This window comes from Borostomias antarcticus (assembly GCF_949987555.1).
Source record: "Borostomias antarcticus genome assembly, chromosome: 25".
Lineage (NCBI taxonomy): Eukaryota > Metazoa > Chordata > Actinopteri > Stomiiformes > Stomiidae > Borostomias > Borostomias antarcticus.
In genome coordinates, this window is record NC_140258.1 from 10855884 (window position 1) to 10927972 (window position 72089).

Sequence of the window (72089 nt, forward strand, 5' to 3'; positions counted from 1 at the left end):
ACCAAAAACTATACCTGTATAACTGAGGAAAGAAGACACTGTTTCAAAAACTCTCAAAGTGATTTAATAAAGCACAACGGTTCGGCCAGCTTCGGTCAGCGTTGCACCTGAAGAAGGCCATGCTGGCTGAAAAGTTATGCTTTATTAAATCACTTTTGAAACAGGGTGTAGACCTCTCTTCTTTCTTGGGTTAAATAAGCCTCATACAAGCTCATACATACAGTACACGTACATCAGGTTCAGATACATCAGATGGGAATAGGAATGTCATAAAAAGAAATGTGGTACTCTTCTGAATCTCCTCTCTCTCTCTAGCCATGTTTCCATCCACACGTTTTATGCAAATTAAGTTATATCGAATTAAAAATGCCTTATGGAAACAGTAAAATTCGATTAAAAGTCATGAAAATCGACAAAACGTTTGTACTGTCGATCTCATCGGATTTTCTCTTGTTCGATAAAAGTCTTTTGGGATAAATGATTTCCCCGATTTAAAGCTCTAGATGGACACGCACGTTCACCGGCTTTATTCGCATTCATATTTTTAGCGATCCTCACACAATTCGATTGACAAGTGGATGGAAACATGGCTTCTCTCTAACATACAAATGCACAGATAAACATATTGCGCATAAACACAACACAAACACATGACATGCACAGACAGACAAACATACATTGTGCATATACACAAAACACACTTCTGCTCCTTCCCTCTCTCGTTTTTTCAGTGTGGTCAGTCATGGATGGTGAATTCCCTGCTTACTCATGCATACCATTAGCAAATTGTTCCTGTCCTGAGGGAGCAACAGGGAGTCGCCGGCTCTGATTGGAGAATAGTGGGGAAGATAAACTGTAGACTCGTCCGAAAGGTACATTTGAAGAAAATTATATATTTGAGGGCTCACAGACCACCACCGCTGGGATGGGCTTCTAATGTGTGTGTGTGTGTGTGTGTGCGAGTGTGTGTGTGTGTGTGTGTGTGTGTGTGTGTGTGTGTGTGTGTGTGTGTGTGTGTGTGTGTGTGTGTGTGCGTGAGAGAGAGAGAAATCACAGAGAAGCGAGACAGCTTTTAGCAGCGACCTTTCTCTGTAGTCTATGGGATGCTTGTCCAAGGTGTGTTTGGGTGTGTATTTGTGTTCCTGTCATACTGTTCATACATACTCCTGTAATACATACTGTATACTATTAATTGAGAAGGAGGAAAAAATAGGAAAAAAGCACAAACAACCTTCAACGAAAGGGGCAGACCCAATGTTCATCTCCCAGGTGCCCAGGCCTTCATACCTTTCCCATGGGCATAGTAATCTGTTTCCCCATGCATGTGGTCTGGGGTTTGTAATATGATCCAGGATACAGATAGGGAGGCACCTTGCCTTAAATCAAATACTAAATCCATTTAAATTGAGAAATATGAACGTATAAACCTTACTAGAAGTCTTGGTCAGTGAATTGGTGATTTAATACCTGATAAAATACATGTTTTTCCAACACAATAGTCAAAGTATAACATGTATATCTGCTTTCTGCAGAAGTCTGAAAACGTTCACTTTGCAGGTAATCTTGATCAAACAAAATTATGCGTTCAGCCGTCATTTTGAGGCATCTGCAAAAATAATTTTGTAGAGTTTATATCCGAAGCTACCATGCTTGCTAGTTTCCATGCATTTTCAGAAATGTAAATATACTATGTGATATAAGGGTGTGGCCTCGGTTGTGAGTGGACATGTGTGAGTGAACACGTTGACTAAAGTCCATGGAATTCAGGAGAATGAAATCCCTGGCCTTTGAGTCACCCTCATTGTCTGCATGCAGATTAAATTAGATTATCAGTGATAATAATCTGATCATAGTTTGTGTGGATCATAGTTCGGATTTCTGAAAAATCTGCTTAAAAGGTAGGGCATTTCTTGGGTGGTGTGCAGACAGTTAATGCTAGAACTGGGGAGTGGCACTTACTTACTTAGAAACTATTGCGCGATATTCAAATGAGGGGAAATCATCAAAGTGTGCACATCACACAGCCTACCCACTAATCATGAGCCCCACTCTGTAATGAGCTCTTCTGCAATAAACGTTTCGAATTTGTCTCAGATTTTGTTCACAACAAGCCAGTCAGATAGTTAATTAAAGCCATAAGCGACTGTATTCGTTATGAATTCCGTACAATTGAGGGTGTGGTAAATTGGGGGGTCTAGCCACACCCCCTGAACCCTCATTTGAACGGCTAGCTTTCCAGCCAGAAACCCTCTATAACGGGAGGTCTGCTTTTGGACTAGTCAACAAGCTAATTTTTAAAGGAATTTGGCACAAATTCTGTGACTTATGCACTCATTCCTCTCTTCAAATCTCCTGATCTTTCAACTAGGGGCGAAAGTCTGCGATACAGATTAGGAGAGTGGCTACTGACATGGCTGCTAAATCTTTGCTACAGTAGCTGACACACCTGGCAGTGGAGATGTTTGGGGTAGGATTCTCCACAGGCCTGGAGAAAGTGTGAGTAATAGTAGGGAGAGTGCAAGGGTGGCAGTCACTACGGTACGTCTGACAGGAAAGACCAGCGGGATGTTTTGTTTGGCCCGATTATTTAATAGGTTTTGGGTAAATCAGGGGATCTAGGCTACAGTACTTCACATCGGTCTTTTTGAAAGTGTTTTGGCATTGGACTGTATTGGAGCTGTGTGTGTGTGTGTGTGTGTTAGATCTGGGTCTAAATATTATTTGAAATAATTTCAATTACTGACAGGTGCTTGATTGTTTTTGTCGGGCATAATAAAACCAATAGGCTCTTCCAAAAGTTGCAAACCTTATCCACTCGACACTCCAGGCAGACTCAAGCAAAAGCTGAAGTAACTTGAAAGGATTTCAAATAGTATTTCACGCCAGGTCTGCTGCGTGTGTGTGTTTACAAGACAGTGTTACTGTAACAGCATATACAAGTCTTAGGTCACATTCACACCTAAAGGTCAGTTTCCTGATTTGATTTAATGTGAGGATTATACATTATTTACATTTTCCAACTGGTCTAGGCATCTGTTTTTTGACCAAACGATTTTGGGCACTTTTTGTAATGCGCCCTTAGACAAGTCTTAAATTAAGTGCCGGCTTATGAGCAATATCTACTGCCCTCTGCTGGTGTGCAATGGTATTGTGGTCTAAATCTCCTGCTACTAACGGACACATGGACGGACACGTGCTGATTTCACAACATTTCAGAGCCACCATACAGTATGTATACCCCACAAATACACAAAACACCAGTTACTACAGGTCCATTGTTGTGATGGCTCAGTGGTACCCACGTGCCTGTGGAGACATCCAGAGTAACTAAAACTGAAACCAGAACCCTGATAGAATATGCCCCTCAACTAAGAAGCTACTGACGATCCTCACTGGATCTCTAATTGCTTTGCCGTCAGTCTGAGGGGAAAACGGACGTCTGTCACAACAGAACAAAAGCCAGGTCTGTGTGCCCTCGCTTTCTGAATACCCACCCTCCTCTCTTTACCCATCTCCTGTGTATTTCATATTAGACTGGTTAGCACTCGCTGCAGACTAGCTAATAACTGGGGGGGGCTCCCAGCCCCCACTGATCCCACCTCCGTACTGCCCGCGGGGGGCATTGTCACGGTGACAGTGATATGACAGTAATCTTCTGGTGACAGTTTTTGGTCCCGTTGTCATTAAGCCTGCCACCATGACACTGAGGCGATTGCCCTGAAGAAGACCAGCCATACAATCCAGGAGCAAGCCAGCCACGAGGATAGAAAACCGTTGCTCACGTCTAAAAATACCACTACACAATGTTTCTGATAATTGGTTTATGTAATGCTATGATGTGCTGTGGTATTTGCTCTCGATATTTATGTAAACAGTCCAACAACCAACCTGATTTCAAGCATTTATGTACTTAATGATGATGTATTGAGCTAAATGTTTCTTTTACTTTCTATGTATATATATATATATATATATATATATATACATATAACAACTTAAATGTTTACCACAACAGTAATCATAATCATCTGTAAACATTTTGGTCTCAACGCCTAAACATTTTGGGTGTCTATAAACGACATCTCATCTATGGAGCAAATGAAAATGTACTGGAGAAGTGGTGAGACATTGCTTCCCATTCCAGAGAAGTTGCTTCAACGTCACATTATATTATGAATGACTGTCACATTATAATGTGCAGAATATCTCTTTGCTAAATACAGTCTTGCCATGACGTGTCAGTTACAGAGGTAGGGTTTTGGGACAAAAGGAAGTAGGCTAGATTTAAGACCACTGTCATTAGGTATGTGCTCAACATATCCATAAATCCTAATACAAAGTCATTCTGCGTGAATAAAGAAGGAATGGAAGAGAGAGAGAATAAATCCATTTTCAGTCTCTTTTATACTTTCCCACACCCTGTGAAAAAAGGAAGTACAGAAGATTTTTTTCTCTCATCCTCTCTTTCTGTCCCTTCCTCTTTTTTTCTTTCGCTTCCCTCTCTCCATCTCCTGTGTGTGTCGGTGGGGGCTGACAGGCTACCAGATGGTGGTTTAAGCAGTGAATTTATGAGAGGCACAATCTTAATGTTGCAGAAAGAAAAGAAAAGGACTTGCATCAAACCCACTGACAAATGCACTCACTAATATTAATGCACTCCTCATTCATCCAATGTGCTTCCTAATTGCTTTTCTGTACACAGTAATATGGCACCTGCTGCTCAACTCCGGCTCTCGCGTCAGGAGGGGAGAGAGAGGGTTGTGTGTAGTGTGTGTGTGTGTGTGTGTGTGTGTGTGTATGTGTATGCGTGTGTATGTGTGTGTGTTGTGTGTGTATGTATGTGTGTCTGTGTGTGTGTGTGTGAGAGAGAGCGAGAGAGAGCGAGAGAGAGGTATAGATACTCTCTCTCTCTCTCTCTCTCTCTCTCCTCTCTCTCCTGATGGATTCAGGGCTTTGGACCATGCGCCGGACCTGTCAGCGTTCCTAATTAAAATTGTATACTTACAGCACGGAAAAAGCACGGTAATACAAAAAAAGAAAGCACCCAGTAAACAATCAGTTATGAAAGTCAGGAACAGGGGGTTAGAAAGAGGAATGAGGAGAGGAAGGGTGGAACTCAGTATTCTCAAGAAACAGATCAATCAACACAGGTGAGAACTACTATTCACTACTACTACTACTACTATTCACTACTACTACTACTACTACTACTACTACTACTACTACTACTACTACTTCATAGTATTACATCATCAAAACACTGAGTCCCCAACAGACACCTGTCACTTGTAATAGCCGAGATTCAAGTAAGATTTTGATAAATAAGCACCAGTCACTAGTAGACACCAGTTGTAAAATGTCAAAAAAAAACTTAGAGCGGTATAAGCATACAGCCTTTCTATTGTTGCAAATCTTTATTAATATATGTCAAAATGCATGGGCTGTCATTAAAATTGGTGAATTTGAGAAATATAGCCATATTTATCACCAAACAGAGCTGTAAATTGTATATTTACAAGTTGATTAGGCCTTGCATTCTCAGTGAAAATTGCAGATACATTTGATGTTACACAAATTAGCACCAACCCAACATGTTATAATTAAACATGTAAAATAAGTAAACATTATTTTGCAGCCTATTAATTTAAGACTTTTGTGAACACCAAGTTCATGGATTTTAGGCATTCACCTCCTGTGATTTGAATTGGGGTTAGAAGAAGAAAAAAAAAAGCATTAGTTACAAAAAGGATTGAGAATTGGGATTTGCAAAAAATGGCTGAAAATAAAAAAAAGTCTGTGTTTAACAGACTCACAGAATAGAGCACATTTTGTTCTAAAAGTTCAAATACATCATTGAAGATGCGTATTGTGAATTTTAAAGGCCTTAGTTGCTTCTGATGTCAATTTTGTTGCAATATTCCACCATACTCCCACATTACAGTAGCATTTGCCGGCAGGAAATCTACTGTAGATATTTCTTAGGACTGATACAGTCCTAAGAATGATTGACTCAGTATCCACACATACTCTACGATATGCAGCAGGCAGCAAGCAGAAGACAGAAAGACAGAAAGACAGTCTCACACACACACACACACACACACACATCTGTTCTCGTAGTCCTGTGTGTATGTGTCTGTGTATCGGAGGAGTAACTCTGTTATGCGAGAAACAGAGAGCAATATGCACCTGAAGGCACACGTCAACACTGTGTCCCAAGAGCAACCATCAGCCAAGGGTCTGAGACACACCCAGCTGTTCACACACCCTACAACACACACATAAGCACACCACACGCACACACACACACACACACACACACACACGCACACACACACACACACACACACACACACACACACACACACACACACGTCACCAAATCAACCTCCTCTCTTTCTACGGAAGGCATAATATGCCCCATCTAGCTATTTTCTCTATTCTTTACGAAACCCGCTGAGCTTCCTTTTTAAGCAGGTGTAGGAAACATCTGTGGAATGTAGTGAAGTATTAACAAAGTTAAAGGTTATAGTCCCACTGATTGTTACACACCTGAGTGTGTGAAATTTGTTCTCCATATTTGACCCATCCCCTGGGGGAGTGGTGAGTAGCAGCGCCGTGCTCCGGAATCATTTGGTGATCTAACCCCCCAATTCCAACCCTTGATGCTGAGTACCCATTTTTATAGTCTTTGGTATGACCCGGCCGGGAATTGAACCCACAACCTCCCAGTCTCTGGGGGGACACTCTACCACTACGCCACTGAGCTAGTACGAAAACTAACACAAATCAGGCGTTCTGTAATGCTTCCCTAAGAATGTAGTACACACTGGGTGTGTATTTCAATAAGAAATGTTGCAAATGGAGGTAGGTTGGGACTTGTTTGACATGTGTTTGTAAGCAAATGGTCCTCATTACAATCCCAGCAAAGTGCAACCCTTTCTATTGTGCTAGTGCTGTTTGTTGGAGTAAAACTAATCGCTAACCCTAAACACACAAGTGCAATGCCTAACCCTAACCATAACTTAAATCCCTTTATATATAAATGTGTATCATTTTACATACATATGCTCAGATAGCAATGTACTGTATATAAGATCATTTCATAATATTTTGTCAGCATGTGCTCCAGCTAAGCAGTCCAGTGTCTGCACAGCTTCTGGATCATGAGTTGTTTTGGGGGGTTTTTAATTGTAAAATCTACTCAGAAAACTGTCAATATATTAACTGGATGTGTTATTTGAAATGAATTTTGATGTTTTTATACTCTCCAGTTTTATATGAGGATGGAGAAAGTACTTTGCTCCACATGTGCAACCTGTAATGGTAATAGTAATACTGATACAGTCACTCTACCGTTTTGTTTCATGTTTTGTTTTTTGTTCTATTCTTTATGCTCTTCTTATCTCGCTAGTCCTGCTATTCTTTATGCACCACTTATCTTGCTAGTGAATTATCCGAGTAGAGTTCACTGTATTCAGTGAAGGATCAGTCATTGTAGAGCTTCAAGAGCAAAGCCATTGCACTTTACTTACAACTGTATTCAATATTATTGCAGAACTTACAAACATCAAGATTGTTTCCCTTGCCAGGGGTAGCATCAGATCCCTACATGTAGGTTGTGTTCTGTCTAAGTTTAAAATTTAATCACTATTAAAAACTATTAGTTCTGTTCCAGTATATACTACACTACCATACTATGCATTATCACAATGCCACTGAGCTAGGAACGATATAACAGAGGGTCCTGTCACTAGACCCTGTTATGGGTATCGTCACACAGCAGGCCTGTGCTTCATGGTTTGTGTATTTTAGGATCAGAGGCTTCTCTGAATAAATCAGTGACAAATTTGCAAACCATCACCCCAGCGAGAGGATGAGAGCATCATTGCCTGAGATAGATTACCCACAATGCTTTTCAAGAAGGCAACTAATTAGCAGCAGAAAGGTCAAGTAAAGGCAGTGTGATTAGAGTGAGAGAGTTATAGCGAGAACACGTGAGAGAGAGAGAGAGAGAGAGAGAAAGAGAGAGAGAGATGGAAAAGTAGAAAGAGAAAAAAAAAACTGCTCATCCATTTTTTTGGAACAGTGCCAGAATGATTTTTTCCCCCCTATTTTCCCTTTTTTTGCTACTGGAATCAGGAAAATGGTGGCTTTCAATATTTAATGAAATGCTTATGTTGCAGCACCTGGACACATCCGTTAAGCTGGCCAATCAGCGAGGGTCCCCGGAGGGTCATTAAGGCAGCCATTTGCAGAAAGGGCAAATGCCAAGCTGGGGTGCCAACAGTGATGCCAGTCCTTTGGAATCCATGCATGCTCAGTAAAACAGCAGGGGGGAGGGGGCATGAGTGTGTGTTGGTGGGGGGGGCAGTTGCCTTACCGCTGGGACCTTTTTTATAGAAGAAGACGCATACGCACACACACGGTAACTCTGTATTTGCCCTTTTACCCAGGATGACCTGACTGTAGGACAGATCTGTTTGGCTGACTGTCCAGCCCTACCCTGATTCACACATGCAACCACATGCATACACACACTCCTCTCCAACCTAATGGAGTTTAATTACTTACAGCACATCCATCACATTTCCAATGGGAGGCCACAGTATTTTAGCACCACTTTTAAGAGTTATTAGTACAAATAAACTGTCCCCTCACATTACCACAGGAGCGCTTTAGGTGCTATCCCCTCTGAACATTCATTAAAATCTCTATCAATATATATCAGAAGCCACGGCTCTTTCTCCCTTACTCTCTCTCCTCCTCCCATTAGACCCCCCACCCCTGCGCTCTCCCCTCCGCTCCACCCCCCTCCATCCCCCCGTCCTCACCTCGTCCGACACCTGACTACTCGATGAACCTATAAAAAAGTTACCGTCTCGTGTCCCCTCCCTTCCTCATCTAACCCATCGGTAAGCGATAGATGGAGTCAGCGGCTGGCAAGGACACCGGCGGCAACAGCTTTAAGAGATGACAGAGACAGAAGAAAAAAAAAGGATCGGATGACTTCTTGTAGGAGCAGAGCACATTATTCATTTTGCACCATTACCAAATGCACAGAGTTGAAGGGATTAAGAGATTTTCTTTTTTTCCCCCCTCCTTAGATTCTTTAAGAAAGGGACAATTTGCAGTTCTGGAGAGAGTGGGGAAATCAATCAAACTGTATCTGATACCTTTATATTATTGTATCCCAACTGCAATTTTGACAAAGTTGAAGGACAACTCTGGTACTTACAGTATATGAGGACTTCAGATATATTTTGTAATGTAGGCCTAATGAACATTTGCAAATAATTACAACTTTTTTTTTACCCTCAAGTGGTTGACACCTATGAAGCAGCAGCTGTTGCGTACAGGTCGTCTGGGTGCGTTATTTTTAAGTAAACACGCACAGCTTGGGGGTCTAAGTGGCACAATTACTATGCTTACACCTGGCATTAGCGTATTTTCCTCCACCATAAGATACAGTATGCTTCTCCATACTTATGAATGGGTTAATATTGTGTGTATACGCACACATGCACAATCATCTTGGGGGTATGACTACCATTACTACAAAGTATGCACAGGTGATCATTTCAATGATCAGGACATAAAGTGTGTACTTTTGCGTGGGACATAAAGTGTGCACTTCTGCTGTAGTTTATTAACCAAAGACTACATAAGCATTCCTTTATGAGCTCACCAATGATCCACACAGTGTCACTATGTCCCTTTCCATAAGGTGTTACCTTATTACATCTTACATTTCAACTTTATATCCCAGTTCAACATCTCCCCTGACCAGTTGGCTGTTTATTCGCCTTTAATTATTTTCATTTCTCCCAGGCATGAAATAAAAATCTCTATAAGCAGATTCCCCAAGCTCTCATTATTCTACATTATTACACATACTTTATAGCGGAATAAAACAGCAGCATAATAAATGCCGGAATGTGACCCCTGCTGCTTAGGCCATTCAAAGGTCAGGAATATTAATTTTACAGACTGTTCAGGAGGGGGAATGGAGAAGACGAGAAGAAAAAGGATGGATGGAAGGTTAAGAACACAATCAAAAGTGTAACCAGAGCTTTTGTTAACTGGATAAACTGATGGGCTTCATCTATAACTACATTTTTCATCACTAAGATTCACATTTACCTACTGTTCATCTCGTACTTATAGCTAATAGGCCTACAAAAGAAAACTGTTCTTTTAAAGAGAAATATGAAATGTTGATGAAAAGCTCAGCAAGACAGGAAATTCAAATGCGCACCACCACTCTTGATTTCATCTCAAGGGCCGATGAAAAACTGTAGCCTCGTGGGACCATCCTGATCTCATGAGCTCACACTCTGTTTCTCTCCACGGATCAGTGTGGCCACCCTGTCATTGCAATGGTTTGTGCGGAAGACATTACTGTAATGGGTGTCGATTAAGTATTAGAAGTCAACCTTCAGCTGTCAAACAAACCCTATAACGTTGCACAGAGCTCTTCAGTTCTGTGTAAACAATCGTAGCAGTAGTGGCTATCATACAGGTCGGTTTAAAGCTGCGATAACTGTACAGTACATTCAGGTCATGTTCAAGTGTCAATGGACTGTGTCTCTCAATAGTGGTGGAGTCTGTGGAGGGTGGGGGGTCAGAGGGGGACACAAGCCTTGTTGAAGAGGCTGATTGCCGTGGGGAAGAAGCTGCCTTTGTGGTGTGCAGACATGGTCCTGATGGGCCGCAGCCTCCTGCCTGAGGGGAGGGGCACAAACAGAATATGGCCAGGGTGGGAGGGGTCGGACGCAATCCTCCTGGCCCGCTTCAGGGTCCTGGAGTTGTGCTGGACCAGGAGGGAGGGCAGGTTGTAGCCGATCACCTTCTCGGTAGATCGGATGACACGCTGCAGTTTGGCTCTGTCCTTGGCTGTAGCGGCGGAGTACCAGATGCTGATGGAGGACATCAGGATGGACTTCATGATGGAGGTGTAGAAGAGTACCATCATTTTCTTTGGTAGTCTGAATTTCTTCAGCTGCCTCAGGAAGTACATCCTCTGCTGTGCCTTCTTCGCGAGGGAGGTGGTGTTTAGTTCCCATTTGAGGTCCTGGGCGATTGTGGTGCCCAGGAAGCGGAAGGAGTCAACAGTGGCCATCTGGGTGTCATTCAGTGTGATGGCAGGAGGAGGGCTGCGTTCTTTCTTAAGTCTACACTCATCTCCACTGTCTTAAAAGCGTTGAGCTCCAGGTTGTTTTGGCCACACCAGGACAGCAGCTGGTCAATCTCTCACCTGTAGGCGGACTCGTCTCCCTCAGAGATGAGTCCGATGAGGGTAGTCGTCCGCAAACTTCAGGAGCTAGACAGACCGGTTGGAGGTGCAGCTGTTCGTGTACAGGCAGAAGAGTGGGGTGGGAAGGACGCAGCCCTGGGGGGAGCCAATGTTGATGTAACAGTAATGTTAAAGGGGTAGTTCAGAATGTTGGACATGAAGCCTAATTTACAACTTACCCATAACGTTGTTAATTGATGTAAATCATTTTTAGCTGATTCAATGTTGTCTCTCGTTCTGGCGTTCACAGCATGCTAATGTTGGTGCAATCGAACCGAAATGGCTAGCATTCAAAGAAAACTCACCTAAACACTCCACAGTGCACTCAAATCAAATCACATATGAGGACAGCCTGTCGGGGGCTCATTTGAGTTTTTATACCATCATTTTTAAAGTCCAACTATTGTTGAACCCATTCGTTTGTTCAGACCTATGGCTCTCTCTGTAAATAAATAAAGCATGTCGTGAACGATTTGGCAGAAGTTTTGATATGCTGATAGGCTGAAGGAGTTAGTCTGTCAGGGCAAGTACTCCCGCCCACTGAAATCGTTCAACATAGGGGGGAGGCCAGACTGATCTACAGAGAGATACAGACTATGAGCTTGCTAGATCAGGATGGTGGTGGATGGAGGTCTTACGAGGTTTGCTCTCCCGTGCCCGGCTAGCAAAACGTCAAGAGGCTCTTGTTCTCTAGTTGACTAATTATTGTGTCTAGCTAGCTAACTGATTACACATTAAGAAGCTATATTTACTGTATTTACTTAGTATGGCCCTTTTTGACCGAGAAGTCTCCAGAACTTTGAGTCCAGGAAACAGGAAAAAATCTAAGGAGAAAAAAAAGAGCCAGCAGAGCAAAAGTTATTAAATTTGCCAATTTGAATTGACGGTGGCGCTAGAGGCACTAAAATTGCTGTGCATAAGTTTGGGATAGTCCTCCATCCCAGCAGAAGTACAGTAGGTGAACTTCGAAAAACGGCGGAAGGATTTTTTTTTTAACTATAAAATGCTGCTTGGACCCCTAAATACATAGAATATTAGAATAAAAAAGATTTTTTTTAAATATATTTTTTAAATATAAAAACAATATAAAACAATATACAATATACAGAATGTACAAAGTTGCAACATGCTTAATGAAAGAAATTACAAACATAGGAATACTGTGTCCGCCTTGAAACAGTTCTGGAGATGTTCCATAGGAACAGTGCAAAATAACTAAAAGCAGCCTTCAGCAATCCAACTTGATGAAAGGGTGGTGGTGTTTGAGAGCATCATTTAAAAATGAGCATATGGCATTCTATATAAGGTCAAAAGACAGACAGATCAACATGTTTTTTTATGATATTATACTTCAAGCCATCTACAATATTGTATAGACCCAAGAGTAACATTTGTGTAGTATGCACATAGTAGCCCAATTTCTGTTTTTCCACTACAAAGGACTTCAAACATATGCTAGAAGATGCTAGGAAGTGCACCAGGGGAGAAAAAAAAATCTATTTTTGTGTTTTTGGGCGATTGCATTTTTAAATACCCCTGCTCTGATCCAAGCCATACTGCTGAATTCAGCAGTCCCGTGGAGCTGGCCGAGGAGTTGAGAATTGTGGGTAATGAAAAAGCTTCTGGAGAATATATAGAGCAGTACCAGAAACACAGATACTATCCTCTCACAAGGGGTATATTCATGTAGCTTTGAGAACTTAAGTAACCTTGATTTCCAAGGAATAAACTACTTCAGCTATATCTTTGCTTGTGACCTCCATAGCAGTAAGTTTGAAGTGGTGTGTGTGTGTGTGAGAGAGAGAGAGAGAGAGAGAGAGAGAGAGAGAGAGAGAGAGAGAGAGAGAAAGAGAGAGAGTGGGTGTGTGTGCGTGGGTGAGTGAAGGGGGGGGGGATGGATCATGCTGGGTTTTGAAAAGAAAGTTCAGACTATAATATATCCAAATGAATAAATAGAGAGGTCAGTTGAATATTATTCCGTCTTTGTTTAAATGAAAAAATACAGATGATGAAGGCTTTCAAATATAGCTGTGTGACCAATTTAATCAACCAGCCAATACTATTAAATAATGCACTGGATGAGTAATATTATCTGCCAAAATCCAAGACTAGAATGGGCGTCATGCCAACACAAATTGTTACACTTTTTATGTAAAATTCCCGTGATAAGTCGACATATTTTTGGTAACATAACACCCAGACTTAGTCATTGACACGCAGTCTGGCATGCTAGAGTGGATGTGTGTGTTTGTCTCTGCATGTTCGAAGCTTCCCAGTCTCCTCAGACTGTCAGGCAGTTGGGCTGCCGCTCAGGATTCTGGGTCTGAAAAAGTCACAAGCGAGGGGAGGATGAAGAGGAGAGGGAGACAGAAGAAAAGGAAAAAGAAACTGGCTGACTGCCACTCATCTGTGCACCTTCCTGAGCAGGGCATAAAATCATACACACCGGGGAAGAATTAAATAAAATAGTGAGAGAGAAGAAGAAGAAAAATGATTTTTATAAATAGCCGGGCTCGCCAGAAGGCAAAGGAAATTAGAGCAAGCAAGCACTGGAAGAAGGGCTTGAGCTTGACACGGGGCTTAAAATTGAGAGGGGGCGGAAAGAAGGGACCTACTGCGCGAAAATGTCTCCAACCAAAGCACGGATTAGTGTTCCAGCCTCCTCCTTCGCCAAGATCCGCCAGAACAACTAATCACCTTCCACAGCTTTTTTCTCTCTCCTTTTTTTTCTCCTCTGCTCTTTAAAGTATCATTTCCCCCCTCTCACCATCATTATGGATAAAATTAAACAAGGAATGTTCTGCCAACGACGATTAGACACATCAGACTAGCTGGGTGCAGAGAGGTGTCGGAGTGTAAGTCTCTTAGAGCATGCCTGCATGGTATATTAGTAGGTAAAGGATACAAGAACTCCAAAGGTTTCTACGGAGAGGTGTTTCAGAGATAAACAACCTTACTCTCCATAGTCTCTTTATCTTTAATTTCTTGAACTTTATCTTTATCCATCAATCAATCCTTCTCTTTCTACTCATTTATCGCCATCTATTTATTTCTTCACAGACTGCTCAAAAGATGGAGATGGTGACAAGAAAGTGTGCATAAATGTAAACAAGTGAAATTGATCACATAGAAGATGAGGCAGTGGATGAAACAGACAAGGATCGATTAAGTGTTGCCCTCTTGTTTGTGTAGTGTTCAAGAATATTACAGGAGAAAGACCCAACTCATAAACAGATGCCTGGCACACAATTTCACCAGGGGAGTGTGTGAATTCACCAGCTATAAATACCCTTGTGGTTTGTATAGATGCGAGCAAAATGTAATTAGACAGTGAAATAGAAAACCAAGCAGTGTATCTCCCTGTTTGTATATTTTGTCCACAGATAATGTCATTCTTGCTTGAATATTCATACAAAATAACAGTTTGCTGATAAGGCCGGCGCCTGTGATAATCAATTACAGTAACTAAATGTTACTACAAAATGGCTACTTCAGCAAAACTGTTCTGAATATACAATCTGCATTAGCCTAGATAAATGCAAGGACTAAAAAGAAAACAGGAGATGTATTTGTAATGAGTTTGTTTTTATCAGCAGGCAAGTACAGATAGTTTGTTTTACAGGATGGCAACAGTGAGTCTGAATTCACCTGCTCACTTGATTTTGCTGTTTGCAAACAGGCTTTGCTTTCCAAGTGGTCACTGGTGGAAATGTAGAATGCACAGGATGGAAGTCTGAGATGGTACATTTCTACAACATTATTGCAATGTTGACGCTGGGTATGTAATCTTTTTTTTAACAGTAAATTACAAATTTTCATGTTAAATCACTAACAGCATATTTACTGTTATAAGTTACATTTTCTCAATCTTCAAGAGTACACATACAGACATGAAAATATTCCTGCATGCAGTACTTCTCACGAATAAGCAAGCAATTTACAGTACCGTATGTAATCTTTTTTTTAACAGTAAATTAACATTTTTCATAGTAAATCACTAACAAAGCACAATAACTGTCATAAGTTATACTTTCTTAATCTCCGAGAGCATGCATACTTCTCACAAATAAGCAAGTAATTCACCATTAAATTCCATAACAGGAAACTCTAATTGCACAGCATGTCCGATGTAATTGAATTGTTCTACATGCACACTGCTCTTAATGCATTGCCACTGTCACCAGTAAAGTGTCACAGTCTATGGTAATAATTGCAAGGGTTTCACTGTCAGTAGCATCCATTAATGCTACCACCTGTGCTAGTTAGCGTTGTTATACAGCATGGCCATATCCTATCCCAAAAGTGCCTGTAATGATACTGCAGTTATGATAATAATAACTGTAATGATATTAGCCATAACAATAACAATAAAAACAATGGTCACAATAATGATAACAACAAAATAATTAGTATCTATACAATTTCTTATAATTTTATATGCCATATAATTTCAAAGCGGGCTTGAATCAGGACAAACCTATGGTTTACCACCAGACCCATAATGTCCCTCTACTCCACAACCTCTACTGTACCTTGTAGGCCAACAATGTCCCTGTGCCAAGGCACTCCTCCCTCTACTGTCCAGAGGTTGAACTACCACTGTGCTTTCCTAACCTCATTGGAAGGGAACAAAGAGGGAACGCTGTGCCAGAGAGGGTTACCACTCTCCAACTGGGGAGATCGCAGGAGGAGAGGGGGCAGGGTTAGGGGCTCAGTGATACAGTGGTGCGGCAGGAGAGCTGTTGTGGTTCGGGGGGGAAATTGTTAATGGAAACAAAACCGTGGCTTATTGCTAGAAATCCATCAACCTATCAATGCTATCATATTGTAGAAATCAACAGCAATGACATGATACGACTGTGACAATCAAAGATCACATGATAAATGTGACATGTCTCAATTTGAAAAATCAGAGCAATGCAATAAGCTTGTGTGAAAACACAACTTCAGAATTTGTTGATTTATCTTGATCAAAGGTTTGATGACCAACAGCTGTTTTTCTATCAGTATTAGACTATGGTGACACTATCTATAGACATGCTTCCGTGATAACCTTGAAACCCTTGGACTCCGTCTACCACTCTGCCCTAAGATTTATTCTTTATCATAAGGTGGGCTGGCCATCTCTTTCTCCAAGGCATAACTATCATTGGGATTTGTTTATTTTCAAAGCCATTATTGGTAAACTTCCACCTTACATCTCGTCTCTGTTGGACTGGAGCCTTGGCACCTACCAGACCTGATCTAATGATCGGCTTGTTCTCAGGGTTCCTCGAGTGCATTCTGAACTTGGAAGGGTTGCTTTTTTCCATGATGCTCCTTATACGTGGAATACCTTACAACAGACTCTAAAGCTTGAGATCCTCCCTTCAGTCACAGAGTTTAAGTCCATGGCTCTAGACCTATGTACTTCAACCTGGAACTGTTTATTATTATTATTATTAATGTTGTTGTTGTTTTGTTGATTTGTGTCTCTGTATAAACCCATCATCACTGTAAATGAGGGAAACCTCAGTGCTTCACGAGTATAAATAGGTTTGGAATGAAATGAAAATGAACAGCATAATGACATAAATATATAAACATTTGAAACAACCAAAAATGTAATCACAATCAAAGTCAACCAACCAGCGGTCTGTCTTTATTCTAACACATCCCTGGCTTGAGGCCCCAAACAGAAGGGGCACTGGCGGTTTCAGGGATATAGACGGGAGAGAGAGGCACACCCCCTGTTTTGTTTTGATGCTGCTGCTGTACCAAGGCAAGGTCCTTTCATAATGACACCTTGACTGTGAACTTCATCCACTTGCTTTCGCTATCTCCTCGGTGTGTGACAAGCCATGCTTTGTTACCAGGGGAGTGGAAAGGGAGCTTTGAACCGCAGAGTGACAGCACGGGGGAAGCCGTTCCAAGCGTAAATGTAAATTATTGTTACTTACACGTTTAACCCACCACCTACAATCCCTCCCATTGAGAAGGCTCTTGGTGGAGGAATTCTAACATCATGTTGCCCTCTTTTGGTGGGTATGTGCAACAGCAGAATTCATTATATTGTAGGGACAGTCACACTCTACCTTTATTTTAGGAATTAACAAATATGGCAAATAATAGTAAGCAAGTAAAGAAGTCCTAATGCAAACTTGCCCGGACATGGAATACAAAGAAATCCTAATGCAAAATCGCTTGGACATGGAATGTATAAAAGGCTGCAGGCTTTCTTTACCATACAGTCAGATTAACCTGAGATGAGTAACAATTCACAGTGATATGCTGTCAGTGTTGTCAGCCTGTTCTCCACTTTTAAGCGTGGATAGGAAACGCCTGTGCGATGTAGTGAAGCATTATACAACCACAATTGTAGGCATTCTGTAAGTGTTCTGCTTTTCTTGACTTTTTAATTAGGAAGCAAAGTGTGTATAATGAATTAAGAAATGCCACGCAAAGGCAGGATGGGGGTGGGGGAGGGCATAAAAGTGTTGTGCTTGTTCCGAGTTTGATCCCAGCAAAATGGAACTATTATTGTGCTAGTGTTTTGTTGTTGTTGTTGTTTTTGGAAAAAAAACTGATCCTCCTAATACCCAACCCTAACCACATAGGTGAAATACATACGCTTATACAGGCAGCAAGCACATGGCAATGCATTTGTAAGCATGTTGTAGTTAACACTTTATTTTTTAATAGGGAGAAGATTTACTAATGTGTTAACATAGGAAAGTGTCTAGTCCTTACGTCCGTGGATGATACCATGTTGCAGCAGCCGTTCACCAATATTACACTGGAGGCATGTATACCCGCTATCAGCCATGCCAGCCTTACCCAGAAATATGAAACCGGAGATTTGCATCCCTTTCTTCTGTTTCTCCTACTGCATATATCACACCATCCATACTGTAGCTTAACATAACTCCTCCCTCATTTTCCTGCATCCCATCTCTACCTCCATCACTAAGATGAAACAACTAACCTCAGAGAGTACATCCATCTCTATATCTGTCCAGGCTATATATACACCTTTCTGAGGGTGTGGACAACATAACCTACTTGGTGACAACTTTCCTGTTGAGTGTTCCAGCATTATTTTTTTTATATATTTTTTTTTAGCTTTGTTCCATTAACATACTAACAGAGAATTGAATACAGGAATAGATTGCCAACAGGCAAATCTCCAGGTCTTTTAGTCCAGATGCATCACAGCTCAGTCGATGGGGTCCTTGCAGCATATCATTATAGACATAAGTATTACAATTACTTGTGTTATTAATTTTGTCTTAATATGAAGGCTAATATGATATGTAATTCAGCCCCATTGAGGGCAGAGAAAATAAGATAATCACAAATGCATTTCTTATGAAAATCAATTGCGAAATGGATATTCCAATAACACAAAACCATTGCCCCCTGGTTTTCTCATGCATATCAACTAATCATTTTCTGCACTCATTTGAAAATAAATATATAAATATATTGTCATATTTCACATTGCCCCCTCTCTGACGCAAAACAATATGGATTTGTCTTGCCTCACAAACAATTTTAATAAAAAACTATTGATTAGCAATCGAGCGGCTAGCCCGTGGGCATGCAGCACAGACCCTGCTGAGGCTAGATCACACGGCCACAACTGCTGGCTTCATTGGTGCAAATTTAGTCAATAATGGCCTGGAAAGCCACAGGCTTTGATGTGGCAACATCACACTGATTTTTTTTGTTGTTCCAATGAGGCCCATTCAATAAAAACTGCTTTCCAAATTTGCTAAATGAGTGAAAAGTCCATTTGAGTCAATATGACGTGATGCAAGAGATGTTAACCTGCACGAGGCACTTTTGGGTAGGTAGAAAATATGTCGTCTTCCTTGACCAGTCAGTGTGCAATGAACTCCTCACTCTCCATACAGACATTATGCTCTGTTCTTTCAGATTGTGAGCAGAATTACGCACACACATGCACATACACACACACACACACACACACACACACACACACACACACACACACACAAAACACAACACACAGACACTCTTTTGTGCAGGGATCAAAGCCCTGGCGAACTGAAACAGTTTTAATTACCAGGTATTGCCCTTAAACTCCTGATTTTTTTTTTTGCTGCAAAGCCAGTAATGATATTCAAAAGGCCTGCTGGCAACTCCATCTCCTCATTCGGCAATTTTTTTTTTTCATTCCATGAAAATGTGAGTACCTTACTGAATATGCTTATTTATCCTCCAGTCACTTTCTAGAATATTTATTCTGGCGAACATATCGGTTAAATTTGAGACTCACTGAAGAAATTACAATAAACGTTTGGCGAGAGATCAATGCAGAATGTTTTAGTCTGCCTTACCAAGACCAGCTTCAAAAATAAAATAATTGATCCAATAAAGTTAACCTTATTGTGTGCCGGAGTGGTGGAAGTCTGGACCAGTTCTTTATAGCATAGTGAGATAGAGCATCCCAGCATAGAGCATCACAACATTTTACAGAGACCCAGAATGATTGGGCACTTGAAAATGAGGACCCCCCATTAGGTTAATAAAAATCACATTTACAGAGCAATAGCCTTTATTTTGATGAATCAATGTAGCTTGATGTTGAAAAAGGAGAAATGTGGTGGGGAACAAGAGACAATGCATTGCACAGAATGATTTCAAAATAATTGATTGCCGTTTTACATATACTCACATTATGGGGGACAGATCTGTGACCAATCTAGAACGATAACACATGTGACCGTACACAGTAAAGGGTTACTCGCTGGGGTTAGTCCTCTGATTGCCCTACCTGTTGTTTGATTAGCAAGCTTCCGCCTCAACATCTGAACTGTTGTATGGGAGACAGGTGAAGGGGCCCCTTAATGTGCTCCAGAACTGGAGCACATTAAGTTTCTACTTCCGATGTCCACAACACATGCATATTCATGTTTTTCTTGGCCCCACCTATCCCTTTTCCCCATAGATCAGCACGGCACTGCCATTGACATACATGGGGAAAGAAACAGCTGTGTAACACACAATGTACCAACACCTCCAAGATTGACACTGGCAAACACTTCCCTATTAAAAGTGTGATCACCTGCTCTTCCACTCGTGATGTACATGTTACGTTATCCTTGTGGCCCATCATATGAACATGTAGGTACAGTAAAACCACAAAGCAACGCATCAATGAACACAAGAACATTATTCGCAGAACATTTTTTCGGGAATCTCATTCATTTGTCTGATTGGGACCTAATGGTGGCAGATGGTGGACCTAATGGAAACTTTTGAGACTACAAAATTACCAAACCAGAAGCCATTGGCTTCCCTTGTAGATCAAATTTATTGGCTTCCCTTGTAGATCAAATTTATAAATATTAGCCAATCACATGAGACTACAGTTACTAAACTGTTAACTAAGATAAAGTAAACTAAACTCGTCATGTTGCCTCCAAATAAAGGTCAGGGGAAGCCCTATTGAAATATGTGAGAATCAAATCTCATCATGATTAATAGTCCCACCTGTACAGTATATTTCAAACCTTTATTTATACTTGTAAAGCACTGAGGTTTCCCTCATTTACAGTGTTGATGAGTTCACACAAATACATAAATAACAACAGAGCAAATACAATAGCAAACACAATAATAATAATAATTATTAGTATTATTATTATTATTAAAAACAGTTACAGATCTAAGTACAAATGTCAAAAACCATGGATTTAAAATCTGCAATTGAAGGAAGTACCTCAAGCTTTAGAGTCTGTTTTAAAGTATTCCAGATATAAGGAGCATCATGAAAAAAAGCAGCTCTACCAAGTTCAGAATGCATTCGAGGAACCCTAAAAACAAGCCGATCGTTTGATCGGGTCTGGTGGGTACCAAGGCTCCAGTCCAACAGAGACTGGTTGGTGGAAGTTTACCAATAATGGCTTTGAAAATAAACAAATACTAGTTATAGTTACGCCTTAAAGATAGCGGAGACCAGCCTACCTTAATATAAAGAACACAGTGGTGGGTGTCATAACTATCACCCATAATAAATCTTAGGGCGGAATGGTAGACAGAGTCTAGGGTTTTCAGGGTAGTCAAAGAAGCATGTCTAAAGAATGTGTCACCATAGTCTAATACTGATAAGAAGACAGCTTGAACAAGTATATGGTATATATGTGCTTCGGTTATCACCAAGTTATCCAATGTTACAGTAGATGTACGGACGTAGCTCAAAAACAAAGACATGTCAATAGGAATAGCTAACACAAAATTAGCCTCCCATTGTATAGACCAGTGGTTCCTTTCTATTCATCCCTTTTTGTGATAAACATTTCAAGGCATTGTTGATTATTCTTGAGCAATCCACATTGTTTCACCTCAGATGAAAATTGTGAGGTTAGAATATGACAGTTAAATTGTTAGCACCTGTGTAGCATGCATCGTTAGGGAGGGATAGGAACCTATACCATTAATCTGATCAATTAATGTCAGGCTGGCTGGATTCAGCCCTATCTGTGAGTCATGTAAAACACTCAAACACTTAGTTGTGGGTACTGTACATACAAACACAAACACACACACACGCACACATACACACACCAAAAAAGTTTAGCCTAGTCAAATAGTTGCATTCACAAGCAAACTCTTTGCTAAACTGGATTATACAGCAAACTACTGGTAAGGAAAATCACTAATTTCTTTACGAAGAACTAACTAGGTAAAAGATACAATTCTAATGTTCAATATCCTGATTCTTCTCAAGTCCTAAAATCCATCAGGTCTCTGATGAACAACGTGTCCCATTCTCATTCAAATACATGCAAAACATGGAAAAGTGAGAAAAAGAAGGAATGTTGGACAATGCACCCCTGCTCGTCTCGCTTCAAAGGAATTTGAAAGAAGGGAGAGAGAGAGAGAGAGAGAGAGAGAGAGAGAGAGAGAGAGAGAGAGGGAGAGAGAGAAAGAGATACAGGGTACAAGATCCCACACAGCCTAGTTCCAGCCAATTGCATTCCAGAGCAGTGACCATGGGCCAGCAATAAACAAAGCATGATAGATCATTCCCCTCACAGACGGAGCCGAGAGCTGGAGGCTGCGGAAGAGAAACCGAAGAGACAGAGAAGACAGGACAGACAGCACTATCTCCTGCTACTTTCGCTAAATTGTTTAAGCCTTTTTCTTTCAGAATCTGTGTTGCGTGACTGCAGTAATCTGTATATGTAAGCTGTGTGAGACAGAGAAATAGAAAGAGAGAGAGAGAGGAAAAGAGAGATCTCTTTCCTGTGCTGCCGGTGAGCTAGTCCATGTATGCCTTCAAATCCTCTGCTCAGACTGCCTCAAATTGTGCCCTTCCATTTCCCACAGACAAAAAAGGCATTCCACACTTACCCATTTCCCTGGAACATAGTCACTCGGCCGTTTGAGCACCTAGCATGCCACAACAGAAACCCAGATATTCCTGTGCAAACAGCACCACTAATGGTTGAGTTGTTCCTCTTTTGTTCACGAGGTAGCGCAGGCTGTTTTCCTGTGCATCTGCCTGATTTTACAGCTTTGAAGCAGGTGGATGACAAAAACATGAATCTCTCCAGGCGCATTGTGAAACATGCACGTTTTCACACACTCCTCTCACAAGCCCTTTAGAATCATTCTCCAGTAGCTACAATCATCCAAGCTTAAATTAGTTTAAAGGGAGCTGCTGCCTCAAACCTGCACAGGAGCATGGCAATAAAGAGGTGGTAATCATGATTTGATTGGATTTTAATAGGAATTAAAATACTGCATACAGAATATCTAAATTGTTACAGTGACAGATGTCTTATTAGATGGTCGGTTTCAAATTACAAATGTGAACGATGATACTGTGCAGAAAACATTGCTTTGGGACAAATTCAAATTCTTCAAACTCTTATCGTCCCTCAACCTATGAAATCGAGGGGAGGATATCGGGCTTTATACAACGGTTAGTTCTGGTTCTTGATTCTGATTGGCTGGAAGCCGTGTTAAAATACTTTGTAACACACACCTGGGACCACATATCGTTCCATTTTCAGTATTAACGCGCCTCCCATTTGATCCAATGCATTGTAGTTGTTGTTGTTGTTGTTGTTGTTGCTTGGTAACCCTTTTGTTAGAGGAACTATTTTGCTCGGCGGAATTGAGGGAATGATGCTTCGTTTTGAATAAATGTTAATATTTTACATTGCTGTGTGTTTATTTTACACTAATAGCTGTAGTAACCGTTGTATAAAAGCAATATACCACTCGAGGCCGTGTGTTATAGTGATTTTATAACAGCTAGGGGGGTTTTAGTAGGTGTCACAGATCAAGTATACCAACGCAAGTGTGGACCAGTGTACTCACTCCCTGTTGACTTGCTCCACGGTGATGAGACGTGGCTGCTGAGCAAACAATAAGTTGTGGTTACATTACTTATGTAGCTAGCTACAACAGAACATTCATTTCTCCATATATCTCTCACTCCCAGTCAGAAAATGTCCGCTAGCCGCGATGCTAATTTTCTCTATGTTACACTCCATTGACTTATGCTAAAAATGTTAGCGATCTAAAAGTATTTTCTGGCTTTTGGGTTCTTTCAGGAGGGGCGGGCCACCCCTCCAAAGCATCGGTAGGGGAAACTCTGGCTAGCCTACGTCAATTATATCAGACGCTCAAGCTCCCAAATGTCCTGTCTAGTTAGCTACTACTATACTATATATATATATATATACTATATACTACTACTATACTATACTATACTAATACTACTATATAGTATGCCAAAACAGAATGTAGTATGTCCCAATACATAGTATACCACATGCAGTATGCCAAAAATACCAGGATGTCCTACTACATCCGGTTGTATTTTGCAGTATGCAAGCCTGCAGGCTTTTCTGACCCACAATCCTTTGCGCAGCGGAAATGTGGGTCACGTGTGCGAGTCGTGACAGCTGTAGACGAATGTCACGCGTTATGGACGCGTGATTTTTTTTACCAACCAACTTCTGCCATAACCACGCCCCCGCAAGTTTTCATTGGCTTAGGCTTAGGGTTAGGGTTAGGGTTAGGGTTAGGGTTAGGTTTAGGGTTTGGGTTAGGATGTCCAATGAAAACTCGCGGGGGCGTGGTTATGGCAGAAGTTTGTTGATAAAAAAAAGCACGTTATGGACAGCGACGCAATGTTATGACAAGGTAGTATGTTCCAATTGGATGCCTACTGCTTGCAAAGTACATACTTTCTAAGGGCAGCTGTAGTAGGTACTGGTAGTAAGTAGTAGAAGTATTACCTCTTTATCTGCTGTATATCCTCCACCTCCAACTGACGCCAAGTGCACATCTCATGGCCTCACGTGCACCTAGTAGCTAAGGTTACCGGCTATAGCCAGCCAGAGCAACTGTCGTGTTCAAACGGCTCTGGCTCAAAAAGTTTGTCAGTTTGGATATTTAGATGGCTAGAATCAAGACAAATAGACGAAGAGTTTGATGTATATGTCCCATAATACTTTCGGATGTATTATATGGAGCTATGAACACACAAAAAGTCTCCAATGGCACGGAAGAGAAACACAGACATCAACGCCGACTCACTCGGCCTTCACTGTGGTGAATCTGGAATCTGGAATGTGATTGGTCTAACAACATGTCAATCATTAAATCCTGTTCAGACAGGGCCGGAGTACTGTCCGGTCATTTTTCAGCGTTTTGGCCAATCACAAATGAGCAAGAAAAAAAGGCATTATATTGATTTAAGAGAACCCGCCCTAAGGGAGGCTAGCCTCCCTTCCATAGATATCTATGGGTCCTCCAGCTGCATATATGTCACTGTTGGAGCTTTAGAATTGCAATAATGGGTTTTTATCCATAGGGAAAACCTGCTTTATGAACGAAACTGAGATAATATTAATTATGAATAAATAAATTCATATATATTATATTTTAATCCCTCTCTTCTCTCCAAAAACTAAGGAGGACTGTCCTCCCCTGCCTCAATGGACGAGCCTCCACTGATATACATGCACACCTCCACAACACAACGCTCAGGCACTATTAAACAGTTGGATGGCCACTGGTACAAAGGAAAGCCTGAATCGCTCCGTAAAGTGCTCCCCATCTGCCACAGCTAGTCATAGAGGGACTGGGAGGGGTTGTCCAGAATAGACTTCAGTGTCCCTCATGCTCTCCACCAGTTTATCCAGACTGATTTACGAGTAACAACGTGAGTTCGCGACATCAGGATGGTAACACGAATTACTAACTCTAAACCCCTGTTCAAAATTCTAGAAAATGAAACCAAACAATACATAAAGACTATTTTTTCCTCCAATAATACGAAGGCTACGAAGACAGTGAGTTTGTGCACCTTCTTTGATTTGTTTGTGTGAAAGGCTTGATATATATGTACCCTGGCTCTTGTATTATTTTTAAATTTGTTTTATTTCATTCTTTGTATTGATTGATTGTTGCTAATTTGTATTGTTTTGTACTGTACATTTTGTACTGTTTTGTACCTTGATTAATAAAGATTTATAAAAAAAAAAGAAAGAAAAAAGGATGGTAACACGAAGCTAGGAAACCGTAGCAAAACGGTGCACAACGTTTTCAGACTGAACTCACCGCTGGTGACGCGCGGACCTACAGTAGCACTTTCAGGAAGTTGGGATCTCGAAAGAGACACAACAGCTCTATTAATACATCCATGGACACAGCTGACTATAAGAATAGACGTGTCTGCATGACTCTCAGAAACCAATTCATTTGATGTCTCGCTCACTAGACTATGTAGATATAATGGAAAAGGGATGACATCAGAAAGCGACCGAATGTAACGTTATTAGACCAAATATCCTGTTTTTATTAGGCCAAAACAGATACTTCTGATAAGGAGAGCAGCATTGATGTTAGTAGGCTACTTTAATTTAATATCTAGCATACATTTTCTAACGTTAGCTCGCTAGTTAACTTAATTAACATTAAAGTCCCACAGCTTTTAGCTGCTTGGCTGAATGATCATAGATGGCACCACCACGGAAACAAGCATTGCCTGCCCCTCTGCCAGAGGGCTTTCTGCTCACAGACACGGAGAAGAAGACGTGGAGGCTGGGCAACATCATTGGCCAAGGGGGCTTTGGATTGATCTATCTTGGTATAGCACACACACACACACACACACACACACACACACACTTGAAACGTATCACTCAGTTCAGTAATTTGTGTTTTAAATGATAATCATCATCAGCACCCCCCCCCCTTTCATTGTCTCACTTGTATTTGTTGACTGTCTCCTATCTCTCTTTCTATCCCACTTACTCAGCGTCCCAAGATTTGGACAATCCTGTTGCACAGGACTCGGATTTTGTCATTAAAGTGGTAAGTAGAATAGTTTCAAAACTGCGTTTGCACTCCTGGCCAATCTTTTCAGCTGTCAAAAGAAGAGTCACCTGCTGCAGAATCCATTCTGTCTGCCGCCTTTTCAGATGGAGCCTGTCTTGTCTCAAAACTGATCAAATACCATGCTGATAGCCATTTGTGATTTGCATAACAGTAACATAACAGTCGTGTGCATTAAAATAAATAACAGGTTACATAAAATAATCATGCATATTTGTCATGTACATGGTAAGGGTACCATACACAATGAAATGCTTAGCTGTGCTCAATGTTGGCCTTTGAACCTACGACCCTGAGATTATGAGTCTTATGCTCTACCAAGCTGAGTTTACCAATATTGACCTTATGCAATCAGCCTTGACACTGTCCACGTTTCCCAAAATTAAAATAGCCTACATTTTATTTTAATAATATGGGGAACACTTGTTTTCCCCATATTGGTATTCAGTGCCAGTGGGCTCCTTATACGCAGCACTACAGTACACCTCTGCTCTGTTGATCCACTTAACTATCCCATGTCAGGTTGGCATAAAATGTAGGCCAAGCGATGGGTTATCATTACCATGTGATTTTGTAACAGCCTACGCCTACCATGTGAGTCATCATGTTAACATGATAATTATGATCATGATAACTGTTCAAAGCCCACCGTGCTGACAAATTGCTGTTGACATTATCCCTCCATTGATTCTCTCCTTGTTTGTGTCTGCAGGAGTACCATGAAAATGGCCCACTGTTCTCTGAGCTCAAGTTCTATCAGCGAGCAGCTAAAGCAGAGAGCAGTGAGTATCAACTCCTAATGCTGAAACTACTTGTTGCATCACTGTCACCTAGTGTGAGATGCAGGCTTAAAGTGGCAATAAGCAAATTCTTACTGCTAGATGGCAGTAAGAGACTTGTTTACAAATGAAAGGCCTAAAACGTATAATATGTACGTTTAAGGCACAGGCCGGAGCCAAGTTGAAAAAGCTCATTGTCTGCTTTTTTCCTGCTAAGGGCTGAGCATGCTTGCATCAGAGCATTCACTTGTGCATAGGGGTTGGTTGGCTAAGGATTTGGGAGGAAAAAAAACCTTCTAACCCTAACTCTTTACCTTTTGTTAAGATTACTACAGTGTTCGCGGTTATTTTAATCATAATTGATCACAACCCAAAATTCCATGGAGCCAGGCCTCTTGTTCTGTGCGAGAGAAAGAGCTTTTGTCTGTGGAATCATAACCTTTGGACTGCTGCTTTTTCAGTGAGGAAGTGGAAAAGGACCAAGAAGCTGGATTTTCTGGGAATTCCAGTTTACTGGGGTTCAGGATTGGCAGAACACAACGGAACCAGGTACTCACCTCGGTAGAGATGGTATGGATGCATGCATATTATTGTGTTGATGGTTGGTGGTGATTTTGTGGTGATTTAGACAATGATGAAAAGATCAGGGGGCCTATTAATCAAACGTGTGTACGGGTACACACAGATACAGCTACAAAAAGCGTTCCATTGCTTTGTTTTCTATTGTCATGTCCTAATTGGACGCGAGCGACGCAGCGCGAAGCGGCGTAAGGTTTTAACTGCCCTTTTGACGCTCGCCCTGTTCCTATTTACCTCCTGTTGCTCGCGTTGACAGGCGTTCGTTCTTTAACTGTCTTCAGTTGGGAATATAGACAAATGACGTAACAGAACAGGAAATGTAACGGTTTCAGTTAGGACAGCAAGCATGCGATGTCGCGTCACAAGCAGTTAGGACACGGTGTAAATCATGGGTGTGATCGCTTGCTTCAGCGTGCATGCAGTATTAAGTAGTTTTTGCATAGCATTTACACCCGTGGATAAACCTTATACTGTAGACTATTAAACTGCCACTGCACAAAGATAGTAGCAGTACAGTAGTATCTGGTACAGATCTCGTACCCACAATCCACTAGCACCTTGTCTGTGAACATCTACTGCCCTTTGGCATTTAACTTCAGATCAAACCACTTTCTCTTTATCTCCGCCACCGACCGGCATTCTGAAGAGGCAGCATTCAATGCAGTTTCTACTTTCTCCCACACTATCCAACATCCCAACTATCCCACACACAATATCTTTTCTTTTTTTTTACTCTCTCACCAGATATGTAGCCTGTGTTCAGGCAAAATATGGTATGGTGCTGTAAAATGAAACTACAACCTCGAGAATAAACATTATTTCACTCCTTGACCTTCTCAGATACAGGTTCATGGCAATGGACCGTCTGGGCAGGGACCTCCAGAAGTTGTGTGATGAGAACGGAGGCCGGTTGAAGAAAGACACGGTGCTGCAGCTAGGCTGCATCCTGGTGAGACGCAAAACCTTTTGGCTCCTGCATAGAAATATATGGCTTCATTTCAGGTAGGGCTGTAACGATTATGAATTTTGCTTAGGCCCAGGTCCAGGCCTATTTTCTTTCATAACCGCGGTTAAAAAAAAAACAATCGTGGTCAGAAAAAATAATCGCGGTTTGACGATTATGTAATAATCGTTACAGCCCTAATTTCAGGCCCTATAGTCCCGTCATTTAGGGGTCATATGCTGTCCACTGATCTTCCTTTCTCTGTCTCCGTCGTCCTGCACAGCTGGACATTCTGGAGTATGTCCATGACAATGAATATGTCCATGCAGACATCAAGGCTGCCAATCTAATGCTTGGTCACAGAGACCCAGACAAGGTTAGTATGTCATCCTCGTTGTCTTTTTGAAAGCTGCACACATGAGGGCTTTAAATGCAAATCTTAAAAAAAAAAAGATCTACTGTACAGCTGCATGTAGTTCTGTGAGGCCGCTGTACTTTCTGAAACACAGTAGCAGTGGTCAGTAGCAGTGGTCAGCATGTGTGCTGGAGCAAGTGGGGAAGTTTTATTTCATTTCTAAAGATGTTTCTAAAGATCATACTACAGAGGCATGTGAAAACCACAACAAGCCCTCGCTCTATAGAAGCACAACTAGCGATGCATAAAAAGGAATCGAAACAACCGTTTTGCAGCAGAAAATAGATTTTTTAGAAGCTGCATTCTCAGTTCCCCGTCCACCACCATTACATGGATATACTTGGCTCGCGCTGGATTTAAAATTTCTTCTACAGGCCTCCAAAATAACACCAAAGTTATCTCGGTGAGTCTTATAATATGCCGTAAATAAGGTCCAGGTTGTCGAAAAAGAGCCTTCTCCTTTAAAGAAAACAGTACACATAAACATAGTGACATAAGGGGTCAGTACCAGAGGAAAACAGGCAAGCTGAAAGGAGAGAGTGCGGCAGATAGAGACGGTGTAGCATTCGAAGGCTTGTCTGAATAGATGCGTCTTTAGCTGCCCTTTAAAACTGTCCACAGACGCAGCAGCTCTCAGGTCCTGTGGGAGCGCGTTCCAAAGTCTAGGAGCCACAGCCCCAAAAGTCCCATCCCCCTTAGTCCTCAGCCGCGTCCGAGGCACTGTCAGGAGCCCCTGGTCAGACGATCTCAAGGTCCGGGCGGAGGTGTGGTGGTGTACCTGGCTACAGCGGCCTCTCTTATAGATGTACTCTCTTAGGTGTACCTGGCAGACTTCAGCCTCTTACAGATGTACTCTCTTGTAGGTGTACCTGGCAGACTTCAGCCTCTTACAGATGTGCTCTCTTGTAGGTGTACCTGGCAGACTTCAGCCTCTTACTGATGTACTCTCTTGTAGGTGTACCTGGCAGACTACGGCCTCTCTTACTGATGTACTCTCTTGTAGGTGTACCTGGCAGACTTCAGCCTCTTACAGATGTACTCTCTTGTAGGTGTACCTGGCAGACTACGGCCTGTCTTACAGATGTACTCTCTTGTAGGTGTACCTGGCAGACTTCAGCCTCTTACAGATGTACTCTCTTGTAGGTGTACCTGGCAGACTACGGCCTCTCTTACAGATGTACTCTCTTGTAGGTGTACCTGGCAGACTACGGCCTCTCTTACAGATGTACTCTCTTGTAGGTGTACCTGGCAGACTTCAGCCTCTTACTGATGTACTCTCTTGTAGGTGTACCTGGCAGACTACGGCCTCTCTTACAGATGTACTCTCTTGTAGGTGTACCTGGCAGACTACGGCCTCTCTTACAGATGTACTCTCTTGTAGGTGTACCTGGCAGACTACGGCCTCTTACAGATGTACTCTCTTGTAGGTGTACCTGGCAGACTAAGGCCTCTCTAACAGATGTACTCTCTTGTAGGTGTACCTGGCAGACTACGGCCTCTCTTACAGATACTGCCCAGATGGAGTACACAAGGAGTACAAGGAGAACCCCAAAAAGGGACACAATGGAACGATTGAGTACACCAGTGTGGACGCTCACAATGGAGTCGGTAAAGTATGATCTTTATTTTTGAATTCTACTTGCACAAGATACAGTATTCTAATTGTGAGTACCTTTGAAATATCTCTGCGACACTTTATCGAGGAGCTTTGCTCTGTAGACCAGGTGGACTGAAGTAATTATGACAATTTCGCTATGGACAGAAAAGGGACTGCATAAACCAATAGGCTTAAGAACAGAAGGCTGAAACCTGAAAAGGGCTGAGGCCAGTTGTCTCTAAAAATTCCATGACAGGTGCTCACTTAGTAAGGGAGATATTTTACTAGGCACCACCACATGTCAACCACAAGGGGGAGGTAGAACACTAAGAAAAAGCCTATTGGCATTTCTGTTTAGATTCTTTCTACAGCTGTGTAGATGCTTTCTTCAGCTTTATAGTTGAAGTTGCCAAAAACACATTGGTTGCACTTTAGAATGATGCTCAGTGAAGCCGAGAGCTTTCAATACATATAATTAAATACAGGGGAAAAGACAGTAGACAGACAAGGCCTACGCCAGAACCATATATCAGTATAATATTCTATTATACGAGTAGTTCTGACCAAGCAATCTGACAGCTGTGATATTCCCTGGTATTGAACAGCAAATGCCCTTTTTCTAGTTCCTTTTCAGCTATCTCTGTGCAGTGCACAACCCATATGGTACAACTAGCTTTCTGTCCATGTGTAATGGTTGCGCTTTCTGGAGAGCTGCAGCATCCCACACCTTTTCAAGATTCAAGATCTGTTTAGTTGCCATGTACATGGTTTACTATTACTAGGAATTTGAGGGCATACGCCGATGAAGACGACATAGGACGGTGCAGGACAGCGCAAAGACACAACAGCGCAAATACAATATAAAAAGAAAGGCACAATGCACATTACTCAATATACAGAATACAGTGTGGTGAGTGCATGTACAGCGTTACACGTATACACAAGACAGCTGTGAAAATAATGTACCATGTACTGTGCCAAAATACCTCCGTTATCATTGCTGCTTTTGTCGTCTTTCATATTCGCAATCAACATGGAAAACTGAGATCTACAGTAGAATATTTGTTGAAAAATGATTTGCTAGGATGGTGGACTAATGAATCAGAGACTAGATTAGATTGTGTTTATTTGAGGGCAACCAAGTTTATTTGAGTGCACATAGCCTAGTCCAAATCATCACTGTGGAGTACATTACTTGGGACTTGGGAGGATTAATAAGCGTGGAGTACATTACTTGGGACTTGGGAGGATTAATAAGTGTGGAGTACATTACTTGGGACTTGGAGGACTAATGAGCTGCTACATGCACGACTAACACAATTTATTTAATAAAATGATAGTCAGGCTGCGGTGTTGAATGAGCTGAAGTCTCAGTGTTTCTGTGGGGGAGTCCAGTGAAGAGTGCATTACAGTAATCGAGTCGGTTTGAAATAAAAGCGTGAATCAATTTTTCTGCATCCATTTGATTTATAAAAAGCCGTACTTTAGCTACGTCTCTAAGGTGGAAAAATTAGGTTTTCATCACCTTGTTAATATGGGAATTGAAGCTTAGATATGAATCTAGGATAACGCCAAGACTTGTAACCTCAGGTTTCATCCAGCATATCAGTTTCCCCAGATTTTTAAACATAATTTCTGTTTTAGTTTTAGGGCCGATTAGTAGGATTTCAGTTTTGTCCTCATTTAGTTTTAATAAGTTATTGCTCATCCATGCATGTATTGCTACAAGACAGGTAGCAATGGAGTCCAAGGCTGCAGCATCATTTGGTTCAGCAGAGATGTATTTGCCTTACCTTGTCTCCTTCTCCCCTTCCATCTTTGCTCTCCCTCACATACTCTCTGTCTCTAGCTCCATCCAGGAGAGGGGATCTTCAGGTTTTGGGTTTTTGTATGTTACACTGGCTTTGTGGGAAGCTGCCATGGGACTCAGTGCTCAAGAACCCCACCCAGGTCCATGAGGCCAAGTCAAGGTACCCTCCCACACACACACACACACACACACACACACACACACACTATAAACTGTGAGAGTTAATGGTGTAAATGCATAAAAAATGTAATTCCACCGGTTGATTTGGCTCAATTTACTCCTTAATTATTATTTGCTTTACCTCCCTTTGGCTCTCCAGACTGATGGGTGACTTACCAGGCTCAGTGCAACTCATTGAGGGTGGAGCAACTACAGGTAAGACCCTCGATTAACATGTGGCTCCTTGACTGCTTATCGTTGGCTCCCATGCAAATTAGAATTGATAATACAATTTACAATTAGTAGCCTAATACAAAACCACGGATACAATTGCTCTTGCTGTTACAAGGTTCCAGACCCATGCCCCAGATTAAGCCTGTACCAAAAAATACGTAATTGATTAGACCAGTAAACGATTTTGCTCAATGATGTTAACTTGCTAAAAAATAAAACGATTAAAAGAAGCCAGTCTGAAGACTTTGTATTATCTAGGGACTACATTTTTTGAGTTCTGATGGCTGGCGATAAGACGAGAATATCAGCATTCTAACCTATGCAAAATGTTTGTCTCTGAATATTGAACTAAAAAGAACAGTTATAGTAGTATTATAGTGTTATAATGAGTATTACTCAACACTGATATGGAGAAATCCACTCCTGTTTACACCCAAATGCGTTGAACTGTGGCCACTCATGAGTTGAAGTTGAAATTCAGATATTGGCATTTTTTGTCTGATATTTATCAAATCCCATCCAAAACTCCTGGGTTAATACTTGATGGAAGCACCTTTGTTTGGAGAACTGTAAGAGTTATTCTCTTCTAGTCTCTCTCCTCCTTCCCCCTCTCTTTCACAGACGAAGTGGCCCAGTTTCTCCTCCATGTTAAGATGCTGGAGTATAAGCAGCGTCCAGACTACCAAAAACTAAGAGAGCTGCTCTCGGCAGGGAGGTCAGGGGCCTGTGGAGGCCAGGGAAGGTTGGACTTGTCTGGGACACATGGAGAGCTGGTAGGGGGGTCCACTACCAGGGGACCAACCAGGGCCAAGGTGAGAACCTCAGGGGCTTGTCTTCTCAAAAAGCATCAGTGTGGTTGTGTAGAATGGATTTACCTCGCCTCTATCAATCTGTCATGAGATTGGTCAAGTTTACACACCTGGAATAGAATTGAGAAACTAGAATGTATCCCACCATAATCCTACCAAATACAATAGGGTACCGCTAAATATCTGAAGAACCGTAAGGTTGATTTGAACAGCTCACCCTAGTTGTATCCTTTCCCCACAGAAAGGAGGCCAAACTCGAGGGTCATTCAAACATAAGCCCGTAGCTATGGAGGTAGAAGAGAGTGAGGAGACGGAAATAGAGTTTGAAGAAAAAGGTCAATCCAAACCTGTGCCAACTCGCTACATCAGAGGACCACCCATATCCAGACCTCAGCCAGAGAAGGTAATGATTCATAACCCCCCCCCCCCCCGCCAACTCTTTCAACTGTTATACAAGATACTGTATATCATCCCTGTTATTGCGTTTTATATATATATATTATTTTTATTTTAAAGAGCAAACAAAAACAACAACACATACAACCAAAAACATAAGTAAATACATACAAATACACATACAGGTGGTTGCATTGTTTACATAGATGGTAGCTTATGGTTATTGATGGTTAAAATCTGGAGTGTGTGGTTGGACCAATGCTCATGGGCATTTTCCCTTCTTTTGCACGTGAAAGGACTTACTGACCCCCTATAATAGCATGTCTCTATTTGCAGCCAATTTGAGTTTGAGTAGTCCTGTATCCATGTGATCAATGGCAGGAGTTGAGTGGCCCAATAATAGTATTTGAGATTTGCTAATCCGAGACCTCCTAGCTGTTTCGGAAGTTGGGGTGTTTTAAAGCATACTGTTTTTTCTTTTGCCATAAAAATCTAGATATATTCTGGTCCAATTGCTGGAAGACAGTGTCTGACACTGGAATGTCAGTTATTGCGTTTTATTTAGACAACTCTTTCTTCATCTTCATGCCAAGTGTACAGATATCCCTTATTTATGCTGTTGTCCTTTTCAAAACCAGAAAGTACAGTGGAGTCGAAATGTAGTCCATTTAATCATAACAAAGTGTGCTCTTAGCCTAGCCGCCCAGAATGATCGCTGCACTCAAGTTTCCTGAAGTTAAACAAGCTGGTCTGCAAGGCTCGTGTTCTCTTACACTTGTACTTTTTTATTTTTGCCTACAGAAACCAAGTAGAGCTAAAGCTCCTGCCAGAGTGTCCAAGCCACATCCTGTACCTGCCAGCAGGGAAGATGAGGAAGAGGAGAGACCCAGACCCATAGCAGCTTGCTATATTAGAGGACCGCCTATAGGACCCAGACCCCAGCCAGAGCAGGGGGTGAGATTGAACTGTTAGCTCTGCTCCTTCAGTAAATGTTCTTGTCTATTAATAATATAATATTAAACTATAATTTGCTCAAGTTAGTTAGCAACACAAGCATGCATCTGCCAAGCACAGGAACAAGAAAGGCGGCTGACTTTTTCTCAAAACCGGCATGGAGATGTGAATATTGGCAGTTAAATGTCATTTTTGACATACTTCAGTTTTCCTCTTTTCACTAGTCTACAAAAACTAATGAAAGTAAAAGTGTAAACAGGTAGAAAAATACACAACCCTATATCCCTCTCAGCATCAAATGCAGTTTTGGCCTAACTGAATAAAGTGAGGTAGACAGAAGTTGCAGAGTTTCATAGATATAGATTGCTTACAGGCAGTCATTCTAAATAATTCAATTTCATTACGTAACACTATCAAACTAAAACTAGATGCCAATTACTTGAATTTATTCATTACAACACTTGTGACTTATTTTGTTTATCAAGGTTGTCCATAATCATGACTGTCCAGGATTATAGGGTTATAGTGTCAGCCCTCTTTGTATGAATATAACATTATTGAGAATATATTTTATTCATTTCAATCACGTTTATTGAAAATGTTTGTCTCAAATTAACATAATACATTAAATGATTGTTACAATAGTTAAAGTCAATGCCGTAACCATGAGCCAATGCATGAATCACCCTCTTCAACAGAAAAGTAGAACAAAAACCCCAAAACCTGACCTCAATAGGACCTCATCAAGACCAAAGATAAATGACAGGAAGTCCCGCTACCAAAGAGGAAGGGTCCCTCCTATAAACAGAGACCGATTGGTTGAACAACAAGATAACTACAGTGAGATATGTGGTCGAATGCAGATGGACTCCAGTCAGACACGCAGTGGGCGCTGGAATGAACCTTCCTATGAAGATGACCCTTGGGAGCACAATGACCATAAGTGTGATGACCAGTGGTGGGGTGATCACCAGAGATACTACAGTCACCCAGATGATGACATAAGGGAGAATCCCACCAACAGATACAGGGATGGTAATTGGGAAGAACATGTAAAAAATGACAACAACCAGAAGGAGAGGTCTGGTCCCAAACAGAAGGGTATTTGGTCAGCCAAGCTCTATGGCTGTATCTTTGTTCTCTTGTTTCTCATCCTCGTTGTTCTCTTTGCTCTGTAGGAGCAATTAGGCTGAATGTTTGGTGTAAAGTGTGGTGTACTGTATGTAAACAAAACGTTATGTACAGTAATTGATGTCACATGCCCTGATGAAGGCACTGAGTGCAGACATATTGGTATCTTTATAATAAATGCACTTGAGCAAATAGTGGGTCCTGCCTTTACTACGGAAAGCATCCTTCCTCCCTGTAAATGAACTGTTATGTAATTACACTTTCATATGCCAATCGTATTGATGTTGTGGATCTTGGAACACTATAGGCTGTTGATAATCCCCGTTTTCTTTATGGTGTCACTCTGTTAGGTTTCAGCTTCAGTGTCAGCCACGATAATCAATTATTTCAGCTACTAGAAATGTAGCCTTAAATAGTGCAATACGCTGTATGTCAAAAATAAATTCAGTCAGGAGGTCCCCACTGCTCCTTTGGCTGTCAGGGTTTCTGTGTGACCATCTTGACAGTAATGGGCTGCAACACAAACAAAATGACAGTTGTTATTGATTTATTGAACACATGTAATTTACATGTAATATACAGTACGTTCTTAGAGATGCTGTATCTATTCATATTTACACAGAATGTTTCATGATCGCCATAAAGAGTTAGTCATGAACTGAACTTTGTTTAGTGATGAAGAACTATGGGAAGTTGAAAGTTTCTAGGAGAAGATATGCAGGCTAGGACCTCTTATATAGTGGGGCACCTGTTATGATTGGTCACAGGTGTGTGTATGTTTGGCTATGACTGGATAAGCCAATACAGAGCTTGCCCTGTGGGGTGATGCACCTTGAAATAGAACTACTGTAAAAGTAGAGAGTGTAATGTATGTAATATTGCACTATTAACCCAGGATGAAGATGTTACCTTGTTACAGTAGGGACATTCTCCGAAAACGATGTTGAAGCTTTGCCGACTGGACGGTAGCCCTCGTAGCCACTACGAGGAGGAGGAGGGAGAGGCGGGTGAGAGAAAATTATGAAAAACTAATTGATAGAAAAATGCTAGTAGCTTTAGTTTCATTTTGCACAATTTAAAATACACTATAATGACAAAAAAACAAATGATAGAACAGTGCAGGAAGAGGCAGGAAACCCAATGGGCTTATTTGAAGCGTCCACCTAAATAATGTTTTTTTTTAATTCAGTGTTTTTAAGAAACAACAACAGGAAAAATAATATAGCTACATAAAAGTGATGGCAGATTGATAATGACAAAATATGTAACATAGGCAGTTAAACCAATATTGGCATCCATAATTAGCTTCAGGCTACAATTTCTTTGCCCTCATATTTTGGGTGAATACAGTACAGCTCCAAAAAGCCTTATGCCACTTGGGCAAACATTGTATGCGTATTGTTGACTCAAAATACCTATTGATATATACTGTACATCACTAGGTGTTTTGAGTCAACTACAGGTATACGCATGCAATGTTATACCTATATATATATATATATACATACAGTATACAGGTAGTGGTTGTTTTCTGAGATGAGTATTGTACAGTACTCAGACTGTAGTTGTGCATGGTGCTTGTGTTTTCAGTACCCTTACCTCATACAGACAGGCCTGGTGGAAGGGTTGTCCACAGCGTGGGTCATTGCACATTTGATCTGGGATGGCTGACTCGAGGCGGTAGGAATAACAGATCCCACACTCAACACTGAAGCTCTGCATGCACGCACGCGCACACACACACACAAACACACACACGGTGTGATGTCTACAGTACAAATCAAAAATACTTGATTAAACCAAAAGCCATTCAAATTAAGGCTTTTTCATTCACAAGTTCTTGGGTGGTGGGGCTGAAGTTCACTTGTGTTAGGTACCTGCCTGGGCTAGTATGGGATGGCCTACCCTAATGTAACTAATAATCCTATAATTATGGTATTGGTAAAATGCAAACACCTGAAGAGCATGTGTGCTTTTACAGTTTGTTAAAAAAAAAAAAAAAAAGGAAACTATAGTATTTTTTGCCATAGAGAATAATTGATTTCGAATTGACTGAAATTACAGGAAAATGCACAGATTTTGTACTGTACATTTCTTCCTACAGTACCAGTGAGTATCTATCTCTCATATACCCCCCTCCCCCACAAATTCACTCATACCTTACACACACTCTTGTGTTGCATACTGCTTTGCAGTATAATGAGAAAGTATTGTTTTTGTTTTTGCAAGTGACGCATTCAAACTGCGATGACAAGTAACAATTTCAACATCTGGTGCAACTAAAGTTTGAATGTTCGGAATGTTAATGATGCTGAGCCATTAACGTCATGGTGACAGCGGGTATTCATAGCGTCCTTTCAACCCATCCACTAGGAGAAAAAACTGGTGGATAATAAAAGATGTGCGTGTTATTGTAATGATCTTTTCTGTAAACAACCCAATTAAGGGGATTTATGTCTATCCCTCACTGCAAGCATAGAACGAAAGACAATAGACAAAATATATATATGCCTTCCCTCCCACTCCTCATAACATCTCTCTCACACACAAGCACCCACACACATGCACACAACTGATCACTTGGCAGGTAACGGTAAATTTGGTATTTGAAACTTGAGGGGAAAATTAAACATACCGATTTTTCGTGGGTGGTAGGTGAAGGGAATTCTATCTCCAAAACATCTTGCAGGTTCTGCAACACACTGCAGTCCGAATTCCTGAAAACAAACCAGAAAAAGTGATTTTACGCACCAATTAAACAGATGCAAATGAGACCCTAAGGCCCTGTATATCTATCCCATCCTATCTTAATTTGATAATTTATAGAAAGGGTACCTATTGTGTAATTTGTAAGATTGTAATTTTTCACTTTGACTACGCCGTACATGACGTGATAAATATAAAAGTAGTCTTGCATCTTGATGTTGCAGTTTCACATAGTCTGGATTGGACGACCACATGAATCGGCGCCACTGATTGGGCAGTAATAAATTAATGATGAGGCTTATCCCCAAAACCTACATCTGTTGAGTCAGACTACAAATAGCATGATGGTTGAACATGTTGGATGATCTAGCCACACACTAGAACTGGTCTACTCTTACATGCCATCATTATCAAACTACATACATCCATGATTTATCTTGTTGCATTCCAATTCGTCAATAAATTCTGTGTATTTTAACTTGTGTTAAAATACAAGTTGATATGCCCCTGAATGATATGCCCCTGAATAATTGTTATAGCAGAAAAACTAAATAATCGACACAACAATACTGTATGAACAAGTCAGTTTTCTAATTGAGAAGAGTTAAAAAAGAAACTTGAATCTGACCAACCTGGACACTGTAACTCACACAACAGAGAAATGGTCGCATTGTGCAGCCCTGATTTTACAACTTAAAAAGAAAAAACTTATTTGAAGGATTCCAATAATTCTAGAGGTGTCTTTATACTCTATAGCTTATCAACTGTATCAAATGAAGTGTACACGGAGAAAGTTTCTTTACCATAAGTGCATGTTGGCATTCAATTTGTTCCGCAGAGGTGTCACCACTAAAAGAGACGAGAAAACAACCAAATTAACAGGGGAATTAAAAAACACGAGCAATTATCAGACTTTCTCAAAAGTGCTAGTTTTGTCAACTTTTTGATCTGAACCATTGTATATGATCATAAGTAACCTTAAAACAGGGCTAAACATGCATTTGCGCTTTACTACTCCTTTAATATGCGTTGGAGTAACATTATCTTCTGTGACTGACCTTGGTGGATCTTGTGCTCTTTGTGCTTAATCAAAATCAAAATTGTAACACAAGGAAAGTGTCTACAGTCCTCAGGTATGTGGAACAGTTTTCCAGAATCAGTTATTTCACCATTTTATATAACACTGATATAACAATAAAGACACGATTCTAAATATCACCACTGAACTACCAATTAAGATCAATATAAGTATCGTTTCTAGCTTTTCTCCCATTCCACCTTTGAGGGAGGAATGGGAATCCCATTCAGATTCGACCTACTGTGATCGGCTCCAAGCAGGCAGCACTCTGGCAGCATCTTTGGGTGTCTGGCGTCCACCTCCACCTTGATGGAAACGTTGTTTCCTTCAAAAGAGAGATCGTAAAACAAAAGAGAGGCATGAAAGTGCAGAATAATGACAGATCTACTGATATGTAACCTTTATTTATGCAGGCAGTCCCACTGAGACGGATCTATTTTGCAATAGGGTTGGGCGATATCACATTTTTTCAAAAATCGCGACTCGAGTCGGAATCGAGTCCAAGTACTACAACACCAGTGTGTGTGTGTGTGTGTGTGTGTGTGTGTGTGTGTGTGTGTGTGTGTGTGTGTGTGTGCGCGTCTATTGTACGTTTCTGTTACCAATTGCAATCCTCCTTGTGGTGTCTGCTCTGCTGGGCTTCTCCGGCTCTAGAACCCAGGTCTTCTGATCTATTTCCTCCAGAACTTCCCAGAACTGCGCCAGAGACTCCAGCACCAACAGGAACTGGGCATGAACGTTCCCGAGGGAACTCTAGAACATAGAGAGTAGGGAACAACTTCACTTGGATTCAGACTCAGACTGGGCATGTAATAATTTTTATGTACAAAGCGCTCCTACAGATGTCACACCCCTACTTCTCTACACATCTGCGATGGAGAAATATGGAACATCAAACGGGGTCACAAGGCAGGTTATTATTAAAAAGCAAGTGAAACAAATATACAAGGAGTGTACAGCGTGTGAGAGAGGAAGATGTACTGAAACATTTGTCAGTGCATGTGATGTGTTCTGCTTGGTCTGCACCTGTGGAGTCCAGGTAATGGCCAATGGTATAGGCAGGTCAGCGGAACACTCCGGGGCCTCTGCAGGATGCTGAAAAACAGGAGATACACACATGCTAGCGTAACGTCACCAAAATGTCATGTAAAGTACGTCTAAGATGTTGGGGGTACATGGACATACAGTTTTATTTTTTATAATTTCCATTTTATGTTTATGTTTTCTGTCATTAAAAAAAAAAAGTGATTATAGTGCTAATTAGACTCAGTTTTCAGCAAAAAAAAAGTGTTTGAGGCATATAGTGACAGTAGGCTAATAAAGAGTATGGTACTGTATTACAGAGATGGAATTAATTCAATTACCTTGGGCTTCAGTTCAACTTTGATGTAATGTTGTCGTCCTGATAAATCGTCAGCTTTAAGTCTCAATGTACGGAACTCTGTGTCGATGAACAAAAGCCTAAGGGATCCAAACACAACATAGAGCAGTAATATCAATGATCAAAAACACATAACATTCACTTAGATATTCACACACTACTTGATTTTGTTTAGCAGCAAGATGTGGAATTGGGAGAGACTACTAACACACTAATAGAGCTACAGGTACACACGTTTTGAAAGATTAAATCCCTGATCGACGATGTGTGAAGTCTTGCCCACAGCCTAAGTAGTGTGGACATCCTACCAGCTAAAAGAACGTACTTGTCCCACCCTAGGGCCTCCATCTCTGAGATGAGCTGAGAGTAGTATTGTGGAGGCGGGATGGATCGATACTCCAGGTGGTTTTTCAGGGCAGCTTCCTAGATCAACAAAAGAAAACTTCCCATTTAAACAATCAACCAATGCAGGGCCGCCCCTAAGGCTATTTTCTTATGGAACCCTTATGGGGGGGGGGGGGGGCAGGCTCCCCCAGAAAGAACATTTTAAAGAAGCAAACATTTAAGGATGAACACCAGCAAGAATGCAACATATAGATGTTTGAACTATAGAGATGCGTTTGATTTCCTCTATGCACCTCACTGGGTTCCCCTTCTTTCTGACATTTTGGACTCTTGCAGGCACTACTGTGTGGTTTTAAATACAAATGAGTGATATTCTGGCATAGCATATTCTAAAACATGTCGACACAGTGAAGTAACTGGCATTGAAACAGTCATACAAAAATTGTTTAAGCAAGTACACCACGTGACAGACCCTCCCTGAAAACCCCCTTCTGGTGTTCAACTTTAAATTCCTTCCCTCTGCAACCCTAATGTTGAAATGAGGTATGGACCAGCACACACCATCCTTGTGCTTTGTAAACAAGGTCAGAATAGAAGGTAGGCTACATCTAGCTAATCAAGACCTATACTTAAACATGTACTTACTCATGCAGTAGGCTTCTGTACAACAATATGGAGCACGTGATTTCAGATACAGTACATGTAAATGAGGAAGATGAATGTGATCATCTTCTCTTACCATTACAGTCTTTAGTTCCAGAACAAAGCTGAGTAAGTCAGAGGAGTGATGTAATCTCTACGGCAAAAAAAAAAACAGGAGAAGAACGGGATATAAGAAACATCTCTGAGTCCAAGCTGAAACCTGAAGTAACAGTATGTATCTCTTTTCAAACTACACCGTAACTTGAAGCACCCAAAATCAAACCTAAAGTTTTGGATTAATGGGGCCAGCCACAACAAATAGGTACATTTTAGAGTAATGTTACTTAGGCAGCAATATAGTATAATAATATAACAAAAACATAACAAAAAATGTACACCATTGAGGTACGGGGAGAACAGGGAGAACTAGTCTATAACTTGCTTTCTCATCTACAACTGAAATGATATACTCCCTCTCCTCTGGGTGAATGGCGGTGTTGTCGTCTTACCTGTTTTACTATGTTCTCATATCCACGTAGAAGCTGTTTCAGCTGCCAGCAGCAGTTAAGTCTGCAATACACAAGTAGGCGTATGTGGTATAGCCAGAGAACTAACAAATCCTATGGCTGTACTCAAAGTCAGAGTAGGGGTGCATCAATTTATTTGGCCTAACATAGCTCAGAGATCCTACCCTGTTTGTGAAGGTCAATACACATACAGTACAGTACAGGGGCCGTGTCTGCCCCCCGTTAGCTGTCCAAAATTGACGGCTCATTCATAAATCCCTGGCGAATGAGTCTGGCAGATTGCTAACTGCACCGTCATGCCATTTTGAATAACCTATAATTTTTCAGACAAACTTCTGTCATTGGTGCAAGAGTGGGGGGGGGGTGCACAGCAACAACAAGTGAGTACAGTTGGGAATGTGCCAGACTCATTCAACATGGGTTTATGAATTAACTGTACATAGGAAACTAAAGGGGAACATTACAGAATCCAATACGGATAGGTCTATGAATGGACCTGCAAAATCTGCATTTATGAGGGCACTGTTATATTTTTACACCTTCTCTCTCACCAATTTACAGAATAGCATCTTATGAAATGAGTGTCGTAAATAATTGCAGCATTGGGGTTGGCAAATCCAGGCTAGCAAACCTTAACATTAAGTTCATGACAAGATCCAGCCATTGAGTCAAAAGCTATGCAATCGAGGCAAAACACAGCAGTGATCAACCATTTTGGGACCCACACCATCATTCAAATGTGTCCAAGTCTTGTAATTTGTGTCAGAATTTTCCATATTGAAAGAAGCCCAGGTGTTTGAGATCATCAGCACAAAATGAAAAGAACACAAAACTAGTGGTCCAAGCAAATATTACCGCAGAATACATTACTGTTAGGGAAACCGTTTTTGTCAAGTGGACTACAGATTATTGCTTTATCTTCATCATGCTAATGAATTCTAAACTGATTCATTACAAGTAAACCTGACATCCTTGCAACATTCAATTTCACCCACAGTTAGTCCTGCCAAGCTCTGCCATTGCTTTCATTCAGCACATTGTTTACACACACACACACACACACACACACACACACACACTCTCTCACACACACACACACACACACACACACACACTCTCTCTCTCTCTCTCTCTCTCACACACACACACACACACACACACAGACACACACTCACTCACTCACTCACTCACACACACACACAGACACACACACTCACTCACTCACTCACTCACTCACACACACACACACACACACACTCACTCACTCACTCACTCACTCACTCACTCTCTCACACACACACACACACACACACACACACACACACACACACTCTCTCTCACACACACACACACACACACACACACGAGATTCTGATGTATTGGACTGTCTGTGTCGAACACACATACACCATAGTGTTCTTGAATGACAACAGTGAGCAGAATAGCTCGCATACTTGGCCCGCTTGAGATGATCGGATGGAAGTTGGATTCTGATTCGGAAGTCTCTTCCCTGAAAGGAGAAAGGAAGCTAGTGTTACATGAAACTAAGATACCAATAAAACTTAGCAAGCTGGTCCATAGCCATCCTGAATTATTAGGAGTAAACCAACTCTTATTAGACTAGCTGGCCCTACACCGGGGCGCATAACCCAGCAAACACGCAACGTCAGGGAGACGTTCAGATCACGTCTTAACTGACGTTAAGATAACGTCAGTGGGTCCTGAACCCCGTGTGTTCGTCTGCTGGACCCCTCAATATTCACACGTCTGGCTTGGACCCCTCTAAGACGTCTGTGGACGTGCAGAACGGGTTCAATATCTGAACGTCTAAAAAAAACATTCATTCTGGCTCCTAATTGGATGTCTTTGGACGTCCAGGAAAAGACAGAAAAAGACAGAAAAGACATCTAAAAGACGTCTTTGCTCAGTGGGTAACCATCCTGAATTATTTGGAGTAAGCCAACTCTTATTAGACTAGCTGGCCCTACACATAAGTAAGTATACAAGTAGATATCTATCTAACGTGATCGTTATAATGATATACTATCTAAAGTGAGCTAGTCTCACGCATCCCAGTGTGGGGTTGCTAGGCTAACGTTAGCTAGCTGGATTTGGGCGTCCTGTTTCCCACCTGAACACTTATACATCCATCATACACCGTCTTCTCTTTGTTGAGAGGCAATAACAGCGGACATTCTTTCACAAGTAGACTGTGAGGGTTCATATTTGTACACAAGGGGGCAAATCAGCTGTGGATTCATTTAAGATAGTTACTTCCGTAACTCCCGTAACCTGAAGCGCGCCGGATGGTTTAACGTGATCTCGCGAGATCAAGATGATCTCACGAGGCTATATCTCCGGTAGACTCCGGTAGACTCCGGTAGACTCCGGTAGACTCCGGTAGACTCCGGTAGACTCCGGTAGACTCCGGTAGACTCCGGCAACTGTGTGCGCCACCAAAATTCTAGAAAATGAAACCAAACAATACATAAAGACTATTTTTTCCTCCAATAATAAGAAGCCTACGAAGACAGTGAGTTTGTGCACCTTCTTTGATTTGTTTGTGTGAAAGGCTTGATATATGTACCCTGGCTCTTGTATTATTTTTAAATTTGTTTTATTTCATTCTTTGTATTGATTGATTGTTGCTAATTTGTATTGTTTTGTACTGTACATTGTGTACTGTTTTGTACCTTGATTAATAAAGATTTATAAAAAAAATAATAAAAAAAACTGTGCGACAAGACGCAGGCTTGTCCATTTTTAAGAACAACCATTCTCTATTTTCAAAACCTACCCCACTCTAAAACCCTAACCCTAACAAAAGGAATGGATCATGGAAGGACGTGCTACACTTATTTCTGATCTCCAGTTGCTTTACAAGCTTCCTCATAAAGTGTTTGTTCTTGTTGCCAGGAGACTGTGAAGAGGTATTACGCAATCCCAGAACCTACCTTCCCACCCTGTCAGGAGGAGTCCATTCAACTGGCACTGCTGTAGTATCTTCACATCCCTATGTGAGTCCTCTCCTTCCTGCTTTATGAGTAGCTGCCTGGCCAGACAAGCAGATATTTCTCACAGCAAACTGACACTATACCAGCAATGTAAATAAATGGTGCTTGCTCTGGAGGACCTACAGAGATAGTGTGGGTAGGGGAAATGTCCTCACAATGTCTTTGTGCTTGTATTTCATATTACTTTAACAACGTCAGCGATGTTATGGAGACATTGTTAGCTTCCATGCATCCACTGTCCAAAGTTTCCGGTGAACACCTCCGGATCGTACAGCAGACCCATTCAACATGCCCTTGCCTTTTCAGTGGTGCCAGTTAGCCTGTGACTGTTCGCAGCTGCACAATCGTTAAGCTCAAATTGAGTCCAGCCCATCACCACAACAGGTCTCTCCAAAGTCACAATTGAACCCGTGTCCACTAGGCCAGAGCAGGGCACCCCCTTCACTGAGACAATGACACAACAAAAGACCCCAACTACCACCACCGGTATGACTGTGTCTGAATGAATACTGGACTCCGTAAAGCGCTCTGGGTTTCATGAAGGGCGCTATATAAATTCAACTTGATTGATTGATTGAACTAAGCCTGTTAAATTTGAGTTGTCTAAATCTATGGTAGATTTTGTCGACTAAAATCGTAATGATATTTAGTCAACTAAAACTAGACTAAAACTAAAACAAGTCAGATGACTAAAATATGACTAAAACTAAATGGCATTTTAGTCAAAAGACTATGACTAAAACAAAATCATAATTTGCACCAAGTAAAACATTCTCTATGCACTGGAAAATTATCTAGAGCACATTAGTGTTTACATTGCTGATTAAAAAGGAGAGGTGACATGCAGAGGGTATTACACATTAAACATTCAAACAACCCCTGACATCAGCTCTATTTGATTTCCTTTCGACAGCAGAAACAAGAATAGGAACAGGACTGGAAGGGGAGAGGAGTGGTGTGAGGGAAGGAGAGGATGAGAGAGGAGAGGCGAGGGGGGGAGGAGAGGAAGAGAGAGGAGGAAGGGAGGGAATAGGAGGGTAGAGCTCATATCAATAGAGAAGCTTGTATGTTCCACTACAGCAAAGCTGAGAAAGCCATCAGAGATGGAAAAAAAGGAACCGGTGTGACGATATGTTTCCATTGCTGAGGGAGGGAAGGCATGCGGGAGGGAGGGTGGCTGAGCATGAGGCCTTTTTGCATTGTAGCCATTCTCATGAAAACAGACCAGGCATCATCTTTCTCTCTGTCGTGCCAGTGAGGCTTTTCAGCCTTTACTCCAGCACTCCTCTGCTGCAGAGTTGGGTTTCCTGATCGACGCCTTGAAAATAATCGACATGAACATGTTGAGAGGAGGGCGAACAGGAAACATGTGACGCATTGCCTCTTGCTACCACTTATGTGCAATTTCCAGTTTCCATAAGCAAATATGCACCCCTGAAAGCTTTTATGTAGTGATGATGAGTGCTGTGGCTCAGCGTGGGCAGTGGCAGATCCATCCAAATCCATGGCCTGGCCGATGGTTGGCCTGCGTTTCCTCAGGCCTGTCAGTGGCACATGCCCAGCCACACCACTCATTCAGTTTGCAATCATGCATCCCCATCCCCGCAGCACCCAGACTTCAACTCTGTTGTTGCAGGTGCAAGTGGTGTGTGAGAACAGAGGGCCTGGACTGTGTGAGAATGTTTATGCGGCCAAATGCAGTGCTGACACCTCCCTTGTGCAATCCCTTGTCAGTAATTCCTACAGTAACCCCCCCCCCCACCCCACACACACACACACACACACACACACACACACACACAAACACACACACACCGGTAGCAGTGACCGCTGTTCTCCCAGACCTCACTGCCACCCCCCCCATCCCTGTGATATGCAGTGGGCTTCTTCCAAGTGCAAAAATAAGATAAAAAAAATATCCTTTATTAATCCCACAAGGGTAAATTGCAACATTCCAGCAGTAAAGTGGCTAGTTAATAGAAGACAAATAAAGACAAAAAGATTCACACATTTCACACAAATTCACACACTATATACATTAGAGTGCAGTCATTGTGTCAGTTTAGTTCCAGTATGTGTGTGTGGTCTGCTAGGGAGGAGCGCAGGTTATGTATAACAGTGGCAGGGAGGAAGGACCTGTGATATCGCTCCTTCATACACTGGGTGAAGAAGCTACTGTATTTGATGGAGGATGGCTGCATACCTTGGTAATACTAGAAGAGATGAACATAAGAAGCCTATTAAAAACAGACTTTTTTTGTATTATTGAATTCACTCACCAAAGATTTGTGGGACATTGTTGTCATTCTTCAAAGTCTGACATGAATTCTTTGTCGTGGGACAGATAAATTACAGTTTAAAATGGAGCATCCACTGCTGCTAGCATGCAGGGCCGTCTGGCTGTTTGTCTTGTGTGCAAGGTTGTCGCTGGGTCAAGCCTCCAGACCTGATTTAAGGTTCCTGGGCTCTGCAACATCTGGTCCCAGTTTCACACCAGGGCAGTTATACACATCACATATGTAGGCAGTTACTTTACACACGTAGGCTATGTATGTTTGCAGCTGCCCTTGAATGAGCACATCCCTGTCAAGCTTCCTGTTCATGCGCAGAGCTGATTTTGTAAACGGTGCAGCCTGGCCAGGAAAACTCAACAGTAAGGAAATATACTTTGACACGTATTCCCTTCACCAACCCTGCAGATTTAACCCAGTTCATTAGGTATATGAATAAATGATGAAAATCTTCTGTTCCACAAGGTTTTTTTTATTTATTTGATTGATTTAATTGATTTATTAATTTATTAATTTAGAAGCCACTTATGCCTTGTGAAACAGCATTGACCATTTCTGATCACAAATTCACATGACCACCTCTCATAATTTCAGCTACGAGTTACACCACAGAACAGCTACCTCTTCAATGATGCAAGACAGTATCTTTACAGTCAAATATATCCAAATTGTGCCCCACTGAGAAAAGATAAGTGGTGAAGAATCCCTGTGGCTTCCCCTAGAAATTAATTAAAGCACTGTCTCACTTCAAGCTACTGTAACTACTCTTCAAAGTTATAGGATATGTCTCATAAAAAACAACATCATTTGAAGAGATTGTAAAATAACAAAGGCTACGATAAGAGTATTAATAATCGATTCAACCACAGTAGCTCCCCAAAGACATTTTAGATATGTTATGGTCTTCAGTTCAAAATGATGGATGAAACTTGAAAGTATGGTAGAATATTGCTATACCACTGATTGTATTTTGTATTTTACTCCCAGCCATTCACCATTGACTTTTCCTCTCTGGCAGCAGAATATGCACAGGTTCTGGCAGATTCTTAGGGTTAGCTGGCAGTACGTCACCACAATGGATATTTTCCTGATGACTGGAGGAACTCGTGCCTTAAATGAATTACTTATTTTATTTCAGATGACAGGGCAACCTCTTCACTACCATAGTCTCTGCCAGGTCGTTGTTTGCTCAGCTCAGCCCTGGCAGAGACTTGCTCATTAACAACAGCAGTAACAGCAGGACAATAATTCCAATAAGATTCCGAGAATCTGAAAGTAATCCATGCCATGCTTCCCCAGGGTCCAAACAATGCTTCCAGTTGTACATAACCAGACATTTTTTGTTGTTATTTTGGAGATGCGGTCAGGTGTTTCCAGACAATTGAGCGGTTCAGCTTTGTTCATTTGTATCCTGCATAGTTCGAACCTCACGCGCCAGATGGCGTGAGAAATAGAATGTGAGTGTGTGAGGTCAGGATGGTCTCATGAGGCTGGTGTTGTTCAGGGTCCCAGTAACTAATGCACATAACGTGATTATTTTCAACTCAGTCTGAATGACTATTCACTTTTGATTTCTTGATGATACACACAACCTGGTACTAATCTTCTCCTCTCTCTCCACAAATATTGATTTAGTTTTAGTTATAGTCTGCTATTTAGTTTGTCATATTTTAGTCATCTGAATTGCTTTAGTTTTAGTCTAGTTTCAGTTGACTAAAAAGCATTAAGATTTTAGTCAACTAAATCTACAGCATATTTAGTTGACTAAAATCAAATGGGTTTAGTTAAAGTGTAATGCATTATTTAACCATTTCTCTAGAATTTCTAACATAACATAATAACTCGTATACAAGTAATCTTCATAGAAGATGTATTTGGGTCTTTGTTAATATGAAAGCCAGTGGGCCTAACTGGATCCATGTCTTCATTTCGGGGAATACACAACGAATACAGAATACAGGAGTGTTGTGCTTCTGCCTTCTGCTGCTGTTTTTTCTGGCTCTCCAGGTCCCCTGTGGAGAACCCAGCAAGCGAACATAACTAGTGCTGAGTGGCTGAGAGTCATTGTGTTTTTATACCACTGACCATGTAAGAAAGGCCCTGAGCAACGTGACCAGGAAAGCCATCTGAATCCCATATTTGACATTCTGTGGAATCTAATTGTTATTGACATGATATGTTTTGACTGTATAATTTAGAAGCTGGTTGTTTTTAATTACCTTTGATCATGATTTGAGTGTTTTTGTGATTTGTGTAAGTCTCTTACTGACTTTTCACATTACGATGTTTGAAACACACCTCAGGGTCACAGAGGCATGCCTGTCTATTTGAAAAGTGTTTATTGTTAATGCATACTAGCATGTACTTTATATACTGTTTGGTTTATCTCCAATGCTATGGTCTAGTTTGAAAAGTTGACCACTACACAAATGTTAAAATGCCCTATGGTTTAAAAAGCTTTTAAGCTAATTGTCAAACATACAAACTCAACTATGACTGACTGTTTGCTATAGGCTCTGTTACTGCAAGCTTCATAATTATGGCAAACAAAGATGATGTACAAATTATGTATTTATTAAACAAGATCTCTTCAAAGTGTAGCACTTACATACAAAAAGGGTTTGTAGAAAATGTAGATCTAACAACACATGTATAACAAACAAAAAAACTTTAAATTTGTGTATTGCAAATCCCCAACAAAATATAACAAGCTAGTAACCAACCATGATTAAAATATACAGACAGACAATGACCAGGAGCTATACAATGCCAATTTGTCACATGTTACCTCAGTGATGTCAGCATTGCCTCCATCTGGTTCAATTCTCATTAATTCAAACCAGAAAGTTACCAATCCATTTGTGTCAACCTTGACATGTGAAAAACACATTTACCACAATCTCTTTCCATTCTAGTTAATCTGAAATGCACAATCTCGCACAATGCATTGACTCTTCAGTTGTCAAGGTCAAGGATGCTGTTCACATAATAAACAGTGTGGCCACACACACACTACTACGACACCAACCTAAACATGACACTCAAACACTCCATAATCAAAACCCTTACATCATACTCGCTGGTTTAGCAATCTCAAAAATATGTCTGTGACTTCAAACTATCCATAATTGTTCATAATGAAGAAGCCAAAATGTTTCAGACTGGTATTGAGCATTTGATAGGCCTGTTGGTCAAGTGCTGTCTGGCATAGCACTGCATATTAAAGAAAGACTGTTGTGATAAGAGTATTTCAATCTTGACGTAAAGCTTTGTCTTCAACGGTTTTCTGGTGTACTTCAAATGTCAATTTTCGTCAGTGTAAACAAATAAATAAGTATTTACAATCTCTAGCAAAAAAGCAAACAAGACATTAACTCAAAAATGGATAGCATAAATAATTTACAAAACATACAGACTTAGTATAAACATCTTCATCCCAAAGTACTTAAATTTCTATAAAATGGTCTACTGATCAAATGTAGAGTTGGAGAAATGTTCTTCTAACTACTTACTCAAGACTGTCTTGAGAACTTGTATTCAGTATGATCGTAGTTAATAAAAAGGACCTTTTCTAAAACCAGCAACTGTCATCTGATTTGTTATCAGTAATTCAGATATGCCTGTTGAAGAGATTAGGGCAATGACCTCATGTTGCTGAGCATCAATGAAGTATGATATGCACTGACATATGCTTCTGAACATTACAGAGTGACTTTGAAAGAGAGGCATTTGCATGTGTTCAGTCAACTCAAAGCTGTAGAAAATTCACGAAAGGAGAAAAGCACAAAAGTGGTTGTACAAAGAAACCCTATAACAAGTTGACAACATTGGTTAGTATTATTTGCCTAGTTGTTTTCTCATGGTCGACTCACACCTGTTGTCACTTCCCACGGAAATGTCTTTCTTGTCTTCTAAGCCAGGAGAGAAGAACATGGCTGTGGATTCCCCTTCAAAGAACTGTTACAGACAGCAACGGAAAAGTGCCAGCTCCACTTCATTGGGTGAAATGCAGAGCGAGCAAGGATATGGCGATCAAGGGATTGGAGTCTTTAGCCTGCTGAAGTTTTCTCCTCCAACATTATTCAGTTATCTGAGGGAGAGCAAGTGAAAGGGATTGATCATTACTTAAGCCAAAAACTAAGCCAAACCTTGGACTAGGAAGCCAGAACAATTAAGAATCTCAATTGAGTCCAACGTTTAGGACTAGACTTAAAGCTACAATATGTACAATTTTAATATTTTTTAAGCGTTTAAATATTTCTATATTGCTATGATAAATCAAGAGGGATCAGTCAATGATGTCTCCTCCATAGAGGCTTGGCCAACCCTGGTTCAAACTGTGCGTGCTGAGATTCAATCAGCAACACATACAGTAACGTTCTTCTTCTAGACCTTATTTTGGTGTGAGTGTACTGCAACTCTCAAGCAGACTGAATTTACCATCTCAGCCAGGAGGCAGCGCATCAGTTACATATTGTAGCTTTAGTCTTTGCACATAAAGCATCTAAATAACCCAGCAGGACATACAGTGCCGCAACCAGTGGTGAATTGTCAGCGTGACTGCTAAACATCAGCGTGAGGTTAACACGAAACTGCAGGCCTCATTCACCAATATCCTCCTAAGTTCCGTTCTTAAATGTCTTCCTAAGAACGTTTCTAAAGAAAGCTCCCGTCTGATTCACGACGTGTTGGTAAACCGTTGGATGAGTTCGCACCTGCCTTCTCTTAATGGTGAATCCCATGGTTTCACAAGTTCGCACCAATAGTCCGTAGCCTACTTAAGACTGCTCTTCCGTGTTCGTAGATTCTGTTATTAGTTCCCACATGTGAGAACGTTGGTGAATGCCAGAATCTCCTTTGAAATGGTGTAAGTGAAATTTAAGAAGAAATACTTCCTAAGAAATTCTTAACTTCGTTGGTGAATGAGGCCCAGTGTGATTACTGTCTATCAGTGATGGTTAGGGTTGTGATAGTGGAAGAGCTGGATGCCAGAGTAGTTTTTGATGTTCCCTCCACCATTCAGTGTTGCAACTTTTCACTACACATGGCTTTATTTCAAACCAGACACAAGACCTTTCACAAAAAGTCACTGTAACTGGGCACGGTGACAAGCAGTGACAAAGCATGACTTTAGTCTTGTTACAGCTGACAGACAACAGACAGCTCTCACGATCGTTACCTTTAGTATATGAACACAGATGGAAACTCCGGCTTATCTGAATATTGGAAAAAATGTGAAGGTTTAAAAACCTGTGTTTCATCTAACAAACAGGAGAGACCTCGTCAACAAATCAATCATCTTCCATGTACCATAGACAATCAAAGGTAAATCTACTCACCTCTGCACTCATATTTGAGGTCGGAGAAGAAGACTAGTTCCTGGGAGAAGACAAAGAGGCCTAACCTTCCTCCAGCGAATGTTTTGTCATACACTGGCCCTGAGTCAGCCAGGATCTGTTTACCTTCATACACCACAACCCTGGAGGACACACAGAATACAAATTTGGCATATATTGTGTGTCTGCTATGATACAGGTCAATGCCTGCTTGCTGTGAGGTGGATGTGTGTTGTTGTATGATACAGGTTGGTAAGGAGTAGTGGTGAGATGTACCTATTCAGTGTGTCTGTCTGCTCACCTGATGAAGCCAGTCTTGGGTCTGTGGATTAGGTGCCACCTGTATGCTGTGTAGTCTTTCCAGCCAATGTTCTTAGGGTCATGCCACAGAGTACGCACCTGTGGACCACAGCATAGGAGTACATGTCAAATATTACCAATAATATGATGTCTTTACAAATAAACTATGTGGATAATAATAAGAAGAAGAAGAAGAAGAAGAAGAAGAAGAAATATACAGTAGCAGAAAGCAGCAATAACGTGGGGGCCGCCTATTGCCGACCCCTGCTGTAGAACTTTCTCCCTTTGATGTATATTCTGAACCAGATTAACACAGTCAGAGAGACCAACCAGCCTTTCAAGGCGATTGATTAGGATGTCATGGTCAATGGTATCAAACACTGCACTTAGGTCTAAAAGGACTTTAAATGCATGCTTTTTATCCCCTTGATGCAAGTCCATAGTGGGCATAACCAAACTGGATGCTTACCTGTCCAGGAGTGTTGCCCGTGTGCCAAAGGGCGTTTCTGAGGTTCTCCCCGGTGCCTGTGGAGGAGTTGACCACCTTGAGGGAAACCCCAGAGATACCAAAGGCCTTGGAGGGCTTATCCTCCCAGTAGGTCTGGGTTATCTGCTTCCACATCACCACATAGAAACGCCCGCTTGACTGGTAGCCAAACACAAAGCCAGCATAGTCGTCGTCCCTGTCAGTGTTCACGTAGAAGGTGCCGCTGAAGTCCACCGCATTGAACTCATCGAAGCCTGTTAGAGAGGGGGCGAAACCAGCTGAAAGGCGGTTGTGCGCACCTCATACTATAGTATCTGATTGTATTTGACAGCACCTATACTTAAACAACCTCACCTGGAAACTATCAGAAAGAGATCTTGCTCACCTACTGCAATGCCGGGGTCAGAGTTGGCAGTCTGCACCAGCTCTTTGCCCTGATGTCTCACCACCCAGTTGGGGTCGATCTGTGTGGTGCCCTTGGGGTCCAAGTGGACCATCTGGAACTTGCGGAAGTCGGTGATACTGATGGCATTGTTCTCCGGGCACATGTCATAGATGTCTGGAATGTTGTCGTTGTCAAAGTCATCTTTACAGGCATCACCCCTTCCGTCTCCTATGAATGAAACAAACACAAAAACGAAAATGATTTCAAATGCGTTACTGAAATGACTTGATAAGTCAATAACAATAATGCTGAAACAATTTCACTACAAATTGTTTAGATAAAGAATAATCTCCAGTTTTGACAGTTTGACAAATGTGTCTCTAATTGGTTTCTACATATGCTGTAACCCTTCCACATGTCCAGTAATGTTGAAACCATGGGGAGGATGAAGGTGATTGAATAAGTGTTCATGAAAGCTGAACAGGAAAGAAATAAATGTCTCCTCCTTAAAAGCCAGCCTTTGTATCCCTGCCAACGCCAATAATGTCTATCAGCCTTTTGTCTATTAGAACCAGACTACGAAGGGAGGGTGGGAGTGGACTTGAGCCAGCTTAATTAAGATTGCCATAGGCGCGGAAGAAGCTAGCACAGAGAAAGAACTAGCTTCAGTTAACAGCTAGCAAAACAGGCAGGGATAGGAAGGGAAGGAGGAAGGGAAGGAGCCAAGTAGGCAGACAAGGCCAAGTAGGCTGACAAAGAGCAATGAATTCTGGGGAATTCTGTCCGATTAACCTGACTCCCCATTCATAGTGAATGGCAAATATCGCAATCGACTATAATATCCCCTGAACTAAATGGTTGTACGATTACGATGTACCAAAATTGATTTAACTGCAAGGACTTTGGAGCTTGTGAGCTTTACAACGGGAGTGAATGGTGGGTGTGATTCTGGTCATTGTCACTGGTTAATATAAATAACCTAGATAAACAGACTGCAGGTGACATTGCTGAGATTGACCACAGTGAGCCAATTAGCAGAGAGCCCAGATGCCCCTTCACAGCTGGCACACTCATGCCCCACTGGGGCTCCACAATGAGGTCATAGGTTAAGGACATCATCAGTCCAGGACCAGCTTTTAGATACCATTCAGAATGACAGAGAAAGGGAAGAGATTTTTTTAACTACACCCATTATAGGTAAATAGAGGGACAGAGGTATTTCTGAATTAGGGAGAGATGCAGGGCTTCGTGAGGAAGATGGACTTATCCATCATACACAGTCATTTGTGTTATAGTACCTGCTATATAATAACCTTGTGAGACCATCCTGATCTTGCGATCTCACATTATGTTTCTCTCGCAAATCAGTCTGGACACTCTCCATAGAGATCTGTTTGTGCCCGATCAGAAAACGATGCGTGTGATTGAAGGTGATATACAGATGGTTCATCCAATCACCTGCCAAGTATTTTTGAAAGTTCCCTTTTCCAAACAGTTTCCAACGGAGAGTTCCCCGATGCTTATGTGAAGCAAAATGCGAAGCAAACCATCTGGTGCATCAGGTTAGTTATACATTGCCCTATTAAAAAAAGTCACAAATCAACGATAGCTACTGGCTATTCATTCCTGCCCTGACAAATACATTCAGGCAGCTACACTCGCAACATTCCTCATAAAGCAGACACTGGGAACATGCTGATGCATGGTGTACGTGTGTGTGTGTGTGTGTGTGTGTGTGTGTGTGTGTGTGTGTGTGTGTGTGTGTGTGTGTGTGTGTGTGTGTGTGCTGACCCTCACCATCAGAGTCCAGTTGGTCTTTGTTGGGCACCAGTCTGCAGTTGTCCCTGTCATCGGGGATACCGTCATTGTCATCATCGAAGTCACAGGCGTCTCCCTTGCCGTCCTTATCGTGGTCAGCCTGGTTGGCATTGGAAACATAGGGACAATTGTCCAGGTTGTTTTGGTGTCCGTCTTCATCAATGTCCTGGTTGTTGTCACACTGGTCGCCCACCAGATCATTGTCTGTGTCTGCCTGGGGAGCACATAGTCACAAGAAACAACATGGAGGTTTCATTGGCAAAGCCAGACAAAACACACATCTGTAACTACAGTAAGGTCCAGTGAGGCACTCTTTCTCACCTGGTTTCATGATAGTGAACATTATCATCAACATTCATGTAATTTGCCTCTTGCCACGCCATAATTTAAAAACAGTTCCAATTAAAATTATTCAACCCCCATTGCAAATTAGGTGTATTGGCAATATTTGCAAACTTTCAGCTGCATCTTTACTACATAGTAGAGCACCCTTTTGCTGTTATGAAATGCTGCAAACGTGATGCATAGCCAGACATGCAAGTCAGTGTTCCTGAGGAATCTTAGCCCATTCCTCATGGACAATGGCCTCCAGATCACTAATATTCTTGGGTTTGAGTGCTGCAACCGCCTTCTTCCAATCTCACTTGAGATTTTCTATGGGGTTCAAGTCAGGCAACTGTGACAGCCACTGAAATTTTGCCAATAAACCTAATTTGCGATGGGGGTTGAATGCTTTTGATTGAAACTATAAGAATTTGTTATTAACTGATCTGCCAAGTTAAGTAAAGCTTCAATAAATAATTGTATTAAATACTTTTCAACGTTGTTTTTTTACTGTTGTTTTTTATTCCTACAGTCGCTGTTCCTTACCTGGTCGGGGTTGTGCAGCAAGGGACAGTTGTCACATTGATCACCCACACCGTCCATATCGGTGTCCTTCTGCTCGGTGTTATAAACATAGGGACAGTTGTCCTGTTCGTTCAGGATCTCTGAGATAAGGTATGAAAAGAGGCATTTAGTACTAGATCTTTACTTGGCTGGTCATTCAGAGGGCAGATCATGTCACAGCAGGGCAGTATCACTTCATAGCTGAGGGCAAAAAGAAGTATGCCAGCTCATTCCTCCCTATGATTAACTGTCCTAGAATCATTAGGATCAGATCTAAAATAATTATTGTCAAGAAAATATTTCATATGAAGAGCCCACACCCAACAATTATCTGTACCTCAGAGCCAAATCTGGATAGGGCTTTGAAAAGGAGATGTTAATCTTCATGTGTCTTCACCGGTTAAATAAATGAATAAGAGGGTACATGGCAGCAACAGCAGCAATCAGTGACATCATATTCCTGGGTAGTTAAAGCAGTACCATCTCCGTCTATGTCCACAGCACAGGCGTCTCCCTCTCCGTTGTGGTCCGTATCTATCTGGCCAGGGTTGTGTTCGTAGGGACAGTTGTCACAGCGGTCTCCCACATCGTCCTTGTCAAAGTCAAACTGACGCGGGTTGTAGAGCAGGGCACAGTTGTCCTAAGGAGAGGAGGAAAAGTTCATTACAACATTACATCATGATCGCCCTCATTCTCATTCCTCTCATTGAGTAGGTACCAGGCAGATGAGTGAGTTAGCTTACTCTCTCATCTTCAATGCCATCGTTGTCATCGTCCTTGTCACAGGCGTCTCCCTGACCATCTTTGTCAAAGTCCTCCTGGCCAGAGTTGGGAAGGTTGGGGCAGTTGTCCTGTGTCACAGAGGGGGAAGGTTAGGGTAACAGTGGGGAACCATTAGGGTAATATTTTTCACGGTAAAAATAATTATTAAATCTTGATTGAATATATTTAATCTTTTTAATCTTGTCACTTTGTGCTTGAAATTGAATAGTTAGCACTAAAGAAAAAATTACTTTGGTGGACTCTGGGGTGAAAATAAATAGCTAGCAAGTTGAGACATTGGCAAGAACTTGACAGACAGAAGGACTCATCATTCGTATCAGGGCAGAATTTGTGACAGTGGAATGAAAAATCGTGATTTACAATGGGTGGGTAAAATATGTATGATAACTTCTGCCTTTGCCAAGGCCTGATATAACTCACTGCTGTCGAGGCCAGAGAGCTAGTATGCAGAAGTTTTCAAAAGCTCTAGCTAACTGTTGTTGGAGTGTGTGGCAACCACAGCGGGTGTTACTGACTTTGAATAAATAGTGTCATGCTTTTAAAAAGTATTATGGAATTTTGAAATAAATTAGTGGTTATGTATTTTAAATTATTCCACTAACACTGCAACATCATTTATGTGAATTGGAAACCATGCCATCCAATAATCGGTGATTGACTGTACTGTAGTCTACTGTACTATACTGTACTATACAATCAAATACTCAGCTGATGCACGACTAAATATGATGCCTGACTTGCTTACTCCACATCTTTGCTCTGGCGCACTCAAAGCTTTGTGCTTGCTCAACAAAATGTGCACACATCCCTACAGTCTCATGCCCTTTTATGCAGATTGGGGATCTCAATTTACAAGGACAATGGGAAAAGAACACAACAATTTGGCAGTTTAAGAACACTTTCATGAATCTGATGTACTGTAGACATTTCTTAGGATTGTTCTTCGGAGTTTCTTAAGAACAAATTTAAGAAAAAACTTGGTATTGGTGAATGAGTCCCAGTGTTACTACTTGTTACCATCTACCTTTTCAAGACTGTCTAGGAAAATATATCAATGCAGCAGTTATTAGAATGGATATCCATGGCTGAAAGGGGCTATAACCGGTATTTTAAACAACCAATCTTGTACTGCTGTGGTGTTCAACACAGACAAGGGCCCCTGTCAACATCCTCAACGTCTAAATGAAAGCAGCCCTGCACAACCATCTGGTGAATGTCACGATTTTTATTCCATCTGCTAATGTGAAATATCTTCAAACTTGTGATTGATGCTTACTTGGTGCCCTGAAAGTGACAAAGAGATTTGTAATGTAGAGTAATAACTTAAGTATAACTGATAGCGTGATAGTGATGATGTCAAGTCATGGGAATGACCAACCGTAGGTCATGAGACATAAACTATGAGGCCTCGCTTAAGAGTGCATTGATCTGTTGCAGTAGCCAACACTATCAAAAGCTATGCTTTTTTTTTTTTTTTTAGGGCTGCTAATTTAACGCATTATTTAGATCTATTAATTCAGCAAAAATTAATGTGCAAAAAAAGTACGCATATGAATTGATTTTTTTTAAAGAAACAAAATTATTAAAAATATATTTATATATTAATAAATTTTTCCCATTTTGCTTGAATAGTGCATTTGTTGCATTGTTGCCTTGGCTTATTGTTTTATGCTCTAGGTCACTGTTGTGTCTGTGCCAGTTGTATCTGTTTGTGCACAGCCTGTAGCGTGGCTTGGGTCTGCTGGAATTAATTCACACCAGGAACTGACCAAGAGTAACAAACATAGGAAACTGTGGAAAATATGCGAGTAATCGCATATTGAATGAATATGCATATGAATGAACAAAGTAAAAAAAAAAAAAAAAGTATACACAAAAAGGCAGTCAAATGTTTGTCAAATGTGTATTTACTGTCCTGTGCATTACCTACCTTCTTGCAGTGATAGGTAGCATTGGTTCCACACACCAGGTTCTGATTGGGCCAACCGTCCAGGTCAGAGTCCTCCCCACAGAAGAAGCCATCTCCAGCGTAGCCGATCTTACACTCACACTTGTACATGGGGTCGCTGAAGTGGGTGAGGTAGATACACTCAGCATGGCGGTGGCAGTTGTGTGTCTTATCCTTGCATGGGTTCTCTGGCTCACACACCTGGAGAGAGAGAGAGACAGAGAGGACAGGAGAGAGGCAGTGAGAAACAAGTAAGAGTTAAGCGGTGTAAAACATAACTCTATAACAGCAAACATCATCATGTATCTCGCTTGGTGTATACAGTTAGTAACACGTCTATTAAACACACAGTCTCCCACACATGTCTGTCTCTTAGCCTGGTGTCCTGTAAGATTTTGATAAACAAATGCTGGTCTCTAACAGGCACCAGGGCTAAAGTGTGACTGCAGACCCTGCTCTGACTGTGCCCAGACCTGCCCTGGCTTGACCTGCCCTAACTTGACCCTGTCCTGACCTGCCCTGACCGCAGACCTGACCTGACTCTGCCCAGACCTGCCCTGCCTTCACCTGTCCAGACCTGACCTGACCTGACCTGACCCTGCCCAGACCTGCCCTGCCTTCACCTGTCCAGACCTGACCTGACCTGACCTGACCCCAGACCTGACCTGACCCTGCCCAGACCTGACCTTGCCCAGACCTGCCCTGACCCTGCCCAGACCTGACCTTGCCCAGACCTGCCCTGCCTTCACCTATCCAGACCTGACCTGCCTTCATCTGTCCAGACCTGACCTGACTTGACCCGACCCTGACCTGACTTGACCCTGCTCAGACCTGCCATGACTTGCCCCTGCCCCACCACTACCCAGTAATGCCCTGCTGTGTTTGGATGTACAGTATCAGGTATGACCTGTCCGGTATAACCCCCCAGACTACTGCCAGCCATTTTAAGGGGATGATCATTCCTCTCCCCTCATACAGTCCAGCTAATGGCCTGAACAAGGCCTCTGGTTGGGCCTGAGGTGGAGGTGGGGGAAGCCAGCGATGACACAATCCCCAACTCCCCTAATCAATCCGTATCAGGCATCAGATCAAGGCAGAGATGTTTTAGAGGCCAGCGGCGAAGGGGCGAAGTGGTGCCCTTGGGATGTTACGCAATTTTGGGCAGAGCGTCAGCGCCCTGACTCAACGTTCCCGGGAATCGGTGAAATTAGTTATCGGATGGACGAGGAGAGAATGCCAAGGACAGATGTCATGACACAGCACATTAAAAAGTAATACGCATCTGACTGGTGATATAGGTGTCTGGGGTGGAAACAGTGAGTGCTAAGATGGCTGCCAAGCACTAATCACTGTGGACTTCAAAAGACGCATGCAGGCAGCACAAATGGAGAGAGCGAGAGAGGTGGAGAGAGAGACAGACAGGGAAAGAAAGAGAGAGAGGAGGGGATATACAGTAGTTGGAGAGAGAGAGACAGACAGAAAGAGAGATAGGAGAATAGATAAGAGTTGGAGAGAGAGAGAGAGAGAGGGCGAGAGGTAGAGCTACCATGAGAGAGAGAGCAGCAGACAGAGAAAGAGAGAGGAAGAGAGAGAGAGGGAGGGAGAGAAATGTAGCATATGTTAGCAGTTAAGAGCTGCGCCGAATTCAGCCCACCTCCCCCCTGCCTCTTGATAGTGGGTCAAGGTGTGTCACGTTCCTCTATGTAACCCTGGGGGCTCCCCTCAAACACACACATTCCCTAAACGAGGCCTGCCACTAAGTCCCATAGATCCAGCTCCAATCAGACATCAATGGGGATCTGGTATGCTTAACGCTAAACCCCTTTGAACTGCCATCTCATGATGTACTGTGCCTATGATATGTGATACGTTCCTGTTTCTGCTGTTTCTACTTGTAACGAAGAGGGTTCAGCCGACGCCCCAGTGTGTCTGTAGAGACTATAAGGTAGTATTTTATGGTAGAGTATATACTGTATTATGGTGTTTCAAATCCTGAGTTGTTTTCACAAGAAGATAAAGCTCTGCTCCTCCAGCAGCCTATGTGTGTGTGTGTGTGTGTGTGTGTGTGTGTGTGTGTGTGTGTATCTGCTGTATTACTGAGAGTCCCATTCTAGTCAGTCTATGTCAACCATGTAACCATGTGACCTGCTTGGCAGCCACCTCTCCCATGATGGAAGACATTTTGTATTTCGAAATAGTATCACTCATTCATTCCCAGCCGGGGAAAGAGACTGACCTGCTTGTTCTTCTTGGCAGCCTCCACTCCCATGCCAAATGGCTGTGTGCCCTTGTACCTGGGGGGGCAGGGCAGACAGTGGAACCCTGGATTGGTGTTCACACAGCGCTGAGCTCCAGTCACCTTGTAGCACACGTCTGACACCATGTCGCACTGCGCAGAAACACACAGAGGCATGATCTAGTGAGGCATCTCTGCCTACGAAGTCCAAACTGTAACTATGACACATCCACTGCTCATACCACTCACCTCATTGACGTCTTCACAGTAGCTTCCGTTGCCACGGAAGCCGACGGGGCATGGCCCGCATTCCCAGGAGCCATCAGAGGCACTGTTGCAGTCGACCCCTCCGAAGCACGGGTTAGACAGACAGCCGTCTGAGTTTGAGGGCAAGAAGGACAGGTTAGGCAGAGAGCTGGTTAGAAAAGCAGGCTAGTAACTTGAAGGCATGTGGAGGGTTGCTGGCATCAGCCTTGCTCAATGTCACAGTTACAGTGTGTGTGTGTGTGTGTGTGTGTGTGTGTGTGTATGTGTGGTGTGTGTGTGTGTGTGGGTGTGTGTGTGTGAGCAGGCAGGTGGGTCAGAGATGCTAGATTCAGACTCACCAACGGGGCAGTCCTTCTTGTTGCAGATGTCGCTGTCCCTCTCTTCGCCCAGACACGGCTTGCCACCATATTGGGGGTGGGGGCTGTTGCACACACGCGTGTGACTCCTAACACCCCCCCCACAGGTCAGCGAGCACGTTGCCCATGGAGACCATGGCCCCCAACCACCATCAACTGCACATGGACAGCAGGTGATGAGAGATTAGACCAGTGATGTGAGACCACTGGCAGCATGTCACATGACAATCACATCCCAGTTTCACATCTACTACACAGTATGTAAACATCCCCCCCCACCAGGGCTGGAGAGTTCTGGGCTGGGATTCACAAAGCATGTTATCTTACCACTAGGAGTACTGCTGAATCACACTTAAAGGACAATGCTCGTTTTTGACAACCTGGACCTTATTTACGGCATATTATAAGACGTTTGACTCACCGAGATCACTTTGGTGTAATTCGGAGGCCAAGTATATCCTATCCTATATCCTATATCATATATATATGTAATGGCGGTGGACGGGGCACTGAGAATGCAGCTTCTAAAAAATCTATTTTCTGCCGCGAAACGGTTGTTTTCATCAATCTGTCTTTATGAATCGCTAGTTGTGCTTACATAGAGCGTAGGCCTGTTGTGGTTTTTCACATGCCTCTGTAATATGATCTTTAGAAACGTCTTTAGAAACGAAATAGCTTCCTCACTTGCTCCAGCACGCATGCACACAGCGTGCTGGAGCAACGCTTTCACTTGCCATTATGGGGTATTGTGTGTAGAATTTTGAGGAAAAAAAACATAATTTAATCTATTTTGGAATAAGGCTGTAACATAACAACATATGGAAAAAGTGAAGGGATATGAATGATTTCCAGATGCACTGTAGCAGCCTTTCAACAGACTAAGCCTATACGTAATAATAATCATGGCTGTGTGTGACTCTACCGAAACGAAATCCAAACTGGACGTGAGAACAGCTGTTAGCCTTCTTGCCCAATTTGTGAATGAAAGGATATCATTGACATCTGGAGTTGGGATACCTTCCAACAAGAAGCGTGGTGGGAATATCCATGTAAATGATGTGCGCAACACAGATGACTGTGAGAAGTGCTGGAATTATTTGCAGTTATAAGGGCATGATTGTAGAGTTCAAGCGACAAACCAGCTGGCAGAGGTAGGATATTAGCATATAAAAAACACGTTCACTATTAATAGCCGACTAGACCACAATGTTTTATTCTCTTTCATTCAGTGTTTCTATAGGCCCACACAAATGAACATGAACGTATTTGTACATAAATTAACCTAAACAGCAGATTACATTATTAACATGTAATCTATAATTCGAAATATTTAATGCATTTATTGGGAGCAGGCTAACATCCAAGGCTATATCGCCTATTGCATTTATTATTTGGAGTAATATTCTAGCCTCGAAGAAGAAGACTATATATCTATAATACGACTGAGATATGCACGTTCTGCACGCATTTCTACACGTCTGCAGCTTTCTTTACTTACTTTACACAACACATTACTGTTGGACAAATGTTTCTTTTTTGGGATGTTTTGAGTACAGTCCATGGGTATTTTATTAATTCGAGCTCTAACAATCAGAACACAGACAGATATATTGGCGATTTGTGAATTTCTCCTCTACTACTGTATTGTATTCCGTGTCGGGTCACCATACTCACTAGGACAAGGCTTGGCCTCGCAGCGCTGGGTCTCCCTGCCGTTGCCCTCGCAGTCCTTCCCGCCCAGCTGGGGCACGGGGGCGTTGCAGTGGCGTATCCTGGTGATCTGGCCCTCGCCACAAGACACGGAGCAGGACGACCATGGAGACCACAGGCTCCACCCACCATCCTGCCGAACTGAAACATATACAGGCAATTGGACTGATCAGAACCCTGAAAATACAGTGACAACATTTCGAATATTAATTGGATTTTCCCTATAATACTAGAAAGCGCAGTTTCTCAGCTTTCAGCAAGTGTTGGAGTGAGGAATTCTTTTGATTTGTTAGATATTTTTTTTATATTATTAAATATTTGTTAGATATTTTTTAAATGTTGCCGGTGACGTGGTCGTATTAAAAGGGTTAAGAGACCACTGGGAAACACACACCATGTAACACTATGTAGGAACGAGCCCAGTGTAGACCCAGGCCCGAAAAAATGGAGGTTTGCATTTCGAGTGTAGTCATTGTGGGTGTGGGCCACCTAGCTCACACACCCAGGCTGCCTAGAGTCATCATACTTGATTCATGAACACAGAGGTCATCCATTAGTATAGTGAAGTCCACCCAGCCCGTATGGATGTCATAAAACTCCTAGAGAGAGAATGTAGTGGCTCGGTGGCATTGAGTTCTGGGTAGTGAGTCAGGCAATGGAACACTCATAGGGCCAACAGGATTTATATGGATCTGACATCTGTTCCACAATCCGTTCAAACCTTCTAGCTCCACTCTCTGAGAGAGAGAGAGAGAGAGAGAGAGAGAGAGTGAGGGAGTTAGAGAGAGAAACAGAGAGTGGGAGAGAGAGAGTGAGAGCAAGAGAGGAAGGTGGATGAACCACACACTTACACTTTGTCAGGGAAAGAGATAGACAGAGCTGGAAGAGATATGTTTTCGGACACATCCCGTCCTTGGAGGAGATAACTGTATTTGACACGGTTGCTCTTTTCTGTAAATAACTGCTAGGCTTACAGTATAACTCTCCTTGACATAATATATACACAACACAAATATCTGTGTAGCTTCCCTTTCAAAACAGGTTTCAAAAAAGACAATATCCCTGAATATACTGTTTGTTTTCTAGCTTTTCTTTTTAATTATTATTATTATTATTGAGGTACTATTGATTGATTCCTGTTTAAAGAAATACCTACAGTAGAACAATGCTAGGTGTACTGTAGTTGTGAAGAGGTGGTGATGGGAAGTGTAGTTGTGAGAGTGCAGTGGTGGTAGTTGTAGTTGTGAGGAGGTGGTGAGGGGAGAAGGAGAAATGTAATGATGGGAGGTGTAGTTTTTCAGCAGGGGACTCACCTCGGCTGTCACATTTTCCCAGGCTGCACTTGCGTGTCTGGATGGATGCTCCGGAGCAGGGGTTGCTGGTGGCGTCACATGACCTGCCTCTCTGCTGCGTTCCTGTCCCACAGGTGACCGTGCACTCTGTCCACTCTGACCACGGCGACCAGCCATCCTCACTGTCTTTAGCTGGAGCACACACACACACACACACACACACACACACACACACACACACACACACACACATTGGGTATTGAACAACCTGTGTAGTGCAACAAAACACCTCTACAGGCTTTGATCAGTAAGATACCATGCAGCCCTCGTGCACTTCAACAGAACACACAACAGTCCCTGTTCTTTAAAAGGCTGGAGAAGAAAGGCTCTGACCAGTCTGTTTTTCTTCCATGGTTTTAAATGACATCATATTATAGGCCCGAAGTGACCACTTCACAGCGTGGAAGCTGCTACTTCATTGTGAATAATAAAACATGTGGTTGGCCCACAAAGACAAACAGGCGTGACGCAGCTCTGTGATTAAAACTGAATCTACTGTACACACAGCTTTGTTTTTTCCAGTAGGCTCTGCTGGTATCTGAGACAAAGTGCGTCCAAACAGAGATGTGTCTGCCTGCGTGTACGTGCAGGTTTATTGGCTAATCATGATGTTCTTTTCACTGTAGCCATTCTATCATCTCATGGACCACTAGTGTAGACTTAAGAGCTAATCTCAGAGTACCTCATTGTGATCTTCGGAAAATAATGGCCTGTCATATTTGCAAGTTTTTGAAAAAAACACAAAAAGTAGAATGGCCTACGTCAACATATAGGCATAGGTTGATATAGGCCATTATACTCCCGGGCTAGATTATAGTACCGGGGTAGGAACAGCATTGAGGATGTAGGCAATGTTACCAGAGGTGGCCAGCATCATGAAGAGATGACTTAGGCAAAAAAAAAAATAATCCTCAAAAATGACTTAGGCCATAATTTTAAAAAGGTGACAATATGAACATTATGCTGTGTGTGTGTGTGTGTGTGTGTGTGTGTGTGTGTGTGTGTGTGTGTGTGTGTGTGTGTGTGTGTGTGTGTGCGTGCGTGTGTGTGTGTGTGTACAAAGAATTGATTACTTCTAATTGTTTTTAAGTTTATGAATGGTCTAGCTCCCTCCTAACCGAACACACACTTTTATATTTGCAATACATTCTCATTTTATATATTACTATGTTATATGTTTTTGTCATGTATATCTTTTTATTCTTGAAGTACATTGGGGCAGATGTACATATTTGCGAGCGCAGCGTAAACAGCGCCTTGGGCAGTCCGCAGAAAGCGCTCGCTGCAAGTCTTCCGTTTGCGTTGGATGTACAAAGCCTGCGCCTCATTGCGCAATCGGCGCATGTCACCGCCATGTTGTACATACCATGCCATGTTGTCAGGTGCACGCTGCGATGAAATAACGCCAGAATGGCTGCTAACATGTTAGTACATCTGCCCCATTGAGTCTACACTTGTATGAAATGTACTGCTATATCAATTGAACTTGACCTGACTTGTACTTACGCAAACATACAGGGCAGCACTCTCCATCAATGAAGGAGGGGCTGGCACAGGCCACTGCAGGGCAGGTGATCTGGTGGCACACGATCTTAGACTCCTGACAGAAGAGAGACAGGAGAGGAGAGAGACAGGAGAGGAGAGAGCAGAGAGACAGGAGAGGAGAGAGACAGGAGAGAAGAGAGCAGAGAGACAGGAGAGGAGAGAGACAGGAGAGGAGAGAGACAGGGGAGGAGAGAGCAGAGAGACAGGAGAGGAGAGGGACAGGAGAGACAGGAGAGGAGAGAGACAGGAGAGACAGGAGAGGAGAGAGACAGGAGAGAAGAGAGCAGAGAGACAGGAGAGGAGAGAGACAGGAGAGAAGAGAGCAGAGAGACAGGAGAGGAGAGACAGGAGAGCAGAGAGACAAGAGAGCAGAGAGCAGAGAGACCGGAGAGGAGAGAGAAGAGAGACAGGAGAGAGCAGAGAGGCAGGAGAGGAGAGAGACGGGAGAGCAGAGAGACAGGAGAGGAGAGAGACAGGAGAGAGCAGAGAGACAGGAGAGGAGAGAGACAGGAGAGGAGAGAGACAGGAGAGGAGAGAACAGAGAGACAGGCCATAGCAGAGTGTCAAGAGAGAGGGCTTTCTTCTGTTAGCTATCTTAAGAATGTTGTAGCTCTCTTTACATCGCTGTGAGAATGAAAACACATGGGCAGATCGCAGCACTGCTACTGCAACAGCTGTGCTAGTAAACATAGCAAACGAAGAGCTTGCTCACTGTAGCGCTGTTTCAAACATTGCAAAGCAATATGTTTTATCTCAACTGTACGGATGTAATCACAATACCGTTACAGTAATTACCTACCATGTAATACGACGTGAATACAGTGCTGTGTGTTAAGTGCTCAGACACAAGACCAGCATGTGCTTGTAAAGGACGTTTGTCCTCCTACCTGGCAGGTGCACTTGGTGCAGCTGTCTACCACCCAGTCCTCCTTGTCCTCAAACAGACGTCCGTCCTGCCAGCACATGTTCTTCTCCTTGGAGTTCTTCATCCTGCCCAGGGCCTCCTTCATCATGTTGTTCTCCTCCGTCTGGTGAGGACCAAGAGGATCGGACCATTAATGGTGCGTTCGTTTAGAACCAAGAGGTGGCAAATTGCGACTTGCTACTAGGAATTATTAAATAAAACGCCGCATGAACTCGCACTTCCTCGTCGCAAATTCGGATATGTTTCTCAGCCCCCAGTTGCTCGAATGCACTAGATATAACTAGGTAACTGTGATATAATGGTATATAGCTCGAATGCACACAGGTCGGAGGTAGGTATTTTGCCACTTGCGACTTGCCACCTCCGACCACAAACGAACGCACCATAAGTACCACACATGTGTGTGTGTGGGTGCATGTTTTCCTGTGTGTGTGTGTGTGTGTGTGTGTGTGTGTATGTGTGTGTGTGTGTGGGTGGGTGGGTGGGTGTTTGTGTGGGTGCGTGTGTGTGTGTGTGTGTGTGTGTGTGTGTGTATATGTATATGTGTGTGTATGTGTGTATGTGTGCGCATGTGTGCATGTTTGAGTGTGTGTGTGTGTGTGTGTGGTGTGAAGCAGTATTTGGTTGGGAGACACCACTTGGTCTGTACGAGCCTCGGGGACCTCTCCCGACCAGGGAGGGCTTTCCCAGTGCAGATCCTGCCCAGACTGCTTTGCTGCTGGAAGGCCTCAGGGGAAAGCAAGAGGCTGTTTAAACACAGCCAAGCAGCAGGCTGGAGCCAATCGCAGACCATGGAACACTTCCTATATCCCCATGGAACAGGCCATAAACCCCAGCTGACTCCATTGGACAACAGGAGGTATGTCTACCCCGGCCGACTCCAACAATCATAAGTGCTACAAGCCATAAGCCCTGACTGACTCAACAATCAGAGCAGTGATTCTGTTTACCACAGCTTCAACAGCGTCTAAACTAAACAGTCCTGTTGCTAGTCTGTTTTGAATCCATCGAGGGCTGCCTGCCTACCCTCTGTAAGTCTATATCTACAGTCCAGGAACTGTCATGCCAAATAGTGTCCGGGTGCCAAAATGTGTCCGGGTGATGCAATCGGAATGGTGATGTAATCGGAATGTTGTTGCTATACCAAAGCTAGCATTGCTGACATTTGTAACATTCCTTTCTCGCTGTAGCTAGTTGTAGAGTCGTAATATCGCAGGCCAAATTACTGTTTTTAGCTACAACATAGTGTCACCTTGTGTTTTTCGAAAAGCAGAAGAAGCACAATTTTAAGCGAAAGTCCACCTAGCTAGCTGGACTACCGACTCTATAACAGTGCCTGAGTGTTACTGTGTGTTCCTGAGTGTTGTGAATGTGTGCATGTGTGCGTGCATGCGTGTATGTATGTATGATGTATGTATATATATATTTGAGTATTATTATATATATATAATTATTATTATTATAGAATTTTTCTTGTAATCTTCTTGTCATTTTCTTTGTAATTTAATTGTATCTATTACGTATACTATCTATGTATATTCTCTTATCTATTCCACTGTATTTTTTCCCACTGCTGCTGTACCTTTTCCACTGCTGAAACCCCAAATTTCCCCCACGGGGATTATTAAATTATATCTTATCTTATTGTATCTATCTTGTAGCAAACTAGTTAATGTTGTCTAGCATGAACATATTTTTCATAAAAAATTAATAAGAAACATCCAATATTTGATATTATGTCAGTGACAGGTTTGATTTGACAGAAAATGGTCAAGAAATGTCGTTATTTTAAAAAGTCTGAATTTTCATGAAGCAAGAAGGCTAAAAACAGGACCCCATTAAATTGGACTGCCTACCAGCCGACACCACTTCCTGTTCACCTTAAACCTTTTATCCAGAAAATATCTGTATATTTTGGTTTTTAAAATTATCTGTGGCCTGTTATCTGTGAAATGAACTCCTTCTCACAGGAGTCATTCTTGGGAATGTCAAGAATGCTAGCAAAGGCCATGCCACGGTGTTCAAAACATGTTATTGCATCACCCGGACATGTTGGTATAGCAACGTTCCAAACATCACCCGGACACATTTTGGCATCCAGACACTATTTGGCATGTCACAGCCAACATTTTGAAAGGTTTAGACAGCAACAGCTCTCTAGCACACAATTACAGATATATTCATGAATATTCAAGCACTAAGGGATTAACTGTTCTGATGTCAAACCGGTCTTGACAGACACCCAATTCATTATAAAGAATAGCATTGTGAAAAACACAAGCAGATTCCCAGTCAGAATCCCAGTCAAGATATTCACCACTTTTTGCAGGCCGTCAATGAGGTTGCCGACAACAACTCGCAGGCCTTTGAGCTCCTGGAACATGGTGCTGAGTTCCTCACAGGAGCGCTCACACAGCTCCGCCCCTGGTCCCGCCTTCTCCGGCTTCTGACCAATGAAGTTGGTGGTGATGGAGGGACTGACGTCCATTACTTCTGTGCTCTCGCTCACTGTGTTGACTTCATCTGGAGCGGAGGGAGGGAGAGGGGAGAGGAGGAGAAAGACATAATATGAAAGAGTGCTTAGATGATGGTACCTCTTGGAGGGACTGATGCTTAGTCTCGCAATACGATCCATTGAAAACCAACGCTACCAATCAGAACAGAAACAGAACAGAAAGACGTTGGATTGGTTCTGCTCCACCCACTTTTAGCGAGGAAACCTGGACGAATGTCTTCAGTCTCTAGTTGAGCGCAGCGTTTAGAGACTGACTCATGAATCTAACTGATGCTCTGTTCACTAGCCACTAGCTGATCTACTCCTATTAGGCTATTAGCTGGTATTGGCCATGGTCAAGCCCTACACCCCCTCCCAACCACTACGTTCTGCTACCTCGGGGCGAGTGGTTGCCCCGTCACTCCGAGGCCCCTGCAGTCACGGATCTGTTCTATTCTGGCCCCGCAGTAGTGAAGTGAGTGTCAGGACAGCAGAGACGCTGCTCATATTTTGCTGCAGGCTCAAAACTCACCTCTTCAAGAAATACTACGAGGATCCTCCCTCTTAAGCATTTATTTTTATTTTGCTACTCTTGCACTTTGGCTTTAGCACTACATTATGCTCTTAGTCACTTGTTTAGAAAGGAGATGCACTTGTGAGTTCTGGCGAGTAGTAGTACACTGACTTTATTGTAGGTCGCTTTGGATAAAAATGTCTGCTAAATAACTGTAATGTAATGTAGCTGTCTACTCCTATAGATCACTAGTTGCTCTACTCCTATAGGCCACTAGCTGATCTACTATAGGC

At 42.2% G+C, this 72089-nt stretch overlaps 3 protein-coding genes across 3 annotated transcripts in view; 1 reads left to right on the plus strand and 2 right to left on the minus strand.

Annotated features, from left to right (window-relative positions):
* Positions 1-25982: 25982 nt before the first annotated feature.
* On the plus strand, positions 25983-36580 carry LOC311325751 (serine/threonine-protein kinase VRK1-like). The gene is made up of 13 exons (XM_084458507.1): positions 25983-26414; positions 26586-26641; positions 27375-27444; positions 27903-27990; positions 28861-28969; positions 29247-29339; positions 30854-30986; positions 32825-32945; positions 33105-33160; positions 33800-33990; positions 34229-34390; positions 35185-35337; positions 36036-36580. The coding sequence occupies exons 1-13, from the start codon at positions 26285-26287 to the stop codon at positions 36513-36515; spliced, it is 1842 nt and encodes a 613-aa protein (XP_084314633.1). The 5' UTR covers positions 25983-26284; the 3' UTR covers positions 36516-36580.
* A 287-nt stretch (positions 36581-36867) lies between these two features.
* On the minus strand, positions 36868-45409 carry fancl (FA complementation group L). The gene is made up of 14 exons (XM_084458508.1): positions 45279-45409; positions 44602-44657; positions 43130-43190; positions 42718-42774; positions 41959-42056; positions 41617-41713; positions 41279-41347; positions 40855-41005; positions 40494-40577; positions 39978-40023; positions 39104-39185; positions 38068-38184; positions 37378-37449; positions 36868-36981 (listed from the first exon to the last, which is right to left on the minus strand). Exons 1-14 carry the CDS (start codon positions 45369-45371, stop codon positions 36946-36948), a joined length of 1119 nt encoding a protein of 372 aa, XP_084314634.1. The 5' UTR covers positions 45372-45409; the 3' UTR covers positions 36868-36945.
* Positions 45410-53633: 8224 nt separating this feature from the next.
* The window catches only part of thbs2a (thrombospondin 2a), a gene marked incomplete at both ends in the record, with an annotated part of 23109 nt that continues 4653 nt past the window's right edge, over positions 53634-72089 (minus strand). Inside the window, 18 exons of the mRNA XM_084458889.1 lie at positions 53634-53668; positions 53792-53931; positions 54090-54187; positions 54558-54829; positions 54961-55188; positions 56758-56992; positions 57649-57767; positions 58147-58306; positions 58410-58517; positions 60380-60598; positions 62634-62786; positions 62883-63010; positions 63239-63412; positions 64931-65107; positions 66280-66450; positions 67825-67918; positions 68751-68891; positions 71106-71311. Coding sequence (XP_084315015.1) covers positions 53634-53668; positions 53792-53931; positions 54090-54187; positions 54558-54829; positions 54961-55188; positions 56758-56992; positions 57649-57767; positions 58147-58306; positions 58410-58517; positions 60380-60598; positions 62634-62786; positions 62883-63010; positions 63239-63412; positions 64931-65107; positions 66280-66450; positions 67825-67918; positions 68751-68891; positions 71106-71311 — 2858 coding nt within the window. The remainder of the gene's footprint in view (positions 53669-53791; positions 53932-54089; positions 54188-54557; positions 54830-54960; positions 55189-56757; positions 56993-57648; positions 57768-58146; positions 58307-58409; positions 58518-60379; positions 60599-62633; positions 62787-62882; positions 63011-63238; positions 63413-64930; positions 65108-66279; positions 66451-67824; positions 67919-68750; positions 68892-71105; positions 71312-72089) is intronic.

Bases quoted from the DNA above. Each gene is read 5' to 3' on its own strand.
- LOC311325751 (XM_084458507.1), top strand. From the start codon at position 26,285: ATGGCACCACCACGGAAACAAGCATTGCCTGCCCCTCTGCCAGAGGGC. The intron at 26,415-26,585 runs GTATAGCACACA...CCACTTACTCAG, and splicing joins CTTTGGATTGATCTATCTTG to CGTCCCAAGATTTGGACAAT. The intron at 26,642-27,374 runs GTAAGTAGAATA...TTGTGTCTGCAG, and splicing joins CGGATTTTGTCATTAAAGTG to GAGTACCATGAAAATGGCCC.
- fancl (XM_084458508.1), bottom strand. From the start codon at position 45,371: ATGAACCCTCACAGTCTACTTGTGAAAGAATGTCCGCTGTTATTGCCT. The intron at 40,024-40,493 runs GTAGGTCGAATC...CGTCTCTTTTAG, and splicing joins CCTGCTTGGAGCCGATCACA to TGGTGACACCTCTGCGGAAC. The intron at 39,186-39,977 runs GTAAAGAAACTT...GTTTGTTTTCAG, and splicing joins AATGCCAACATGCACTTATG to GAATTCGGACTGCAGTGTGT.